A 71523-nucleotide genomic window follows, 5' to 3' on the forward strand; every position below is an offset into this window, starting at 1 on the left:
GCATGGGTAAAACTGTATACGTTAACGTGAATTGGTGATTGATTGTATGTACACTTACCTGATCAGGCATTTAAAGTGACCATTAGAACTGACCATTATTGCCTATATGGCTACATGGGATTCAACTTTAATACTATGTATGTATTAAGTTACATATGTTTTAATGTTCGTTCACATTTGAACAATTTTGTTCCCATACAATAAAATTAAGTTAAACGTAATTCTATAAGTTTTTAACAATTATTTATCTTCTAATAATATGAGGCTTTAATATGTTTGAATAATAAAGTTATTTATATGCGGTTTTAGAAAGATAAAATATTATCAAGCAAGAACTTATAGATAAAATGTCAAAAACCTAAAGCAACGTACAAAAACAAAAAAGTTATATAAAAGAAATTACTCGTATAACCTACGCTAATAAAACAATGGATTCTGAGCATAATGAAACCGACAAAGAAGAACATACTTTTTCTTTTTGTTTTTTCTGAAAATGTTGATAGTTGATAACTTTACAGCAAGAAATCAATTAAAAAAAGAAACTATTAAAAAATGACTACTTAGGGTAAGGTCTCCATTTCTCATCTATTTCTATAATAGAATATTCTATAGAAATTTAGTTTGTTAGATTTGAAATAACTTTGTATTCATATAAGCCGTTGACGTTTACCAAGAAATTACAGCTTGTATAAAAATCATGAAATTCAATCTCATCAGCGGGGCCTGTTCAACTTTGTTTCATATATTCCATTTATTCTGAAGCAGAGCTGCAGAGGTATTAATATTGATATTACTGTAATATTTATCCTCGATTAGTTGCACTATCATTTAGTAGAAACTAGAAGCAGCAGCTCTCTACTTAGGTAGAGGTAAGGTCTGCCTACATCTTAACCTCCCCTATACACCGTCGAGATAGTGAGGCTCAAAACCCGCGAAAGACGGCCCTGAGCAGTTACTTACTTTCTCACTTTTTATCAGTTGCACTATCATTCACTGTAGCAATTTAATCACAATATATATATATATTTATATATTATATATATATATATATATTGATTAATATTACTAATGGTGCAGATGGCGTCGAATGAAGCAGTAGCGCCAGCAGGAGCACCATCATCCCCTGTTCCTGAGGCTAAACAGCAGCAGCAGCAGCAGGAAGGCATTACCCCGACTCATCCAAGACAACGACCGAAACTACCTCGTCGATATCTACTTGCAGGTTACTTTCTTTCTGCTATTTGCACATTACTTAAGATTGTTACACGTGTCCTGGTTTATGTAGCAACTAGGGGTCGTAAATGAGGCTAGGTCGTGAAGATTGACTGATGCTTTGCATTTTTTTGTTAATGAAATATTGTTCGACTGCTTGTTTGGGTTGTTGATGTGGGAGGTCTTACAACTTCATATATTAAACTACGTTTAGTTTCCATTTGTACTCTACACTCTGGATTTAGGAATTTTTTGAACAAAAGTTGCAGAAACCGGCGTTCAACCCAAAAAGTTGTAAGACCAATATACACGTCTGTTGAAGGTCAGTGGTGCCAACACCGGTCTTTGGCAGACGTGTCAAGCCAGCTCAGCTTATGTAACCTAGTGTTAGAATGCCGGGCATTGACTCACGAAAATCTGTTTCTCATTATTATAGCGGATCTTGCCTGATTAATTGTTATACTACTGTAATCAAGAGTAAATTTCCTTTAGTAAAACCTAGTTGATATGGCTCATCTCCTAATTTGAGATTTGTTTAATCAAAATTTGGTAATGGTAAAAAAACTACGGGCTTTTTGATATATCTGGGTTTTTCGGTTTTTTGGTACTATAAAAAGTCAATAAGCTCAGTTTACGTGCTTATGAGCTTATTAGCTCTAAACTTAGAGCATGAGGTACGCAACAACCCACCCAGGACGACCTTGAAGGTTACATTAGGGCCACGCCACTTAAATCCATGTTGTTCATTATTGTCAAGGACCCCAACCCAAACCACCTTTGGTATTCTCTCCCACCCCGATCATCTCTGGGATGAAGCTTGATGCCAAACGGTACCCCAAAGCATATGGCTTTAATAAATTATACGCTCAAGATGATAGACCAATAAACTGTTAGAATAAAGTTTATCGGTATTTAGGATTTAATATATAACTGGTAATTAAGCCGTTCTGAAACAATTGAAAGATTCAGGATGTCCCTATTCATTGAGGTTGATACTTAATACTAAGTTACTAACTATCTGCATTGGTTCTACTATTGTAAAGGACCCCGAGCAAGGTACCTCGAAGAGGGTGTCCCTCTTTATGAAGCATCGATAAAATGTGACTGGGATGCTGCTGAACCAATTCTTAAGGCAAAACAAGACTTGGTACGGTATAGCATCACTGAAAATGGAGAAACTGCACTTCATGTTGCAGCATCTGCAAAAGTACCCAAACTAGGGGTAGTGTTTGTCAAAAAACTGGTGGATATGATGAAGGAAGAAGACCTGGAACTTGAAAATGAGAATTTCAACACTGCTCTCTATTTGGCAGCTGCCGCTGGAAACCTTGAAACGGTTGAGATTATGGTAAAAAAGAACAGGAACTTGGTGACCATCCCTGGTGCTGGAAGACAAATGTTGCCACTATATGCGGCTGCCCTGTTTGGAAATAATGATGTAGTTGAGTTTCTTTATGGAGAGTCCAATGAATTGTGTGAAGCTGATGGTTGGAATGATAAGAATCGTGGCTGGCTTCTTGAGAAATGCATAGAGAATGACATGTTGGGTAAGCATTTTAGTTTTTGGTTATTGCACCTGCACATTTTAGATTTTTTTTTTTTATTTTTATCATAAACTGTGTATATGCACGCTCTCTCTATTCGTTGTTTTGGTTAGGAGTTTGGGAGATTTTCTAGAGTTTAGACACAAACCTTGGTCAATTACTTTATAGAATTGAACTATTCAACTTAATAATTTTGATTCTAATCTTGTTATCTATTCTAAACTCGGTATATTCTTCCATCATATATTCTTTCAGTCTATAACTATAAGTAAAATGAAAGTATTATCTGCAAATTGACATTTTCAAAGATCTTGAGCAAAAAGTACATTAATCATGATTTTTGGTTTTCTTAGAATTATATCTTTACTATAAACTACTTATATAGCTTAAGTTATGTCCATTACTTTATGCCAAAGGAAACTCTTTATGTATTTATTTTCTCTGATTTTTCTTGCGTTTATTATAAAATTTCCCATAACAAAGAAATTGTTGAAATTTTTTTTATAGATATCGCACTAAAGATTGTGAAAATATATCCCCAACTTGGTAGTGGGAATGCACTCGCACTTCTAGCTCAAAAGACTGAAGCATTTCGCGAGACACGACCTACTATTAAGGAGAGAGTTGTCAATCTGAGTAAATATCTCCACTCGAAGATCTTTAGTACAAATCAGCCATCTGGAAATAAGCACTCAAAACCTGGTAGTGTGGGTGCACCTGATATTTCGGATCAAAAGACACAAGCATCTTCTAAGAAAAAACCTAATATCATTTGGAGAACCATTAACTCGGGTAAGAATCTCTATTCCTTGATGTTTGTTATGCATCAGCTATCTGGAAATAAGCGTCCAAAACCTGGGAATGGGGGTGCACCTGAAGACTTGGATGGAATGGCTAAAGTATCCAACGAAACAAAAGCTATAGTCACTGGGAAAACCAACAAGTCAGGTAACATCTCTTTTTAAAATAAACCTCCATTTTGCTTCGGAGATTCAACCCACTACACTTTGAGTCAGTGTACAAAAGTTGATCTTTCATTTTATCACAATATGCATATAAGGAACGAATTTCAAGTGAATGAGTGATGTGGAATTGGTTTGATTTGGGTAAAAGGAGTAATGTAATACACAAAAATTTCACTGTGCAACTTCTTTCAGGTTTAACCTTATGGGAGACCAATGCTATCAAAACCATTACAAAAATTTCTGAAATTTCACTATTAAATGAAATTGTTAATAAATCTTCATTTTTAATTTAGTATCTTACAACAACTTAGTAATCGCAAAAATAAAAAGATAATTTAAGACCTAAAGGGTCATATGAAAGTTTGATCTCTCTTAAGGACCTTGTATCACATGATATCTAGTTTACACATCAAGTTTTAGCTCTAAAATATGAATAGATATGATTTATCAAGTAGAAACTTATTCAGGTTTACGATCAATGTAGTATTCCAAACATCTCAGACTCTTAATATATAGCAGTCCTTATTACTGGATCAACCATTATACTAGAAGTCCTTGCTCATCCATATATCATGCAATTTTACTTTTCAAGATTGGCATACTGAATTTCGTTTCTGGTTGTTGCTTTCAGTTTATGCAGTCGGAGTCGGTGGTTCAAAGGTGAAAGCTCCTGCATGTGAAAGCATAGCATTGCAACTCCTAAGAATGATTTGGAAAGATATAGCAAAAAAGCCCAAGAATGAAATTGATAGAATACTCAGAGGGCCAGCAGATGTGAATAAGCAAGACAAGTCTGCTCCTGGAAGGGCTGTTCAATTTATGCAACTACAAAAATCCATTTCGGATCATATTTACCGATTGGGTGACATAACCAGACAGCAGCTAAATACTTTACTGTTAAAAAACCTCATTTCCGAAAGTCTTGTGAAAATGCATGTTGAAACCCAAAACATAATCAAAGGAGCCCCTGATTCTATCAGCCAAGATAACAAGCCAATTTCCGGTAAGGCAGACCAAGCTCTGGAACTACAAAAGATTATTTCTAAAAGTATTGTGAACATGCATGACGAAATCCAGAAGATAAATGAGATAACTGTGAAGGAAGATCAAGAAGCTATACAGCTAAGACTGCAAAACGCCATTTCAGACCATATTGGAAAACTGAAAACAGAAAGCCAGAAAATAATCAGAAGACCTGCTAAGCAAACATACTCTTCACGGGTAGTTTTTATTGCTGCGGAAATGGGCAATACTAATTTTTTAATTGAGCTTATCCGTCTATATCCTGATCTCATTTGGAAGGTAAATGATAATAATCAAACCATATTTCACATTGCGGTCAAACATCGTAACGCTGGTATATACAACCTATTGTACGAGATAGGTGCAATGAAAGATATGATAACTCCTCTCCGGGATCCAAAGGAGAACAATATGTTGCACTTAGTTGGGCAGAGAGCAAAGGAAAATCAACTCAAGGATGTGTCAGGAGTTGCTTTTCAGATGCAACGAGAGTTATTATGGTTCAAGGTACATACATATATAGTTCTCTCCAAGAATCTCATATTCTTGTTTGTTACACGATGAGCATAATCATATGGTATAGGTAGTGCATAATTGTTCTAGTTTGTTTGTGTTGCAGGAAGTAAGGAATATGATACCTCCTTCGTATAGAGAACGGAAGAATGAAGATGGTTTGACACCACATGAGTTGTTCACTAATGAACACAAAGATCTAGTTTTAAAAGGTGAGGAGTGGATGAAAGGAACAGCTAGTCAATGTATGGTTGTTGCAGCACTTATTGCAACCATTGTATTTGCTGCAGCTTTTACGGTTCCTGGTGGATATCACCAAGACAATGGTATCCCTGTCTTCCACTCAAAAGCAACTTTCATCGTTTTTGTTGTGGCGGATGCCATTTCTCTATTCTCATCTACAGCTTCAATTCTCATCTTCTTAGCAATTCTCACATCTCGTTATGCTGAACGTGATTACTATGAATCATTACCCAGAAAGCTCATGTTCGGTCTCTTAACACTTTTCCTATCTATAACAACCATGACAGTGGCTTTTAGTGTCAGTTTTTTCGTACTATACCATAAGGGTTTGATATGGATACCGATCCTTATCGGTGTATTTGCTGTGTTGCCGGTCATCCTATACATGTTGTTACAGTATTCGTTGTTTTTTGATGTGATTCGATCAACATATCGTTCTAGGTACCTCTTTAAGCCAAAGAAACAAGTTCTTTATTATTCAAACCCCAAGGTCTGATAACTATTGCTGTTGTAGATTCTAATGGGTTTGTTTCAAGAGATCCTTTTGTAAAACGGTTGCAAGTTACATGAATATGACAATGTATTTGTTTTAAAGATGAATATGTTTTGTTAGCATTGTCATTTCTTTGTGCTCAGAATCACTAAATCTAGTTACATGTACATCTCTTTTTACAATTTTATTTTATATTTCTATAGAGTTTGGTGGAGATTATCAAACAAGGGAAAGTCTAAAAGTTGTAAGTGGATCAAGACTCTGAGTATTAATAATGAAATAGTGACATATACATCAGATTACTTTCTATGGCTCATGGAAATGGTAAAAAGAATTGATCAAAGAAGAAAATGCCTATATTGATGACACCCCATGCGGAAAAAGAAAAAAAAAAGGATGGAATTGAGTAAGTGTGGAAATAATGGTTTTGATGAATTCATCAAAATTATGGCAGGAAAAGATATGGGAGAACCAGGGATTGAGAGATTTCAAGAACCTATAAAAAGGAAATACTTGTATTCATTTTCTTACAGTTTCAAATAATAATTTTAATATAATTTTTTTATCCTTTCTTCTCCATTTTAATTCTTTACTTTTTTTCTTTTTTTAAATGAAAACTCAAAAATGATTGAATGAACACCACCTTGATTGTATCTAGTGATTCCAGCACAGCTGGTTGAAGATACCAGGTTTTTTCCCTAGCAGGGGTTCGAGACTTGCTAGGTGCATTTCTCAGCCCCTATTAAAACCCGGGCTAGTTTACTGGATGTTGTGGGTTGCCTAGATGCGCGTATGCGCGTGGGTTTTTCCTTGGAAGCCAACTCGGTTTGGATGTAGCGGGGCCCGATTAAGACAACCGACTACCCACACCGAGTTGGTTCTCACCATGTTATGGTGGGAAGTGCTTCGACATTATGAATAATGTGCACCTTTATAAAAAAGACACCACCTTGGTTGTATTATATTCAAACAAATCCAATGGTGGGTCAAAGGTTGCCAACCAGTAATAGCCAAAGGCAAAAAAAGGATGATAATAAAGGAAAGATTCTGAATAGATTTTTTTTTTTTTCAAAATATTCAAATGGTTATGGTTTTTTTTAAGAAAAATTTTACATATGTCATTGTTAACTTTAAAAATATCATATATGTTCAACTATAATTCAAATTATGAAAAATTCCATCACTAGGTTTGAAATATATCAAAAAAAAAAAAAACTACAAAATATATTGTAAGCGGTTTAAAGATTGCATCATACCATCAAACCTACAAAATATATTCCTGGAAAGCACGAATCAAAACTAAAAAACTTCGAATTTTCCAAATATAATTATACGACACATAACATGAGATAATGAAAACATGGTATTGGAAAACATGTCTTCAATCATTATATTATCTGTTTAAAAAAAAAAAGAATGAGAAAAAAAAAAATTTAGAAGTTAACAATCTGATAAATTTTGAAATTTTGAAACAAAGTTGGAGGGGTTCAAAAATAAAATAAAAAAATGTTAAATATCAAATACTTTTCCTTCTCCCATGTTGAATAGAATTCTCTCTATACAACTAAAAGAGGGTATGGTTTGTCCTGTGTGATACCCTCCTTTTCTCGTCATGTCAGCTTTTTATAATAAAAAAATTTTGGTCTAAATTGACACATTATAATGTCACCTCATGTGTACACGTACTCCACCTCATATGCCATGAATACGTAGTACTTCAAAAAATTATCTTTAAACCCAAGTTTGAACCCGCATGAGTTGTAGGTAATTAACACCACAATGCCAATTCAAATAAGGTGATTATTATTTACTTTTTGCTCACCCAACATGATTATTTCTTCATATCCAGATTCCATCTTTAGCCCATTTCGATGATAATTATGCCCGTCTGGATTTTATTTAAAGCCCACTAACATATAAGTCTACCATTATTATATGTTGAGTTTTCTCTGATGCCGTATTCAATTTTTAAACATAGTCGTGTACTTATCTCAGTTATTTCTAAGAGTTCTAATTACATATCGATTATATAAAATTATTTTAACATTAAATTAAATATGATATATATTTTTTTTCATTTTTTGAAGTATAAAAGATCTTATTTTATATTATATTTATTAAATAAACATTGAATTTTTTACCCAAATTCAATGAATTATTAATATCTTGAAAATTAACTCTTTTCGTTTATGCTTTAAAATTGAACTCATATTGATGGTTTATTTATGAGATATATTGTGTGTACTTTATTCCTTGATTTTATTTGTCGTTACATAATTGTATGATTTAGACATTATTAAAAAAAACAAAGTCCATTGATTAGTCTCAAATATATAATCATTTATGATGTAACTGTTTTGCATCTCCAATGCTATCTTATTTTATTTAAATAAGTCTTTTAAAAGTTTTTTACCATTGAAGAAGACCACTTATTTATTGAATAGGTTAAAGTTCTTCAAACCTATTGATTAAAACAAATACTCTCCTTCATCTATATTTAATTGAAATATAATAGTTTTTTTTTTTTTTTTTTGTTAAAAAAGGTCTTTTAAAAGCTTTTTATCATTGGAATAAAAGTGTTTTCTATAGCTTTTGCACAACAACTTTATCATTCTAGGTGCCCTAACACTATGTTCTTGAGTTCCATTTTAAAGGAAAAGAATTGAAATGATGAGATGAGAAAAGAAAAGATATAATCCTTCCAAATTATCCCAAATATGGAAGGAAGGTTTTTGAAACAAAAACAACTAAAAAATCCTTTCAAATCACATCACTTCATTTCCTTTCTATCATTAAAAAAAACTCAAGAACTCAATTCACACAAAAATCATTTGGATTCATTTCTTTTCTTACCTAAAAAACCTCAAGAACATAGTGTAACTAATTAGTATGCATTTTAATATATTGTTGTTACAATATTGTAATCTTATATTTTAAATTTGGAATATGCATTATTTTTTTTAACAGATTATTATGAAAACAATAATTTACCATACAACGTTTGAGTTTAATGTAGTAATGAAATATGATATTCTTTCAAAGGGTAAGTTGCACAAAAAGGTATCCAACTTCATTGATTTTTCAATTTAAGGTACTCAATTTTCTTTTTATCAATAAAAGGTGTAACACCCATCATTTAAAAGTAAGGATTTCCAAAAACTTTTGCCTAACGGCGTCAAAGAAAGCGGAATTAAACTTTAAAAGTCCAAACCAGTAAAACCTGTTTGGTTTATTCATTAAATAGTGTTACTAGCCATATCATCAAAATAAGTCTAAATGGAAATCCATCGGTTACCCAACATTAAACAACCGAGCACATCATCAATACAAGTCATTATTATTTAAATAATAAGCAAATGTCTAAAGCGAGCAGCCACTATGGGTAAACTATAGCCAGCTTCAAGATCATCTACCCATGCCTCACATCTTCTCACATCTACCTGCTCACTATTGTTGGACCTGAGGGCACAACACATTTTAAAAGAGCAAGTGTTAGCTAACGAATTAGCTAAGTAAGATAACACATAATTTATAAAACGTTTGTCCATTTAAAACATTATATAAAAGTCATATTAAGTCGTTAAGGCACATATCATCGAACATATCATCTCGTATACATATCATAGCATCAACATCATTCATATTAGGATGGGTCATCCTAATGTGCCTAGTCATCTTTTGCATCATCACATATCACATCTGAACATCTTTATAATTGTGACATAAGTCACGCATCTCGTATAACATATACATCATTATAAGTGAGACATAAGTCATACCCGACTAGATGAACAACCTTACGGTTGTACATCAATGTCGTTAAGGAATGACAAGCCAATTCCAGGAGTAATCCATATGTTCAAGGACAATGGGGCTGGTAAGACCTCCCGTATTACTCTTCACGTTGTACCTCGTTGCAAGGAGCCACCCGAGCAACCACATCAACGCACTTAACCGGGCTAGGGCAAGTACGGGTTAAGCTTAACACTTTCACATCAAATTTACGAGCTCGATTTCACATCACATATAGTTTAGGTGTTTACACAACCTAAACAATCATCACATATACATCTTTTCCGTTTGGGCCCTTAAACGTGCACGTGTCATGGCAACTTAATAAGTCTAGTGAACAAGCCATGTAATCATGCACATTTCACATATCATCATCATACATCACATTTCATAGCATTTCATTTCTTATCATCACATCTCATATCATTGCATAACAAATCGTTACATTTCATATCATAGGGACTGCATTTCAGGCCTCAATAGTCACGTACATAGCCCATATCACCTCCCGTATAACCCCGAATACTCATAAGCAAACAAGTTATTATTAGGGAAGTTATTATATGAAAACCATGTTTATGTTGAACCCTCAGCGTGTCAAAGTAGTGTATCTTACCTCGTAGAAGCGTAACAAATGATAACGTAAGTTACTGAGCTTTGCAAGTATTCTCGACTACCTATAATCAACATAGGACCGATTTATGAGTATAACGACACTAAACTGACCTACAGTCTAAATACGTGTCACATACCCTGTAATTACCATCACTCCAGATAATAGTCCCTTTTTGACTATTACCCGTGGTAAGTTGTCTCTTTTTGTCTACTTCGAGACTATTATCCCAGGTAGTTAGTCTCTTTTTGTTTATTCTCAACTTTTGTCTATTTCTAGACTATTACCCCGGGTAGTTTGTCTCTTTCTGTCATTTTTCCCAAAAACGGGTTTTACACCAAAAAGAAGACTCTTTTAAGGCCTAATGATGCAATGAAATCATTGATTAACTCCTACTTGATTTACATCACAATAACAAACATTTTAGGTTACCAAATCGACAAAACGGACGATTTTCAATAGATTAACACACTCTATGGTCCAGATCTGATATGACACCCATAATGACTCCATTATATCATAAAAATATCAGTAACAACAAGATTATACCTTCCGGAATCTCCAACACACCAATAGATTGCAATAACGGTTACCGGGTAACCTGAAATCAACGATTCTAGCAACAAAAAGCATATAATCGATCAAGACCAGGTATGAACAAATTGAAAAGATGAACATTACCAAAAATCAGTAGAAATTACCATCTTTACCTTAAAGATGATTATAGATTCGATCTACAAGCGGTTAATCACTCCGATTCAACCTGAAATTGCAAAAAACTCTCTAGAATTGCTCAAGAGACAAAAGGGGCGGTTCTAGGGCTCCAAGAAGAATGATGAATCAGATTTTAGGGCTAATGATCTGATTAGAAATCCCTAATCACGTTTTTAACTTTCCACATATGTCAAAATTAGTCCCTAGACTTCCGTATGGTTCATTTTAGGCTAAAATCACATGTTGGGAATATGTACAACACATCCAACACTTTTAGCACTTCTAAAGGCATTAAACTATACCTTTAAACACTTATTCACATCAACCATTAAGGCATTAAAGCCTTACACTTATAGAACCTTCATCACACATAAACCAATTAAGGCATATAAACTTGACGAAACTTAACGTTGACTAACGGTCAAGTCAATAAGTCAATCTTGAAAAGTTTGAGATGTTACAAAAGGTATCCAACTTTTCAAAAAATAAAAACAAACCTTTTTTTAAACATTTTTAAGCATGATTTCTGTTAAGTTTTCGTACCACCATGGGTGAAGCTTTTTACATGGGCCCCGACCTCCTTTTTTCAGTTAAGTTGTGTACTTTTATCCGTTACGTGTTTGAAAAATTATTTTTCTTATCAGTACTTGTAGATTCTGTGACTTTTTGACACCATCTGAGTATTCTTTGTCATGTTATTTTTTATTCCCATGAATTTCAGTCCCCCGTGTAAAATTGGTCAAGATCCGCTACTAGCGACTGCTAATCTCTTTTTAAACCACCGATACAAAATGTAACACCCGCCATTTTAACCGGTCAATGCTAGCAAACTGATAAATTAGAAATTAGTCAAAATTAAGTAAATAACTCTTGTAATGAAAAGGTAGGCATGTGAATAGTCATTAGGAGCGTAATTTAAAAATATGCAATATTGTGTGAATGAAATATTTGAACAATACTCGAGTTAAAAGTCTGAAATAAACGAATTAAATATCGGGAGAAACCGGAACTAGCCGCGAGAGTGCAAGAGGGGAACAAAACCCCTCCCCACCTCTCATTTCTCTCTTATCTCTTTCTCTTACACACACACACACATTCCTTTCTCTCTCAATCTCAAGAACACACACACAAAACACACACTAATCTTTTCTTCTATAAATTTCGGATCTAAGGCTCTAGTAAACATCAAAGTGTTAGAAAATTGTTATATATTATGTTTGGGTTAAATCAAGTGTTCATCCACTTTAGGGCTTCAAAAACTGAATTTGAGCTTTCCGGTCAAATTGGTAAATGTTTCTTAGCTCAAAATGTTCCTCTTACATTGTAGAATACTTCCTTCTTATACATCTAAACAATTTGTGGTCGAATCGAGTGTAAAATGGTTGTTTTTGGTCAAAAACGGGTTTCAAATCGAAACTTGATAAATCGGAAGTGGGTTTGTGAATTGGTATGTTTTTATGGGGTGAATATACTTGAATTTGGTTGTGTTAGAGTTTGTTAACCGGATTTAGCTTCTAAGGTTGTCGATTTTTAGGTCAAAACCCGTTTTTCTTATTCTTTGAAATTTGCGGACGCTCTTGATGAACTGACGGATGATCCGTGTTCATCACATCATCCGGCGGATCATCCGCCAGATCGTCCGCCAATCCTCTGTTCTCCTTTAGCGTTTTCGTTCGGTTATCGTTCGACTTCCAATTATTCAAAGCTTGTCTATTAGTCTTATATCATCATTATAAGGTCAAAAAAAAAATATTAAAACTCAATTCCAAAAACTTTGATTTTTATGTCAAATTTTGGTACTAATTAAGTCTTGAACCGTGCTTAACCAAAACTCTTTATTGGTTGTTTAAACATTCTCGAATCACTTCTAAATCACCTTTGAGGAAATTGTGGTATGGTATTACTAGTATTGACCATGGCTTGTATTGTGACATATATTGTTAGGTTGTGGACATTTGATGATTGTTGGACATTCATAGCTTGATCTTAACTTGTTGTTGCTGAACCAAGGTGAGTTCCGTAGCTCCCTACTCAATTGATATTCGGGCTGAAAAGTGTGCATATACGTGTTGTTTGATTGTTGGTTGATTTGATTGATGGCTTATTGATTGAATAATTGATTGTTTGATTGATGGATGATTTTGATTTATTGTTTGATTGATGGTTTGGTTGATGGATGGTCTTGATTGATTGTTGGATAATCTACACATATGATTGTGATATTGTGATTTTTAGGATAGTTGTGCATACACGGAAGTCAATTATGCCTTCAAAGGGTTTGAGATATGGTGGGAAGGCTGCGGGTGACCCTATATATAAGCATCGAGAACTCGTTGAAAGTAGAATCCTCCTAAGTGTATGTACGTATTGTGTTGGTTGGTTTGATGGTTTGATGATTGATGGACTTGTGATTGAGACAAACACCTAAGCATACTTATTTATTTGTGCGGAGATACACGCAAACATACTTATTTATTTGTGCGGAGATACACGCAAGCCTACTTATTTATTTGTGCAGAGATACACGCAAGCGTACTTATTTATTTGTGCGGAGATACATGCAAGCCTACTTATTTATTTCTGCGGAGATACACGCAAGCATACCGGTTTATTTGTGCGGAGATACACGCAAGCATACTTGTTTATTTGTGCGGAGATACACGCAAGTCTACTTACTTATTTACGCACTTTACCCGCAATCCCCTTTATGTGACATGGCTTACCTACATTTGATATTCATCATGGCACATGCATACATACGATACGTGATTTGAATATTTACATCGTTTGTGCTCTCTATTTACACGTAACTATTTTACTCCATATGATATTATTGTGATTTGACATTGTGACTATCAACAATGGTTCCTTGTGAACCATTACTACGAACTCACCAACCTAGTGTTAACTTTGTTTAGTACACTTTTCAGATAATCAAGTGAATCCAAGATGTGATGGTTGATTGCTGCTTGTGCTAGAACTTGGGCTTGGACTTACATGAATCCAATATTCATATGCCCCCTTATTTTGTATTATGCATTATGTTCTTGTTCTTGATGTTGGATTCACCGAATCCCTTTTATCCATATAGTTCATGTTCTACGATAATCCCATGCATACACTATATCTTTTCTGTAATATTCTGATCCTAGCTTGGTGTGTTACACAAAACGACTACATAAATCGTCACATAAAACATTTCAAACGATCTAACAAGTTATTTGCTCAAATTTCATTTAGACATGACTTTTTGTCGAAACTTTTAGTTAATTCACGGTCTTCTTAAAAGTCATTTTGGCTGAAAAGTCAAAGTTCTTTATTATAAATGTTAGGTATCTATATAGGTAGTATATATTTTTATAGCCATGTACAAAATTTAACGGAAACACGATTAAAATTGTCAAAAAGAGTTTTATTTTTAATTTTGAAAAGATGCATACCTTTTATTGATCAAAAAAAGGTATGATACCTTAAATTTAAAAATCAGCAAAGTTGAATACCTTTTTGTGCAATTTACCCTCTTTCAAAATCCAAAATGAAGATAGAGAGAAAAAAGAATAAGAAGTTAGAAGTCATTGTTAATGTACGAGAACAAGTACCCGCGTGTTGCGGCGGTGAGATGGTGGGGTTGATAGGTCATAGAGTGTGATAGTCAAATACCTTAGCCATATGGGCTCCGTCCTCAGATTTAAAAATTCATTGAAAGTATACCGAATGACATCTCTAATGAAAAAGCATGAAATTTTAAGAGCACCCATATAATTTTTTATAATTTATCAATGTACAGTTTTTAACATAAAAGATTTTGAATAAATTGGAAGAATAAATGATATATGAGGGAGAGAAAAAAAATGATTGGTTGAGATTTGAGGAGAGAGAAAAGGTGTTAGGTAAATATATAATTGATATTTGGGAATTTTGGGAAAGTAAATGTTAAAACTTAAAATGTAGACATGAGAGATTTTGCTTTATAATATAGTATAGATATAGATAAAAGTTGTCAACTCAATAAGTGTCATAGCCATAGTTGTGCAGGGAAAACTAAATTATAATATAACTAAAAGAGGAGCTTGGCCTAAAACTCCTTTCTCATTAATTCTCTATTTTTTAAATATTTTTTTAATTATTAAATCTAAAGGACGACCTTATTATATATATATATATATATATATATATGACCTAAGAAAACACCCTCCAATATTCTAAAAAAAAAAAACTACGACCAAACCAAAAAAAAAAACAAAAAAAAAAAGTCGACTACCAAAAGGTTCGACCTCCTCCTATACTATCTAACATGTTTTTAATTCTTAAAGATCATTACTTTTATGAAAATCAATATATTAGAAACTTAAATTATTGTTATTATTATTAATATATTGTTATTAGTATTGTAATAATAATAATAATAATAATAATAATAATAATAATAATATATCTCTTTTAATTTAGTTTGTTATTCATTATAGGTTTATTATGGCTTCTTTTTCAAAAATAATAATATTAATAATAATAATAATAATAATAATAATAATAATAATAATAATAATAATAATAATAATAATAATAATAATAATAATAATAATAATAATAAGATCACATTAGTTCATCTTGAAGATCTAAAGTCAACACATGTTAACCATCATCACGACTCCGTGTTGTGCATGTATGGACTGTTTCGGAATGGAACAACCCGAAGAAAATCAAAACGTTCGAGATGATCATCGTTGATGAATTGGTATGTATTTTTCAAATTATATACTGTATACTTTTTGTTTCCCTTTTTGTTGAGCTTAACTCTAAATCGTTTAGTCTAAAATTGTTGTTTGTGTTTGTAGTAAGTTTAGATATAACAAACTGCAAATTTTTTATTTAACTAAAGTTGAAAGAAAAGGGTAAACTGAAATCAATATTTATATGGAGTTAATTTTCATATGTTTCCTTCTTTGGTTTTCGTATTGATTAAATTGTGATATTAGTCATAGAGATTGAATATACTTGAATTCCAGTTTTTAGCTTTGATTAATATATTTTAAGACTATCCATCCATTGGACGAGCCTGAAGACTATTATGATATATACTTAGAATTAAACTAATTACGAAACTAAGTCCTAAACGAAGCTCTAACTATCTACCAATATACTATAACAGGATTGAAGTATTATTTAAATAACATGTGGCGCATTATTTTATTGACACGTGTCTTTTAATATCAAGTTTAAAAGACAAACTAGATTTTTATCCCGCGGGAAACCGCGGATCGATTTTAAAACAACGAAAGTTAACACTAAAATATATTAGCTATATATAATGTGAAAGTAATGAAATAGGTAAGTTTATAAAAATCGTTTTTAGTAAATTAATATAAAATTAAATTTGAGAAAAAAATATAATGTTTTATGTAAACTATAACTATAGATAATCTACAAAAACTAAAAGTACAACTACAAAAAAGACACGTGCAAAAGTAGCTTATGTAATGTTTTAAAAAGAACCATCTTAGTAGCATTGCATTGTGTACAGCATGTTCTTATTCAGCTCTTCTTTTTGCAGATGCAAGCTCTTCCTTTATAGATTGCACAATAGCATATTCAACTATGTCACAAATATCATATATACCAAACAACAATTAATATAACATAAAGCCCAATAGCATTTACTGAGTATCACATTAACATTTAAAGCTGTTTCTTACTTGCATCATCCTTGTTTCAGGTAGTTCCATGCTCCTCATAATGGGCTCCATATTTGCCCATTAAAAAGCTTGCCATAATGGCTGCAGCTTCCATGACCATGAGACAACCAACAAATTCAATTAATACAAATGAACATCATTACTCATTAACAATTTGCAAAGAAATACATCAAGATCCATCCAGCTGAGTTCCATCAAGCAAGAAATATCCGAAATACACTGCATTCTTAAATACTTTGAAGGAAATTGAATTATACCAACCAATATTTAACCTCAATGTCTCGAATCTTAATAGTCTTCATCATTCCTTTCAAGTCTTTGTTTGCTGATGGAGGCCGCCTCTTTTGAACTCGAAATAGCTGCAAAAGAAAAAAGTTAGAGCTTAAGATGACAAGTTATCCCTTTTAAACCCAAAAATGTAATTCAGGCATACATGCTAAAATATTGAAATAAATTCCAGATTTCATCTGTGCTAATTGATAAATCTCATAGTTCTTGTCGAGTTTTACCATTTCTTTGGCAGTTCTGCATCTGTGACAACACAGGGCATGAGTTATTTGAGTATAGCAGTCCAGCTGAATTATATACCCATTTATAATGATACAAATCACAGTATGTTCCAGACTCAAAATCATGAACTTACAAAAACATTGTGCCTTTATAATCACTCATCTTTTATAAGTAACACAAAAACTTTAACTTTGCACGACTCTCATACAATCTTCTTTTTTCTTCACTCCAATGGAATGAACACCTTCAATTCCTCATCTAATGCAACTTCGAAATACTCTGATTTAGTTCTAAATACCTAAGGTTTATCTTTACCCCTTTCAATTTTGAAAGGGTCGCTCAAATTTAAATCCCGCCCATTTTATTACACGAAATGTACTTATACTAATTTTTATATAAACATAAACACACACCAATTACACCGTATGACGTTCTATCAGATTTAAGATTCAAGGTCAATCTGGCTAAACCCTTGTTGACATACCACATTATGTGAAAAATTAAACGACTAACCTGAATGCATCTGCCTGGCTAAACCCTATCCCACTTCGGTATCCATTTTTCTTTGAATTGCATTACGATAGAGAACATCCACCGAGTGCTCAACGGTTGAAAACATGATCATATAGAGACCGCTCAAAAGATGAAATAAACAACATAATATAAAAGAATATTATATGTTTGTTAGATATCATATTTCACAATGCTCAACTAAAAACGAAGTACATTTTCCACATGGGTTTTTGAGCTAAAATCCTTCGTTTGACCATTCATTGTGCTCAAAAACTGCTACATTTGCACAGACCCAAGTTTTAAACAAATGACTACCTTCAACTTTTCAAGAAATCTTATTATCCAAAATATCACTATCACTACTTGTCTAATATCTTAACAAAAACACCAAAAAACACAGCCCATACCCAACTCATTCCTAGTCTATTACCAAACCAAACTTAAACCAGAGCACCATCCATTATAGTAAAAACAAAAGCATATACCTGCAAACCAAGACACATACAGTTGTAGTTCTCAATCTGACTTGGTCCAAACCAAGCTGGCCTTCAATCCAGCAGCTTGATATTAGGCTGCATATGTTAATATAAATAATCTCGATTGCCCCTTCAAATGCATCAGCCCCTCGACAAATACACGAACCATGTCATTAACGAAACATCAGGTTAAGAAACAAAAATTAAGTTAATATATAAACATAAATACCTTGATATTAGGTTGCATTTGTTCATAGTTAGTATGATTTTTCTTTCTTTTTTCATCATCATCATCATCATCATCATCATCATCATCATCATCATCATCATCATCATCATCATCATCAGCAGCAGCAGCAGCAGCAGCAGCAGCAACAACCGCCACTGAGAAAAGGCATTGAACAACTCATATAGAAAACCAACAATAAATTAAATAGTATTAGTAACGCTTTTAAGGAATATATAAGTTAAAGTCATACTACTTCATACAACTATAGGCCTATATCCTTTTTACTCATTCTCATCACATAAAATTCCTGAAGGTACTAAGTTTTCTCGATTAGATTCATTTCTTTAATTAAAATCGGTAGTTATTAAAGGTTTTGACTTACAATAGCCCAATATCGAGCTCTACACACCTTATCATAAGCTTGAATCCAAAGACCACAAACTAAGCATACTGCCTTACGCATTTTTTTAAGCCCTGCCTCATCCTCTACATACTCTTCTCCCATATTAAAACAATTCATCATCCAACATTCCAACTATTAATATGTACCTAATATTGGATATACATCTACTGCATGTCTGCACCAAACCATCACTCTATTATACCCTACACAGTGCACTACTTAAAATATAAATAAGAATTTTCTCCAACTTTTTCCAGCCATTCCTAAATCCTAAGAAATTATTAGCATTAAACAGTCAACATAGCCACTGAATAACACAACATTTTTCTTAACGACTAATGTCAAAAACACACATTATTTCACACCTGCATTACTGTCCTCTACTCCAAAACCCTTTTCCAAGTTATACTTCCATATATTTGCAGCCTCTTTGGAAGACTTAAAAGGTTTTATATCTAATCACATTAGTCTCAAGCTCTACCACTTCTTTAATAATTTTACCTTCACCTTTCCTTGAAAATGGCTCATATTTCTTTCTTGACAGATCTAATACACGACTGCACCAACTACAAGACCTTAGGATAGCCTAAAAATCAACATTCATTCCCTCAATTATATTGTTGCAAGTAAAAATACAATCAAGAATGTAAAAATACAATCTTTAACAATCTTTATTCGGTATTCCCACTAAAAATACAATTAAGAATGTTAGATATTAACAATCTTCAATCTTTTTATTCAAGAAAGTTTGAATAACAAATATAGGTTTCCAAGATTGATCTTTTAATCCGAATTTTACATAACAATGAAAAACCATATTCTAATCAACAAATATTTGAATAACAAAGAATTTTTATTCAAGAAAGTTTGAAGAACAAATATAGGTTATTATACCTTCTTGTTTTCGGCTACTTCTGGTAATAGGACGTGCCGGAAGTTGTTTGCCATCTACCGGTCGGAGAGTGACCAGGCTTTTGTTTCCAATCAACTACACAATAATTATCTCAAAACATGTAAAAATAACGTAAGTTTTCAACTTTATAACAATATAATTTCCAAGAAAAAACCTAAATCAAGTAATTTCAAGTTAGAATAACCATAAAAAAAATAGTAGTATACTTGCAGTAGTCACATTACCTCATTGATGTAAAGTTTAACCAATTGGTTCAAGCCTCCTTGTGTTCTTCACCAATATTTAGCACGAGTCATACCTTGAAATGCCATTTCTCTAAGCCCTATTATCAAACCCTCCTTCCAAGTCACTCTGAAATAATGAGGAGAAACTGTAAGCATATAACTCTTGCATATTACTTCTGAAAAATATAGAACTGAAAAACATGTTGTATTGTGTCTACCTGTAAGTTTCTCAGGCTTCCTCCTCTATTAAGATCAGAACCCTAAAGATACACACACACACAAACACATAAACATAGATATACATGTCTTTTTCAAGAATATAACTTGTATAAATTTAAAAACGACCACAAATTTCATTTAGACATTTCATCGAGCACTTTATATGCATCACCAAAATTTTATTTCTTTATATTAGTAATCACCTAAATCACAAATATGGAGGCGGAACTTACGAATTGTAACAATCACAACCTTTTTTTAAACAAAAATCCACTCCAAAAATGACAAATAAACTACCTATGATTAGATAAAAATGAAAAACTTGATAAAAAAAGAATACTTTTAAAAAAAGAAAAACCTTTTGAATATTACCTTTTCATCATCTACTGCTGAATAATATCATTTTAGGCCACCCTCTTCCGCCGTATTCATTACACACACACACACACACTCATATATACATATACGTATATATTTAAAACCCACCGCCGGTGACTATTCCGGTTATCTAGAACCGGACATGTTAAAGATGAAGAGAACATTGAAATTTCATTTGTATTTTTTGTTAACCGTGTTCAAATCAATTAACTACACATAATTTTATAAACCCAATTTCTTTACTAGAAACAAGATCAAGATAAGATGAGAAAAATTATATAGATATAGAATGTGTGTTTTTAAGAAAGAGAGAAAAGGCCTGAGTAGAAAATGAAATAAAAAAACAGACCACTATCTAATCTTTTATTCATTCTCTCTCTATTTTCCCTCCAGTCCTTCACCCTATTTCTTTCTACTTTCAAAATTTAAAAGACCCGCCCATTTTTACACCTTCTCTAACACACATCATGTACTACAACCTGCCTCCCCCTCCCAAACACCCTGCCACCTTGACACCTAGCAACCATACTCCCGCCAAACACCTTACTTGAACACCTGCCTTATTCCCCCTCCCAAACATGCCCCTCGCACACTAAATACACCATAAAATACCTAGCACTTGACATCATACTTCCAATGTTGAAGGATTGTTTGCTTGACAACACAACAAAGTGATGTCACTTTGGATGTCTCCTTTAATATGAAAGGGGTGATAATTATCAAGTTGCCTAAATATTAATATTAATAATAAACATCGTAAAAAAACCTCCATTATCTTCCATTCGTAATGTTTCTAATTACCAACTTAAATAATTTAAAGTTATAACTTATCAATTCAATTAACTTATTCATATTTAGAACCTACCTACTCATAGTTTTCAAACTCGTATGAGTAACGAGTCGACTCATAAGAGTTGAGTCAAAATCAAGTGACAACGAGACGACTCGGTGGATGACTCGTTTTGCTCCAGACTTGTAGCATGACTCGTATTTTGTTTTGTGAGTCGGTATGAGTCATACTCCGAGTCACGAGTCACACAAATAATTTTTTTTATTTTTAGTTTATTTTTATTTTTTATAAACATAACTCTTTTATATGTTTTCAAATTTGTTTTTATTTTAATAATGTTTACTATTTTTAGCATAATATATCAGTATAATATTATATTTTTATAATAAAATCTTATATATAATTATAAAATTATTTATTATCAAATATCCTGACTCTTACGATTCGAGTCACGTTTTGATTCACGAGTAAAAACTAGATTTCAAGTCGAGTAAAAAATACCTAGTCGATAACTATGTACCTACCATGTTAGATTATCATCGGAATTTTAGATAACATCTATGTAAATTTGAATTTAATCTTAGACTATTAAAAGATAATGTTATGTTATATTGGCTACCATTATATAAATCAAAAATGTATGGTAATCATATAATATATATGATCAATCCGAATATCATACGGGTATTAAGACTATTATTTATATAATCATCGTTAACCCACTTGTCCCCGAATCCACTTTCGCGGGTGAAGTAATCTCCAAGAAACCCACCCTACCTTCTCTTTCGACACACAGATACATATATACACACACACGTTCATCGTTACTCTTCTTCCCAAAAACAATGGCAGCAGCAACAATGATGATAGACCCAAAACCCATACCAGAACCAGCCATCACCGACCCAATAAACCACGACCCGATACCAGATGACGATCCTTACACCTTCCTCAAAACCCTCCAACGCCTAATCGAGTTCATCGAAATCAAAGAAACTTACGTCAAAGACGAACAGTTAAACCTCAGACGCGAGCTCTTACATGCCCATGAAGAGATCAAACGTATTCAGGCTGTCCCTCTTGTTATGGGTCACTTTTTGGGGATGATTGATGGTGATTATGGCATTGTGGGGTCCACTACTGGGTCAAATTATGTCGTTAGGATATCGCCTAATGTGAATAGGGAGATGTTGAAACCTTCTGCTTCTGTTGCTTTACATAGACATAGTCATGCTCTTGTTGAAGTCTTGCCCCCTGATGCCGATTCCAGTATTTCGTTGCTTAGTCAGTCTGAGAAGCCTGATGTTACTTATTCTGTGAGTTTTTTTTAATTATTTAAGAAAATTTTTCTCTTTTTGTTTTTGTTTTTTAGGACTAGGGTTGTGTTTATATAATGGTTTTTAATTGTGTTGGAAACATGCATATTCTTAATAACTGATATGTTCGTATAATTCTTTCATCACCTAAGTTGCAATTGCAACATGAGACTAAACTATCTTTATGAGCGTAAGAATGAAGAGTTAGAGGGATCGTAGTATATTCTACATATTCACTACTAGAAAATCTGGATATACCCACGGATTTTCCCACGTGAGAAGAATCCGTGGGAAATCTGTGGAAGCAACATTTGTGGGAAATCTGTTAGAAATAGAAATCCGTGGGAAAGCTGTTAGAAATAAATTTTGGTGGGAAATCTATGGGAAATAGATTGCGTGGGAAATCAGTGGGAAGTTAAAGTTCGTGGGAAATCGGTGGGAAGATAAATCCGTGGGAAACTTTTCCCACGAATAATTTGCTCGTGGGAAAGCCATGGGAATTATAAATTGGCCGTGGGAAAATTCGTGGGAAAATGTTTCCCACGCCCCTTTTAACGTCGGCCAATATCCGTGGGAAATCCGTCTTTCCCACGGATTTCCCACGGATATTGGCCGTGGGAAATCGGCGATTCTGTAGTAGTGTAATTGATCGTAGTTGGCAGATTGCATGTACAATAATTCATTTGGTTATAACTTATATTATAACTCTTTGATTGTAGCTGTAGAACATGTATCTGACTATCTGAGTAATACTCCAATGAACAAAGGGACCGATAGATTGCAAGTGTTAAAACACTTGCCTAAAAGATGATGTTAGTAGCCTTGGCAATATTGACCAAGTGTAAAGACATATCTATAAGACTCTTGTTGCCTAGCTAGGCCATATAATTAGGAGTGTAATTCATTATCTAGAAAATTTTGTTTGTAGGCTAGTGGAAACATGACATTAATTTTGGAAGTCGTTATGCCGTGTCATTACTTGCCTAAAGAAAGGCAGCTTACTTGCGGGAGCATTAGATGCATCTATGGTTTTTCCCATAGGTCTTGAGTTCGACTCTCTGGAGTGATAAGTAGTTTAGCTCCCCTGAACCTCTAGTGGGCCGGGTTGTTGTGCTTGGGCTGGTCCATTATATGGTCCGGTGTTCCTAAAAAATCGATGCTTGACTGGCTTTTAAAAAAAAAACTATGTTTTGCTGCGGAAGGGGAGATCCGCTGGGAGGGTTGATGATGAAATTGAATCACAAGTAATGTATGACCTAGAACTACTATTCTATTCATGTCATCAAGTGTTCACTAGTTATTTTCATGGCTCAACTTCTTTGTCAAATTCGATGTTAGGCATGAGTTTTTGTCCAGTTTTTAATCCCTCTTTCAAACATGAAGTCTGGGCCGGAATGTCTATATCTGATATTTGGTCACAAATCTTTTGCTTCTTTTGACCCATTCAAGTTTCCAAGTTATTAGCAAACAGCATACTTTTAGATATGACTTTCAAACTTTAACCTGAAGATCTAGCAACTATATACTGTTAACATCTTTGTGGTAACAATCAAGTTACTGACACTCATTGATTTGAAATTTTGGTAGGATATTGGAGGCTGTGACATTCAAAAGCAGGAAATACGTGAAGCTGTGGAGCTACCTTTGACTAATCCTGAATTGTACAAACAAATAGGAATAAACCCTCCTCGTGGTGTTTTGCTCTATGGTCCACCTGGAACTGGAAAAACTATGCTTGCAAAAGCTGTGGCGAACCATACTACTGCTGCGTTTATTAGAGTAGTGGGCTCAGAATTCGTTCAGAAGTATTTGGGCGAGGTATGAATTTTATTCTTTTATAAGCTGTTTTACTCGCTTGTAAGAACTTCCTCTATTATGTTAAGCCAAAGAGTTGCATACTACTGATGAACTGCCACAATTTAGTACTAATAAACTCTAGAAATTATTTGAACCCGTACGATGCTTCTAAATATGCTATTTATCAAGTTTCTGTAAGGGATACCGTAAATGAAAAAACAAAAATTAAAAATTTGGTACTTACTACACAATATGATACACTAGGACAACTAGAGGTGGCAAATAGGCGAAGATGTATTCTACTCGTATTTATTAAGTTTGTAATTACTTTGTTGATTGCAGGGACCAAGAATGGTACGTGATGTCTTCCGCCTTGCCAAAGAAAACGCACCTGCAATCATATTTATTGATGAAGTAGATTCGATAGCTACTGCTAGGTTTGATGCTCAGACTGGAGCTGATAGAGAAGTGCAGCGAATTCTAATGGAACTACTAAATCAGGTAAGCAAAAGAAACAAGGAACCATTTTCAAGCAATTTTGGGTTCGATATATGATTTTGATTTAGTGGTTCTGTTCTATGGTGTAAACTTTCCAAATTAGTATCTTGGTCTATGAATTTTACGAAGTCATGATTTTGTATTTTTGCAGATGGATGGGTTTGACCAAACGGTGAATGTGAAGGTTATAATGGCAACTAACCGAGCTGATACTTTGGATCCTGCACTTCTTCGTCCTGGCAGGCTTGATCGCAAAATCGAGTTTCCTTTGCCTGATAGACGCCAAAAGAGGCTTGTTTTTCAGGTCATTACAAATTCCTGTTCTAACCTGTTGCTTAGAGGTGGCTAAATGGGTGGGTTATATACTTCATCATAATGGCCTAATGGGCTACTTTATGAGCAGGTCAAAATAGGCTTGGATGACATGAAAAACTCTGTCGTTTTAAAACTCTTACAGATAATTCGTGTGTCCATTAGATTCAGTTTGCCTTTTTAAATATGGTTTAGGAGGTTTTATGAATTAAAGTACACTTTAGCCTTTTTGACCCAGTTACTTTATTATTGATAGTGTTCTTTTGCCCATTACCTGAATCAACATGTTTTATATTAAATGGGTCAAAAATTGCCACCTCCTATTACAGCTTATTTTTGATCTGTAAATGTGTCATTGTAAAGTGGTCCTAAGATGAGTATTGTTGTCTAGGTTTGCACTGCTAAAATGAATCTGAGTGATGAAGTTGACTTGGAAGATTATGTTTCTCGACCCGACAAGATCAGTGCTGCTGAGGTAACTTTTCTGTGTTTCTAGTTTCTACGATATCTACTGGTCCCATGTCTTTGCGTTATTTGATCCTTTATGTTTATTTCCCTACAGATAACAGCAGTATGTCAAGAAGCGGGCATGCACGCAGTACGCAAGAATAGGTATGTTATTCTTCCCAAGGATTTCGAGAAGGGTTACAGGACCAACGTAAAGAAGCCCGACACTGACTTTGATTTCTACAAGTAATCTATCGAGTCAATGGCACGCAGTTTCAAATAGTTTTGATCTGTGTCAAGAGACCTTTGTTTGTTACTAACATTGGAAATTAGTAATCTTGTTAGAAGTTGATGACTTGATTCCAAATGATGTTTAATTTGAATGAATGGGCTGGACTAGTGGACCATGTCTTAATGTATGTGATTTGTTATCTATATATCGAATCTCTGCAAAAAGGAGACTAACTTTTAAGCTTTTTGAGAAATTGGAATCCAGTCAATACATACACCATGTGTCCCAATTAATTAACATCAATAATAGTTATGCATTCAAGATTTGTCTTTTGTCTTGGATTTGACCTTTTTTTTCTGAAAGAGAAAGCTAAGCTGCCTTAGAAGACCTTCAACTTCCTATGTTAAGATCGATACAGCCAGACCTTACTGAATATAAGCGGGCTTAAGTTTTATATCTGTCAATCCATTAATCTGTTAAATGGGATTGTAATTATAATTTTCTAAAGTTACAAATATAATTTGAAATCTTTTAATAAATGATGCATCAAGTGTGTTTGTTTAAGTGCTTTAGCTTAACCAATGTGATCTCTTAATTGACCTTTTTGTCATTATATGGGTTATGTCGCCAAAGTTCGAAGGGTAGATAAACAAATACTCCGTAATATTGTTTTGGTTTGGGTAATTCGGGGATGGGAGTCTTTTGATTCAGATAATATACGGCCTAGTTTTGTGACTGTCCTAATATGTTTACTTCGGAAGGTTTAGAATTTAAAATCTCTTGTGAGAAAATATGATATGCCTAAAAGTGCCTAACCAGTACTAAACCACCTTGATAAACATTACTCGTATTTTTGAGTTAGACACTTTGAGCAAATTTAAGGTCATCCAAAACAATGTCTTGCAAGTTTTACAAATTATCCATCATACGATTATAATCTACTTACCTATAAGTTGATGAGTTATTTCATATATTAGATCCAAGGCTGAAGGGTTCTTTAGAATGTTTTAAAAAGAAAAAATTGCAAATAAATAAGTAAAATCCTTAACTCTTGACTTTCAATCGACTTTTCATGATGGGTCCCCAAGTTCTTGTGGGTGAAGTCTGCAAGGGTCAAGATCAAAGTAACAAAACATAATAGAGGACAAATAGACAAAAAAGAAAAAGTATAGTTTTTTTTTATATAAATATATATCATGACAACATTTGCATGGGTTATATTTTCTCCCTTTCTTTTGTTGTTCTATCTGTCAATCCGTCATTTTCTTTCTTTATCATGTGAATCCACTAGACGTGTTGTAGTCTATTCTCTAATACCTGATCTTTCTATGATTTTAAGTTACTATACATGTTTTTAGGGTAATTTTGTGCGTAAATAATGTTTTGATTTTGAAAGTACCTTACTATCTATATTTTGCTTATAAGATAGTATATACATATAATTTTTTTTTAACGACCAACAAAATCAGTTACCATTATAATTATAGCGTAAACCAACAAAACATTGGTCACCAATTACATGCACCAATAATATCATGACAGGGCCGTAATTACAGATACATTAAAGCAAAGATAATATGTTCGCAATCAGGGCCGTAATCTTGATTTGTTGAAATTTCAAGAGGTACTGTGTAGGTATGAGAATGAGGTCCTAAACTCCTAATATCTATATTATCTAATAACACAAAAAGGTCTTTTATAATTTAGGAAATTCTACCTTTAAAACCCCAAATTGCCCTTGGATATTCTACATCTCTTGCAACCTACCTATCTCATCTCTACTCCCAAATAAAGCAAATCTCTCCTCCCTTTTATTAAATATTTCTGTCTTTGAAATACTTTATTTTTCTTTACGTAACTACTCAAAATCCCTAATAAATCAGACCCCATTCCCCACTACTGCCGTCGCATTGCGCGGGTAGTCGGGTACCATACTCGTATATAATAGAAGTTTATGATCCAAACTCAATGATAGCCGTTAAAAGTCGGGTTTGTGCCTATACTTAACTTAATTATTGTTAAGCTTTTATTTTTATTTTGTAATGAGATAGGTTGATCAGGCGTCGTCTTGAAAGACATTACTTTTGGGAACTATATATTGAAAATAGATTATTTAAATTTATTAGAATAAATTTAATACCAAAAACAACGAAATATATCTAACAATAAGTATATTAAAATTGATAACAAGAATGAAAACACTTATTTCTAACATAGAAGCTAAAATATCTATAATTATTTTATTTTGGATTAGAATCATCTAAAGTTGATCCAACTTTATGGGTAAAGTTGAATCAACTTTATTGTAGTTTTAGATATGTATTACAAAACCTAAAGATGTGTCTAAATTTCTATGGTTGACATGTGGCATGATTAAAAGTGTAGATTAAGAAAGAGAATCAGTGGTATCCATGTGTCATTCATAAAATGTATTATGTATGTTTTTAGGTTTATGTTTAGGCATATATATCATTACCCATGTATTACCATATCATGTTTAATTAACAACGAAAAATATTATTCGAAAGCCAGAGGGCTAAGGGGCAAAGGTCTAGAGCCACACTGATGTGTAATTTTTGCTTTACTTTTATGTAATCTTTTTGCTCATGAAAATCAACCAAGTTTTAAATTTATAAAACTAGGCTATGCCAATATCTAGACTATTACACATAGGCAGTATACCTTGTTGTTTATAATATAGTTACCAGTAAGTCTAGGATCGAACACAAGGAAAACGTTAGTTTATCAATCTTAATAAAAGTATTATATTAAATCTAGAAAAGTGGGAGTTTTGTGACCGAGTTGTCACGTTGCTTATCAACTACTTCTGATCCATTTGAAAACAATTACAATAATTAAACTGGTTTAATTTAATAATGCCATTGAATTTTAGAAATTCTTTTTAGCATTTCTTAAACCATTTGGAACCTTTGACTTTTAGCTTCTACACAAAATCTATTTTATAATTGGGTTGTCATGGATCCAATTATTCAAACTAAATATGTAGAAACTAACATTTTTGGATTGTAGGAATCCTGGATTGAAGATCACTTACCTTTGTAATTTATACTTTTGAAAGTCAACATAAGAACTAGTCTCATGTTTTTTCTTCAACTTCGATATGAATTTCTTTTATAAGCTTAACCTTTAGAACTATGCATCAAACTAACTATTTTATGTCACTTAAAATAGCTATTGTTGCAACTAATAATACTTCATGTTCTTAACACAATTAGACTAAATCCCAGTCTAGTTATCTAACTACTTGAATCAACTAGAAACCTTAATAATCAATCCGTAGACTATTTCAAAAACCTTGCGAGAAAACAACACGCATGCTTACATGCGCATTAACAAACTGTAACAAAACTTCATGATACTTTTCATGGGAATAGAATTATCAAAATCAAATATGTAACAACTATTGTAACACAACTTTGACGTAGAATTATCATACAAATGGAACCATGTTTACTTTCGTAAACTTGTTGTAAGCGGATGCACAAGAATTAACAAAGTAACCTTATGGACATTACAACACACTTCCAATGATTAATAATATAGTAACAAAGTGATTTGAGGTGTTGGTGTTTTGAGAACAAGAGTTTAAACAAAGTCGAAAGCTTCACGGTCGTTAATGGTAACTTGAATATGGCTCAACGAAACTTTAAGAGACTTTGGGTAATTGTTTTGGCGGTGTCTAGGAATTATTTGTGATTGAAAGTAAAATTAGAGATGTTTGTGTTTGTGATGTGCAACCGAGACGAAACCGAAAACTTGCGTATGTTAATGGTAACTTGGTAAGGGAGTTACGGTCACGTAAACTTGTTTTGTGGGTTGTGAAGGATACTGGTTTTGGTGCAGAAACTGAAGAGAAATGGGAGTTGTAAGTAACTTTGGATCCCCGGTGCGCACTCTTTATCTTCATACACGTCTTTGTTTTATAGCCACGGAAAGCAAACGAGCCTCGTCGCCATGACATTATTGATGGGGTAGCATGTTCCCCATTAGGAACAATAATGTTATTCTTCAACAACTCCATTGAGTGTAGTGTCGTCAAATCATGCGTAAACGACGAGAAAATTAAACTCAAAAACTTGAATCTGCACGTCCCTCAAACGAGGTAAAAACCCTCTGTCGAGGTCAACCTCTAACAAGGTCTTTGCTATTTTGTCTTTTAGTGCAGCTTTGACTTTCTTCTCCGTTTGACTTGTTTTTGATCCGTTTCTTCCCCAATTATTGTTTAATCTTTATTTTTGCCTACAAAACACTTATGCAAATAATAAGTATCTAAAATACATTGATTCATGATCAAATGCGTGTAAATATTCATTAAAAAGACTAGATAGCGCTTAATAAAATATGTATAATTTTAGCATAATCACACACTTTGGCTTGTTTTTGGCTCTTTTCCGACCAATCAGAAAGCCACGTGTTTTTGCCAATTGTTATGGTGTAGTGCCAAAAGTTGTCAATTCTTGCCAAATTATAAATTACCAAATAAACTTTAAACTTTCATTAAATTTAAAAACACAATACAAATAAAAATTAAAAACATTACAACTAGAAATAAAAAAACAATACAACTACAAAATAGAAAAACAAACTAATTCAACCCGTCATGAGGCCACCCGTATTTGTCGGCGATGTCGCATTTGCGTTGCAGAACTATGCTACGAACGGGATTGACTAATTGATCGTGAGGTTGCGAAAAGATATGGATGTCTTGATCCATCGTCTTTTGTCGTTGCCATTCGAGTTGGGATGCTAGTGAATCCCACGCAAGCTTCTCACGTTCTTCAAGGGCGACCATTCTCATTTGCCGACCGAGCCTCTTTTCTTCTTTGTGTGCCATATTCACCTCCCTATACTCTTCAACCGAATCAAGCGATGGCATTGAGTTCTCATTCAAATCGGGAACTCGGGTCTAGCGGCTTGACTCATCGGTTTGAAACCTTTTCTCACTCCCGCTAGTATCACCGGTGCGAGGGGTGCTGGCTGTTAGAGTATTAGGCTCGGTGGAAATACCACCCATACCACCCACTAGTGGAACATACAAGAACTTATCATGTTCCCTCACAACTTCTCAAACTTAAAGATGTCGAAATCCCTTATTTTGTGTCGCTTCGCCCACTCTTCCAAAGATTGTCTTAAGATATAGCTTTCATCGGCACCGCTAGCCCAACCATGTTTCTAAACACATGAAAACAACATATATATATATATATATAGTGCAATTATTATTATGAGAACTAATAAAAGGTCGAGAACCATGAGAACTAATTTAATCCTTTAGATCATATAAATCAATGGTTGATAATACTTAATGGTATTTTTGTTAATATGTGTAACAGGAATTGTAAAGAAACACGCTGGAAGGGTAAAAGTGGAATTAAAAAAAGCCTGAAATCAAATAAAACAAAAATTAAAATAAAAAATCTCATTTGTGTTCCATCACGAGAGAAAAACACACCCCGAAAACTCACTCCCTCTACAACCTTTTTATGAAGATTTGATTCAATCCAAGAAACACAAAATCAACGATGAAGCTAAAAAGCCGTGGTGTATGCGTGTTCAACTAAGAATCCGATATCAATTGATTGTATAAATAGTAGGTTTTGCATATGATATAATGATGAATAAAAAGGTATTTTTTATCCCTAATTTGTTTGCATACCCTAATTTTTTTTCGCGTTCTTTTCCTTTCTTTTCTTTTTCCTTTTTATTGTGGAATAATTGTGTTTGTGGCATATGTGTGTTCAGTTAATATTAGATTTTTTGATCAGTCAGAAGGAGTGACAGGGTAAGGATGGCGACATCGTTTAGCATATACATCAATAAGATGGAAACGGCTCTTGATTTAACAGGTGATTCGATGAAAGTACATCCAGTATTTCTAATGTTTTTTTTTTGTTTTTTTCGTTAATTAGGTCACATGTTTCTGGATAGTGTTAACACATGTTTGTGGTTAATTATTTGTTGGGAGAGACACATACCCTTTTCTAATTTTGTGGTTGTTCATAATAAAATGGGTACACGTGTGTGGTAAGATGCAGTGTGTTTTGTAATGTGGTTCATGTTGGATGTAAAAGTTGTTAGGCTTTGTATGATAAGGAATAAAAGGTCAATGTACAATTTTGTTGTTTAATGACTTTGTATGTAAGGTTGGGCACATGTGTACGGATGTAACCAATACCTTAATGTAATCAGATACACATGTTTTATGGTTTAAGAGACTACTACGATATAGAGAAAATTCGTGTGTAAAAATGCAACATTTATAAGTCGTTTAAGTTTAGAAGGCTAGTAAAGGAGATAAGTGTAATTACCATTTTAACGAATTTAATCAACCGGAGCTCAATCTTTTACGTAGTAAAAACACGTGTGTCACGACTATATATGGCTGTTTATGTATAAGCGAGGCAAGATAAAAGGGTCAGTATCGAAGGAGCAGGAAGGAGGCACGCCACAAAGAATGCGGCCACATGTAGGTCACCATACTGGGATCGGGTGGTTAATGTTGAGAAACGAATGACGGCAAATGAAACCAAGGTGCGGCGTCATTTGGAAGCAAATGTGGGGAAAGATACGTAAGCTTCTTAATAACCTTTTCTTTATGGCTATATGATAGTAATTAGGTATAACACAAGTTTTTATAGTACATGTGTGTCCATGATTTGAAAAAATCATTTGGCTTCCTGAACACACATTTTTTGACTTCCTGAACATATGTGTCTCACTGTAGATATGTTTGAATGATTTAGAAAAATCTAAAAACGGTGAATTATATCATAATTTGGGTGGTTTAAATGTCTACAGTGATCTTCTATTTCAAACACGACGTGGGGACACAACACTACGTTATCATTTTAAAAGTTTGGTACCAAACTTTATGATTGCCGAGCATGTGTTGACTAGTTGGGCTGCACTATTAAAGATTGAAGAATACAAAAGTAGCTGAGATTCGTCGTTTGCTACCCGACAACCTTGGTACGTACAGTGAACTAATAAACTTCATATATTGTTATTTGTATATATGTTTAAACATATGTATACAATAATTAAACAATATGGTATAATTAATAGAAGGATATATTTTGTGAAAAGAAGATGGACGATGGGCAACATGTACAAGTCTTCACCTCAAAAATCCGTGACGTGGTGAAGGGCAACAAGGTTCACATGAAACTTAATGAATTTGCTATGATACGAAACATTATAAACAATAATCATATGTGTGAAAGTTGTACATGAACTAAACGTTTTGACTGTTTATAACGTATGCAAGTTGGTTAAATGCAAGTGTTTTCCCGACTATTAGCAGGATATCGTTACTATTTGGTAGTTTATGATTTTAAGCATGGAGAAATAGATGTTATAGATAATCATAAGGAAATAACAAAAATGACCAAAAAAAATGCACAACACATAAGGCTACTAGTAATGAACTAAAAACTTTTGGAATGTTTAGTTGAAAAAGTGTTTTGAGTCTATTGCGTAATTCAATCTGTTATATACCGATGGAAAATTGGGAATTTAAAATTGTAAAGCAATGTTTTTGTGGAGTATCTCAAGAGCGTAGGAAATGTCAAATGGGAAAGAGTTGTGAATGGAGTTCCGATTATCCTTGAAATGAATTGGCAAACAACAAAAAATAAAGTCGAGTGTGGGGTTTTCGTGATGAGGCACATGGAAACGTACATGGGAGAGGCTGGTGCAAAGTGGGATTGTGGACTGGATGTTGAAGGGAAAAGTCGGAAAACAAAGTTGGCCAAATTGCCAAAGAAGTGCGCACTTAAACTATTATTATCATAATACAATGTCTCCCAGGAAATGATTTTACAAGCTGCCAAAGACAAGATGTGAACTTGGTTAAGTTATCTATGGTATTAGTATATTTAAACATAGGGTTTTTTTCTAACGGCAGAATTTAAACATAAGTTATATTAAGTGTTTTTGTTTAAAGCCTATGTTATCATGTATCCGTCTCGATGTTGATGGTTTTTAAGACTATAATATCATCTATGTGATTGGGTTTTTAAGCTATACTATCAATTATGTTATTGTGGGGTTGTTTGTTGATTTCCTGGAGGCATTTAGTATGTCGATGTATTGAACACATGTTTTATTTGGCTTCCTGAACATATGTGTCTTACAGACTATAGTACATATGTGTCGATTCTCATTAAACACATTATGTTATTATTATTAAGTCTTCATAAGTAGTACAGATTGAATAAGGAAATTATATATGTGATATACTAAACACTTAAGCATAACTGGAAGAGATGATGCTTTGAATTTTTTCTTTTATAATTACCAACATATTTATCAAATTACCATTCTATCCATTTGACTTTTAATTAAAAGCTGGTTCTCATGGTTCTCGACCTTTTCTTGGTTCTCATTTTATCTTTTTGCTATATATATATATATAGACTTTACTTATTTTGAGAACCATTTATTTTTGCAAGAAACATGAGAACTCTCAAATTATGTATTGGATCACATGTGAATAAATATGTTCACGTTCTCGTTCACATGTGATCCAACGGGTATATATAAGGTTTTGAAAAAACTTTCTTCTGCAACATATATTTTTATAACATTTCACATGTGAATGAACAAAAAAAACATGTAATCTAATACATAATTTAAGAGTTCTCAAAGTTCTTAAAAAATGGGTTCTCAAAATAAGGATCCTTTTTTTTTTCAGTTTATACACACACACTCACACACACATATATATATATATATGGGTTAGATTAGGAACTCCTTATTTTAAGGACTGTTAGGGACTCGATCTAGACCGTCCATTATCATCAGATCTAATCACCACTAATCAGATTCGGCGACATTTCCGGCCATATTCGTCTCTGACGACATCTCCAGTGCGACTTACACATGTGTAAGTGCGACTTACACATGTGTAAGTACAACTTACACATGTGTAAGTTAAATAAAAATTATGGTTCAGAGCGGGCTTCACCCTTAAAGATATTCATAAACCAAAGTTGGTGGGGGTGATAGGTCATTAAGGGTGATGGGTCATAGTGTGATAAGTCATAGAGGGTGATAGGTCATAGAGGTGACCGGTGATGGGTGATCTACCTAAAAAAAATTGTACTTAAAACATGTGTAAGTTGTACTTAAACATGTGTAAGTCTCGCCGGAGATGTCGCCGGAGATGAATATGGCCGGAGATGTCGTCGGAGATGATCAGTGGTGATTAGATCCGATGAAAATGGACGGCCTAGATCGAGTCCCTAACAGTCCCTAAAATAAGGAATCCCTAATCTAACCACCCTTATATATATATATATATATATATATGGGTGGGTTATTTTAGGACCACCTCTTATTTTAGGACCAATTAGGACATGTGTTTTTTATAACTTATACACCACCATCATCATCTATTACGATATACAAGACTTTTTTGTAATAATACTAAGACTTTCCGGCGACGCGATGACCGAAAAATAATGGTGGTGGTCGGAGATGATCATGATGGTGTGTAAGTTACAAAAAACGCATGTCCTAAAATTGGTCCTAAAATATATATATATATATATATATATATATATATATATATAGGATAGAGATCAAATGAGAAGGGCACCTTAAGGAGAGAAGATTCGCTTTTGATTTTTCTTTTTTAGCTTGTTTTTTTGAATTTTTTTCTTTTTTTCACTTTTTTTATTCTCTCTTTAATTAACTAATTCCATACAAAATATTTTTAAAAAATTTAAAAATAATATTTTTTCAAAGAGTGTAGCCAATAAGCTATAGGCGAAGCCTCCCAGTCTTTGGCGAATCCATGATAGCTAAGGGCGAATCCTATTAGGTAGATCACCCCATCACCGATCACCTCCTATAACCTATCACTCCCACCAACTACCCATTATTAATATCCTTAAGGGCGAAACCCGTACCGTACCCTTACATGTATAACTCACTAACTCGGGTTAGAAATTTTTATTTTTTTTTAAAAATTTTTTTTGATGGGTTGATTTAATTAAAAAAAGAAAGAAAAAAATAAAAAAAAAACAAGCTAAAAAATAAAATAAAAAAAATGAACCTTCTCTTCTTTCTCTCCTTAAGAACCTTCTCTCTGGATCTCTACCATATACATACATATATATATATATATCATAAAACGAAAAGAAGCAATATTAACCATCGTATTGTAAATACCGGTAAACTCGGCCAACTTCGGTTGCATTATCTTCCACTTTGTGTTGACTTGATGGTACGTTCGTTGATGATTTTTTTGTTGGCTATTGTAGTGTATAAGGACCCTATTCCAAAATGATTCGTATCTTTGTTGGTCGTCGATGGAAGAATCCGATCCATGGAGATATGTAAATAACAGCAATTCTTCATCTTCGCCTTTCCACGAGCAGTCGGAGGTGGCGCCTCTACCTCTTCACTGGAGGTGTCTCGCACATCATCATATGCCTCGTTGTCGGGTTGCACTTCTTCTTCATCATCATCAAGAAACATGAGCGCCGGCTCGGATCTAAGAAGTCTAAATTGGCCCATCCCGACTTCCATGGAGAAATCATCAGAGACGTTGTCATTGGGGGTTTTAGTTGATCAACCGCCCATATCATATTATTGTTGGACGCTTTTCGGTAGGCGAAATGGTCGTTGATTTTTTGATGCTCGATATTTTCGTGATGTTATTTTGTTTGTGAGAATCATTTGATAAATATAAACGAAAGATTTGAAGTGCTAATGTAGAAGTATGAAAGAAGAAAAGATATGCATGTGAGAAAAAATGAAAACTAAAACGTATTTATAGCTGTTAAGATGAGCGGTAAGTTTTGTAAAATTATTTTAACTTTAAACGGTCACATTGACTAGAAAAAAAAATGGTAACAAAGAAGCTCCCAACGTTCACATGCATCGGCCGAATGTGACCGATTGTATTGAATGAGCCGATTGAACGTGCCGATGCTTGCCGATACATAGGGTGCAATGAAGCAAATAAGTAGATGTTTGCATATTGAAGGAGCCGATTAAATGTGCCGACCGCACCCTTGCCCCTAAATGCCAACCTTAACCATTTGTGACCTACTATTTATAAGACGATAATACAACCTCCAATTATTAAGTTAGTTTCCATGAAAATCTTATATTTTATTTTAAGGAAATTTTCATAAAAAAGCAATTTATTTATTTAAAAATCTTAATTGGGAGAACCTATTTAGGTTTTGACTTATTATTGAAGTAGGAGAAATCATATATAACGTTGATGGATGCAGTAGTAGAGAGATCAAGTGAAATTACCATTTTGAACTTTATATATTTTAATAATTTTAAAATTAACCCTTTCATTTACAACCCAACTGCACCAAATTTTTATACGGTAAACAATATATTTGATTTTCCCATTAAAATATTTGGGATTTAAAAACTTTAAATAAAGGTAATTTCGTTACTTTTTAACGCTAGATTTCCATTAACTATCAATGCAATGCGGCAAGCTACACCATAAACATGTCCACGTGGACTACTCACATGGCGTTATGCGTAATCATCATCTTCACCAAATTCCAACACTAAAGGAAGAAAGAAAAACCTCTTAGGCTTACATGGAAATTAAATCCCATTATTTATTTCATGTAAGACTCAAACTCATGACCTTCATGATATTTAAGTCACTTGATGTCTCATCTTAATGGCTTACCTAGAGGTACAAAAAGCGATTAACCGATTTCAATTATTAAGTTTAATAACCGGTTTTGGTTATTTTTTGAAACGGTACTAACCGGTTACGGTCAACTTGTACCGGTTAATAACCGGTTTCTAGGTTTTAAAACTGGAACCTATCTAACCGATTTCGATTAATAATAACTGGTTAAACGATACCATGGAACCTATTCGGGGTTTTTTAACCACCCATTATAATATTATGAAAGTGGTGAACAATGGGGAAAAACAATTATTTTCGACAAGTCTGAGCTACAAACCTGTATTCCAAAAAACCCATATTTCAAATAAACATCATTTTCTAAACACAAAACAAAATTCATCATCCCAAAATCTCAAAAACAACCAAATATTGATGTTGGACCTGATGAAAGAAGCATTAATCTATATATAGTATAGATATATTGAAAGCTTACGAATTCATCTGATGGTGTAATCTTTCCGGTTATATATCAGTCTATGTATATAATATGATATATATATAATATGTGATTAACTGGTTATAGGTTAACCAGTCAATAATCGGTTTTGGTTTTAAAAAGAGTAATCAGTTAGTAAACGACAGTTTCTGGTTACCTATAATCGGTTTTTACTATTCCGGTTACTAACCGGTTTCGGTTACCGGTTACAAATCGGGTCGGGTCGGTCGGTTAATCGGTTTTTTCTTGCACCTCTAGGCTTACCTGGTGTTGATCAAAATTCAGCATATATAGAACATGAAAAGTTGATTCTTTTTGGCAAACAAGTGTACTTTTCGCTAAGAACTAGTTAGACTAGTTTGAGTAACGCGTTCCTTGAGCAATTTTTGGCCGAGAATGCCTGGAAACGCATCGGAGACGCCATGAACACAGGTGGCGTTCTCGAGGTGAAATTGGGAGAGAGCGGCAGGAAAGGGACGAGAGGAAAATTGCAAGTCTCAAGGAATTGTGAACGTTGGTAACGGTCCATTTGACTTTTTTTCCCTTTTTTAACCCCTCCTTTTTTCTTTTACTTCATTCTTTTATACTTCAACCTATCTTCTTTCTCTCTTTTAAATTTCTCTATTCTTACTCTCTAAATCTTTATAAAAATATCACAACTTTAATAATAAAAAAGAATGTATCCATACTACAACAACCCCAATTTTCGTCCACCACCTACGACAAAAACGACACCGCCACCCGACATGAATGACCCGAATCTTCATAATAATCCCGGTTTTATCAATATGGTGGCGAACATGAATATGGGTGCTTTAATGGGTTCCGGATTCACGCCATGGGTTGGCTCATCGTACCAAAATTTTGGGTTGGGAGCTATTCCATCATCACCGGGAACAATGTTTGATACATATATACACTTACATATACATATTTCGGTTTATATATATATACATATAGTTTTCGGTTTATATATATATACACATATAGTTTTCAGTTAATATATATACATATACATATGTATTTTGGTTAATATATATATATATGTATAGATTCTCAAAGAATGACGTCGACTCCACCAGAAACACCTCTTTTGACCCAACCTACACCGAATTTTGAAACGGTTCAAGAAACCCAACCTCAAACCCGGAACCCGCTCCAACAAGAAAGAAACGATCTCACGCAAAGAAGAATCTAGAAGAGCCACGAGAAAAGCCAAATCAAATAAATTGGTCAAGGGGGGAACAAATGGCGTTAGCGATAGCGTGGCTAGAGGTGACCAAGGATCCCACCGTTGGTAAATTCATTTCGGCCCTTTAAAAAACAAAATCTGTTTTTCGCTTTTTTTTTTATAAACTGTAATGTTATCGTTTTTTTTTAAAAAAAATGTTGTTGTTGGTTTTTTTTTTTTTTTAAACATCCAGTTCTTTTTTTTTTAACCCTACTGTTTTTTGTTTTTGGTAAGTTGAAATCGGCCCTTTTAAAAAAAAAAAAACCTTACTGTTTTCTCTTTTTTTTTTAAACTGTTCATTTTTTTAAAAAAAATACTGGTTTTCCGTTTTTTTTCTACAATAAAACCTGCTATTTTTAAAAAAAACAATCTGTTTTTTTTTACTGTTTTCGTTTTGTTTATTTATTTATTAAACTAAAATCGTTTATTTGTTTTGTAGCTAATTATCAACGGGAGAAGAAGTATTGGTCTCGGATTAGAGACACTTTCCATACCATCATAAAGAAAGGCGAGTACCTTAACCAAGATTCAATCAATTCCAAGTTTAGGAAATTACGTACCCAAGTTTTCAAGTTTCATGCAATTTACACTCATTGGATTAATCGGCATGTTAGTGGAGTTACCGAATCCGACATCTGATCGAATGCCTTGGCCAAATACAAAGTGGATATGGGGGCACCATTCAATTACTTGGAAGAATGGGTGTACTTAAAGGACACCTCGAAGATCCATATCATTCGCGATTGGGGTCCTCTTAGCACTCAAGGTGCGTTGAGTAAAATGTCCAAGATTTTCGCTTCCGATTCCCCGGGTGCTCATAGTTCGGGATCGGAAGCGAGGATTCATATTGATTTGAATGAGGCTGAAGGGGAGGGTGACACTCGGGAGGTGCGGTACATACGATACGACCTATGGGTCGGGACACGACTAAAAAGAAAGGAAAAGCGTCCTCGTCCGGTGGTGGTGGAAGGTATACCACCGATTTTAGTGATTTGACCGATAAGTTGGAGGGTTTGATAGAAGTTGGGAAAGAACGGGCCGAGTATAACAAAGAACGACTTTGTATTCAAAAAGAAAAACTTGAAGCGAAAAAACGAAGGCAACGTAACGAAGGTTTGGCAACTTTGGCGATCGACACTTCCGACCTTCCCGAAGCCGACTGACTTGCGATTAAGGCTTGGAAAGACGAGATTCGTTCCAACCTTAATAAGTAGTTTTTTTAGTTTAGTAAGTTACGTACTTTGTTTAATTTTTTAGTTTATTAATTTTTTAGTTTTTTAGTTTATTATGTAATGGTTACTAGTATTTTATTTACTTTATTTACTTTGTTTAATGTAATTTTACTTTGTTTAGTTTATTTAGTTTGTTATACTTTTAAGTTTGTTTACTAGTTAAGAAACAAGTAAAATTATAAGGGGTTTAATGTAAATAAATTATAAAAATGACAAATCAAAGTAAAATAAAAATAAAGAAAGTGGGGGTTCTTGTTTTCTTCAAAACCGCTTACTGTAAACTTTTGAAGGCTTCATGGTAACATCCTACTTGACATAAAAATTGCAAATTTTAAGGTTCTTGAAAACTCCTTATTCTTAATAGTGTTAAGATTATTGAACTGAAAAAAGCACCTAACACATCAATGTGACTTCTCTTTTCAACAGATCCAACTATAACTATCATATCACCATTACACGCAAGACTATCGATTAATATAATAAAATATTAAGAAATTACAATTATGTAAAATTATAACACAAAGAAGATAGTTGAATTTATAATTGACTGAATTTCATGTCAACTAAATATTGACACTCTGACAGTGACACTAATTTATGTATTATTTGTAATGTAAAATTTGTAAAAAGCTTGTTCATGTGATGATGAATTATATATATATATTTTTTAAAACTTAACAGCAATTGTATTAAGAACAAAAAACTTTCGGGATATATACTGAAATACCGAATGACATCAAAAACTTCCGTTCATGTGATGAAGATCAGAAGATGGAAATTAAGTTAGTTATTCATGATAATTGACAATATATAGGCTAAAAGCATAACATTCATTCCTGTCACAACATTTAATTATACTCTATATATACTTCCGGAAGTTGTGATCATTGAATTTGCATTTTTGGTATCGTTAGGCATACACATCTATACTCCCTATTAAAAATTATCCTACCCCTTGTTGAAAGTTTACACTATTTAGGACATGCGATATTACCTTTTTGCCCTTGCTTCACTCCTTCTCTTTGTCTCTAACCTCTATCTCGTAATTTCTCCAACAATCTGAATCTCCCATCTCCCAATAGATATTTACACATTAATAATAAATGTTACCCAATATCTTTCATCTCCTAGTAAATATTTAACACGCCTCCTGCTCGCTCTCTAAAATTGAAATGAATTTCATTCCTTATGCTTTCAAATTCAAATCTATCCTCAGATCTTCAAGATTTCAATTTCAAAAACTATTTCAGATTTATTCCTCATCATTTTGTGGTTTTAGTGTTAATAGTTTGTTGATGCATCAACATTGGTTTGATAAGCTTCTGCATTTATTTGTACAAATAGTAATTTTTGTTTAACATGTTAAAATAACATTTATTTTTGCACTGTTTGGCCGTACTTTATTGATTGCCCATTTATACAATTTCCGGTAATCACGACATTAAATGCCCTATCAATGGTATCCGCCGCAACGCGCGGGTGCCATGCTCGTTATATATTCGTGAAATGGACATTTTAATTTTAATTAGTAATATAGAGACACCTAACTAGCTAGTTTTAATCAAATTTATACGATTCTTAAACTTAGCAGATACATGTCAAATGAAAATTACTTTAATAACACTACATTACCAAAAAGAGGGAGTTGGTATATAATTTAATTTATTTATATCGAAAAGGCTTAAGAGTAATGTTAAGTTAGTTAAAATGTCATGGGATTAAAGTGTTGGAGCATAGTATTCAATTATTCATGCATGTTATCACGCCAATTCCGATGGTAGTTCGAGAGTTGCTCTCAAAGCTAGGGACCATTCATTTTCATACAAAAAGGTTGGGTATATATAATTCTATACGTACACCCGTAACAATATTGTAGTTGTCCTGGTATTATAAAATTATCGGGTTTGTATAACATGTGGACCTAAGACACATGTAAAGTGTAATTAGTATATTAAAAGTTTCTTTTTATAAAGTTAAAAAGGTATCAAAATTTTTGAACTACGCATAAGCCTTATATATGCCATATATAAGGTACGATCAACACATCAAGTATATATTTTTGTTTAAGTAGTGTGAAGATCCAAAAAAATTTTAAAAAATATTAACTTATTTAAGTTTTTTCTAAATTTTCTTAAAATATTAAAAAAAATCGAAATAATAAGTGAAAATCACAAATAGAGCTTAAAATCGAACAAGATTTTAAAAATCTCAATAATATAGGAAAAATCACAGTTAGATGCATAAAATCATTTAAAGATTCATTATGCGATTTTAAAGTTGTTAATGGGATTTTAAAGTTTTTAGTATATTTTAAGTTGTTTATTAAATTTTAGGATCTTTATACGATTTTCAGTTATTTATAAGACTGTCAGTATAGTCAAACACACGAACATTATTATCATTAATTTCACATGGTAAGCAACTAAGCATTTAATCCAACGGCAAGCATACGTACCAAATCTTAAAAACTTATGAAGATACCAAATAGAAGAAAACAAATAGAGTATGTATAACACTGATGAGTGACACAGACACGGTGGTGGTCATATATTTTGATATTTGAAATATATCTGTATTTTAATAATACTTTTCAATGTCATTGAAAAATTAATATGATATTAGCTTCTAATTTATCACAACCACTTATCTTTTAATTCTATGTAACTTATTTTTCCTTATCTATATTTCAAAAGTTCAAATACAATTATTTTTAAACAAAAGTGGTGATGGAACTCGGCGACATTGTCTGGTTATAACATAGTAATGAACCAGTGACATCAACAACGCGGTTGCCTTGAACAGCAGGAACTCGTCATCGTCCGGTATGCGCAAGCTGGTGGCTGTATCCACGTTGTTAACATTCTAGGTGGTTTTGGTCTTTTAACTTTTTATTTCTATTAGATTGTAGATAAATCTAAATTCTGGGTATTAAATCATATGTCTTTTAAATTCAATGACTATATGTGAATTAAAAACAACGTTTAGATTATTTTTTTCCTTCAACAAATACTTTTTATACATCTATCAATATATTTTTCCCATTAATTATATATCTTCTAAAAAGTAATTTACTATGTACAACTTATTATGTTCACTGTACATTGTGTCTACTGTACAGCTTTTGTTGCATCTTTTATCACTTTCGAACATAGAAGTATTTACATACATTTAATATTCTATAGTATCTAATGTCTTTTCTTTACCTCAACTTATTTCTCTTTACTTTACTCAAAGAAATAGCAGTAACCTACTTCACTCAAAGTATCTATGCCTTTTCAACTTTTGTAACAGCAGTAAAGTTCTAAAGCTATCAAGTATGTTTCTTTCTTTTATATTTTCCATTACTAAATTAGATTTACATTACTTCAAACAAAATACAATTCAAACATAAAATAATTTTACTGTTCTTCTTTGATAAATTCAAACATCAATTTGTTTATTGTTCTTTCTTTTTTTATTTCTCGATAAATAAAGTTTTTAATGATTTCTTCTTTTTTAGTATAATATTAAAAACCAACTTTGGTTTGTGAGGGGGAGTTACTGTAGCTAAAAGTACTCCCCCTTTAGCATAAGGTAAAAGCCTTTAAAGCATCCAACATAATTAACAGACTTAACGACAGTTAGGTAACAGACTTAACGACTGTTAGGTGACGGACTTAACGACCCTTATTTTCTTTTTTTTTTACTACATAACTTTTACTTTTAAACTTTCCACAAATTTATTTTTTTTTTACATTTTCCCTTTTACCTTTCGTCACATATATAACTTTTGTTTTTTAAACTTTCAACATACAAACTTTGTTTTTTAGCTATAAAGTTTCTTAACTTTTGTACTTTTTTTGATATAACTTTGTTTTTAAACTTTTCTCTGAAAGTTTTCTTTCATTTTCTTTTACGATATAACTTTTGATTTCTAAATTTTATTACCAAAGTTTCATTTTCTTTACTTTGAACCACAACTTTCATTTTCTTAACTTTTGTCACGCAAATTTTGTTTTTTGGCTTAATGTTTTTGTAACTTTTATCACCAGAGTTATGTTTTTCTCCCGGGGCAACGCCCGGGTAGAAATACTAGTTTCTTCTAAAACGTGCTTACGTGTTTTGACTTTTGACCACAAGAACAAAGAAAAGACAAGTCAAAGCCAAAAGGTCAAAACGCCATAGTAAGTTTACACAAAACGCAAAGTTCGATGAGTATGTAGAATCATGTTTTTTCTAAATTGATAAGTGTATCATATTTCTCAAAACTACATCTTTCTAAACATTTAGCATATTTTTTTGAGTTGGACTCGATTGTATAGGCAAAACTCCTTTTACTATTTATAAAAAGGATTATGGCACTAGATTGTAACCAACTATGACTCAATGGTTATGTCTTGTAGTGACCTTTTAACTTGGCTATCTAATGTAAGTACTTTCCATTTTGTTCTTTTAATGTACCGGTTGACCTGTTTTACCGGTAACCGGTAACAATGTTAATTTTACCTTGGGATTATGGCACTGGAGTGCAACCAACTATGGCTGAATGGTTATGTTGTGTAGTGATCTTTAAAACTGGCTATTCGATGTAAGAACCTCTCATTTTTGTTTTTTTCATGTACCAATTGACGTGTTGTACGGTCATGGTTACGGTTGTTGGTTGTAAACTCCGACGAGATGGATGGTGGATGGTCTTAGACTCCGACGAGGTTAAGTTGTAGTAGGTGGTCTCAGTCTCATTTTTTCTTCCACTAAAGAGGTGCGACCATCTCTCCACCGTCTCCACATCCAGACACCGTCACCACCACCAATAAAACCGTCCTCGCCACTACCGCCATATTACACGGATACCATACTTTAATAATTTTAGTGTAATTATTATTCTTATTTATAAACCCCGCGCTCTGGAAAGGAATTATCATAATTATATTATAATAATAAATATAAAGTATAAATATATCATGTGTACTTCACACTCTCTTTCACACACATACATTCACTGTGTGGTGGTCTTTTTGCAGTTGCATTTTTAAGCTGCCACTTAAATACTAATCTAACTAAATATTAAATTCTGAAATCCAGCTCAACTGTGGGGAGTATATAATCATGTTTTATTTAATGCTACGAGATTAAATTCTCTAACCTTTTGAATAAATGGTTGCTCCTGTTAGTTGAAGTCAAGATTTGAGATCTGTTGCCGGTGCCGGAGGATTTTTCCGATGGTTTGGCCGGAAAACATGAAGCTCCGACAGTGACTCATCTTGGAACATAACAAATTCAAAGGTACATTGCCTTTTAATGTTTGTGTATATTCATTTACTTTTATGAATCTTTATTTGTTGGCATTTTATAATAATTTACATATTTTAGGATAATGTTTCATTCTTTTGTCTATTTTTTTTAAGAAAAAGAATTTTATAAAATATGAAGTGGGTTGGAATAAAAATTGTGACTTTTGATTGTTTGTGGCTAGAAAATTTAATGAAAATTAGTGTTAGTTACAGACTGGAAATGCCATTGGATATAGCTATTTTTATTACTATTATTTTTAATTAAAAAGTCTTTTTTTTTTTTCAATTTGGTAAATTGTAGTTAGAGATCATTTGATAAATAATTTACAATGCAATTAATAAACTTAGCTTATCTGAAGTTACAACTTACAACCATTTGGTGGATGGAATACAAGATCCAACTAATTTTGAGACTACTTTGCAAAATCTAAAGTTAGTTTAATAGTAGAAGAATATGCCATTTTTACCTTTAGAAAGAAAAGAAAATTTAAAGTAATTGGTCAACGGATAGGGAGCCCGGTTCAGGCCACTCGGAAAAAGTTAAGCCAATGGCTATGATGTACGCAGCCTAAATGTTATTTTTGTGACCGTTTTTCTTAACTTTTTTTTTTTGTTCATCCCACGATGTTTACCTAGGTTGGATCCACCAGGACACCTTACCATATGACACTATAAAGAAAGTTATTTTTTTACGGAAAATGCTAAACGCAGCCTGCATTTAACGTGCATAAATTTTTTGTACCTTTCACATCAAAAACTCACCCTTGAATTTTATGTGTACGGCTATTTAATGTACCTTATATACAACCCTTAGGGCTTTGTTCAGCAAAACCATTTTTTTATAATGAAGCATGCAACTGGAATTATAGTTTTTCATCAGCTAATGATATGGTTTTTTGATTTGTGTAATCTGTATTGGCAGATTTCTTGCCATAAATCTTGCGTTGTTATTTTTTGAAATAAAGCTATATAGTTAAGAATATCATGGAATCCTGAACCCCACTACTTTTGTGCATTCTTATTTGTTTGGTTTGATAAGTGGACCAAAATCAAGTGTTATTCCTTTTTTGAGTTACCTTTTTAGTTTTTTCTTAAGATTACCTTCTATACCCCTTCTTTATCTTTATGGAACAATAGATGCTTTGGGAAGTGAAATACAATAGGTTTTCTTTCCTTGTATAGTAAGCTGTATGTCAATTTATACATATTTTATGTGTTGTTAATGAGTTAACTACAAGACACCAGGAATTCTGGCACTACATAGTGAAACCAGGGACACCAACATAGAAGAATGTCCCCCACCATATATGTAAAGATGGTTCTCGGCTGCTATGTGTTCCACTTTTAGCTGCCTTGACCTTTATAATAAGTCGTTTGAGAAAACACTCTGGTGATTTTTGACTCTGTAATTTATTTTCATCAGACCATGCTTTGTCAATTTTGTTATATAACATAATTGGACAAATCAGTAGATGTAAAACTTCGTTTGTACAGTGTAAAAGATCCTTCTAATTTTGGGTCTCGAGGTTAAGGGTGTGTATGGTGTTTTTGTTAGGCAGCTCTTTGTATTCAAAAGTTCATGAGAAACATGTAACATCTTTTTATTTTTATACTGCATAAGACTCATAGGAAAGGGTGAAACCTCTTGTACTTGCATTTCATACTCGTATGAAAGGAAATCGCTTCTTAGTGATGCTATTTTATGCATTATTTTGTATATTTACTTGAATGATTTGGTCACATAATTTGTTTTGTTTTTGACCCAAACCAGGAAAATTTCTCATGGCATTCTGCTCTGCTCAACTGGTCAAGTTAATCATCTTCATAGTTTTCCTTTTGCCTCTAGCATACGCTGACTTGAACTCAGATAAACAAGCTCTTCTTGCATTTGCTAATTCGGTACCCCATGGTCCAAAGCTCAACTGGAATAACAACACTGCTATATGCACTTCGTGGGTTGGTATCAACTGTACTTCTGATGGGACCCGAGTCTTGGCTCTTCGACTTCCTGCTGTTGGACTGAAAGGCCCAATTCCAGCCAACACACTTGGAAAACTTGATGCATTACAGATTTTAAGCCTTAGATCAAATCGCCTAAATGGAAGCTTACCGTCTGATCTTCTTTCTCTACCTTCCCTCCATTATCTATTCCTTCAAAGAAATAGCTTTGCTACTGACATTCCGCCTTCCTTTCCTCCTCGCCTGATGGTTTTGGATCTTTCATTCAATTCTTTCACCGGAAATATTCCAGCTTCAATCCAGAACTTAACACAGTTATCTGGATTGAACCTCCAAAATAACTCCCTTTCTGGCCCTATTCCAAACATTACATTCTCCGGACTAAAACGCTTAAACATAAGTTATAACCATCTCAATGGCTCGATTCCACCTTCCCTCCAAACATTCCCAAATTCATCGTTTATCGGGAACTCTTTTTCATGTGGACTGCCTTTGAATCCTTGTTCAACAGTACCTGCTCCCTCTCCTTCTCCACCTGTCAGCCCAAAAAAACATAGTTCTGATAAGAAACTTCCAACATGGGCCATCATTGCCATTGCGGTTGGAGGTGGTACTGTGCTGCTACTTATATTTATTTTTATCCTTTGCTGTTGTTTGAAGAAAAAGAGTCGTGACCCAAGTCGCGTCACGAAAGCAAAGTCTTCTACTGGTGGAAGGGGTGAAAAGCCCAGGGAACAATTCGGTAGTGGGGTGCAAGAGCCTGAAAAGAACAAATTAGTTTTCTTTGAAGGGTGTTCTTATAACTTTGATCTTGAGGATTTATTGCGGGCTTCAGCTGAGGTGCTTGGAAAAGGTAGTTTTGGGACAGCATATAAGGCGGTTCTGGAGGAGTCTGTAACAGTTGTTGTGAAAAGATTGAAAGAAGTAGTGGTGGGGAAGAAAGAGTTTGAACAGCAAATGGAGATTATTGGGAGAGTTGGGCAGCACCAAAATGTTGTACCTCTTCGGGCTTATTATTACTCAAAGGATGAGAAGCTTCTTGTCTATGATTACATCTCGGCTGGTAGCTTATTGACACTCCTGCACGGTATGCTCTTGCACCTTCAGTTTGGCCTCCATATGTTTTTGTAGCATATAATCTCTATAGATCGTTAATCATGACAGCCATATACCCCTAATTAAAAGTAAAGGAAGTATGCACCACATATGAATAGTTATGCTTTCTATCAAAATATTACATTTGTTTTTGTCATTGTATAGCCTAGTAAGTTATCTTTTGGCCATTATATGATCCAAGTTATTCTGGTAGTTGGTATTCCGGTCACTCTTTGTCTTGACTTACGACTTTCCATTAGGTGAAAAATTAATATTTCTGGTAACTTGTAAGCAATAACATATCATAAGTTAGTACAAGCTTACTGGTCAAGTAAATTCTTTTGCCTTAGAAAGTAGAACGGTTGGACAAAATGTGGTTCAAACATAGTGTAGAATGATAAATAAAGTGACTAACTGACTATTAAAGCATAACTCTCAAACATAATTGTATGAGACAATACGCAGGTCATACCAATTGTTTATCATGTACTGTGTAGTTTGAAGTGGCAAAACAAGCGGGTTCGATAATGGGTCAAAACAGATTGTCCCATAAGCTTCAAGTACATTTTAGAATATCTTTGACTGGTGTGGCCCATTTGACCAGTTTCAGATTTAGGCATTTAGCCAGTCCATTATATTCTATTTGTTTATCCACCACTAAGAAATTAAAGCCTGGATTACTATCTTTAGATCTACTTGAACCTACTATATTCTATGAAATCACAGGAAACAAGGGCTCCGAAAGAACTGCACTAGACTGGGAAACCAGAGTCAAAATCGCCCTCGGAGCTGCAAGAGGAATAGCCCATATCCATTTAGTTGGAGGCCCAAAATTCACTCACGGAAATATCAAGTCCTCAAATGTCCTCATCACCCAAGACTTGAATGGATGCATTTCAGACATCGGCTTAGCCCCTATCATGAACTTCCCTCCTCCTTCCTCTCGCCACGCTGTTGGATACCGAGCTCCCGAAGTTCTTGAAACCCGAAAACACTCTCACAAATCAGATGTTTACAGCTTCGGCGTACTCCTCCTTGAAATGCTAACTGGGAAACAACCGATTCAATCTCCCGGAAGAGAAGACATGGTGGATCTCCCGAGATGGGTTCAGTCGGTAGTTCGAGAAGAATGGACTGCTGAGGTTTTCGATGTTGAGCTCATGAAGTTTCAGAACATTGAAGAGGAAATGGTTCAGATGTTGCAGATTGGGATGGCTTGTGTGGTGCGGCTCCCGGATATGAGACCCACAATGGATGAAGTTGTTAAGATGATAGAGGAGGTTCGGGGGTCCGACTCTGAAAACCGGCCTTCGTCTGATGATAACAAATCTAAAGACTCACATGTGCAGACCCCTTAATTTCGGGATTGAAAATGTAAGTTTGTGAAGAAAGAAGAATGAATAAAACTTATTTGATTGTCTGAATTACCTCCCTACCCACATTTGATATGTAAATGCATGAAGTTGTGCAACTAGTGAGCAAGATTTAATTTGTTTGATTTGGGCATATTTTAGGATTAGTTTTACTTGTTTTAGAGGCCTTTTCTGTAAGTTTATCCGCTGCAGGAGTTTTTTACTTCAGTTACCAAAATTCTTTACTGTTTGAATGGATTGGGTTCGTGATTTGAAGCATTCTACCTAGGTTCGGTTTTAGTAGTTGCATGGTTATGTTTCTCCTTGTAGTGTTATTTGGTTCAGCAGTTTACAGTAGGAGATTTCCTGTTAAAATTACAAGTTTCACTATAATGCTTTGATCGTGATGAACCGTCTTGAAGTCGTATTCCGACTCAAACTACCTGTGCTTATATCCAAATCTATTATCACATAATACAAAAAAACACCCAGATTATGGGCAAACAACAGCAGACCAAGAATGCCAGAGAATTAAAAGACTCCTTCTTCAGACCCAAATCTGCAAAGTGTATATAATATATGACACATGCAATGTGATGGGTCAGTTTGAAGCCTACATGTTTTCCTTTGAAAAGAAGACCAATATTTAGCATCCATATTTCCATTTAAGATGTAAGGTCATCCTGTATTTTAGAATACCATTCACATTCACTCTCACAAACTCATATTTCTTGTTCCTTTTCTTTCTCAATTTCCACTTCTTCCGTTGTCATTTTCTTCTCTCACCAAATTCACTGCAATGGCAAATCATATTCCAAGTCAAGTTCTCCCTCACCATTTTCAACCAAATAAATTCATATGGATTCCGACCTCGAGGGTGCCCACCGTCATGATAAATCCGCTAGATTTGGTACTAAGTGCTATGCTTGGGCGTCGTTCCTTATCTGGACGACCATCATTTTCGGCCTAATTTTTGGGATTGTCTTTTTTGCATTTGTCAGATCAAATCTACCCGACATTAAAGTCCATAGACTCGATGTCTACAAACTCAACGTGACTGAACCAAATAACAAAAACAAGGACACACAATTAACGGTTGAGGTTAAACTTTTAGTAAATGTGACAAATAGTAACAAGAAAATTACATTAGTATACGGGAAAATGAACGTTGAAACAATAGTTGGCGGATTCTCACTCCCTAAAGTTCATGTGCACGGATTCAAACAGCACACAATGACAACAAACGATTTGGAGATTCATCCGCAAGAAAGGAGGTCCACAGTGAATCATGATGATGCAAAAGAATTGAAGTTGAGTGCTGAACATCATGAGATAGAGTTGAATTTGAAGATGGGAGGGAAGATACAGTTTTGGTATAATGGGATGATGTTGAGTAAATTACATCTTAAAGTTTCATGTGAAGGAATTCAACAGTCTCTCATTGATCAAGCCGCTGCACATAAATGCAATGTCAAACTTGTTTTTTTCAGGTAAATATTATTTCTTTTAATTACTTCACACATTTACACTAAATTAGTGGAAGTGAAACTGGGGTATACACAATAGAGAGACCGTTTAGGTTCTACCTAAAATTTAAAAAAAAAAAAAAAAAAAAAAAACCACCTTCTAGCCCTCCAAAGAGTTAGGATCAACGACCAAGTACAAAGGGTATTAACCACTTGATTTAAGCCTTGTTTAGATAAAATTCACGACCCAGTTCTTGCCTAATGGGTCACCTCCAATAAGGCCTGCCAATTTTGCTCATTTGAATACCATTATTAGTTGATTACTCAAGGAAGTATAAGGTAGTAATAAGAGCAAAATTACTTATAACTGATGTGTATATAAACGTTCGCTATATATGGATTTAACTGAAGCTAAGCAGCTTTGGGGGTCTTAGTTGGAGCGAGTAAACGTGGGGAGTCGAATTGCAGGAGGTTCCAAATAACAAGGGATCGAGCAAGAGAAGACCCATATTTTCACACATAGCATTACATACGTTATTTGTTTATGATTTGTTTGTAAATAATCATGAGGATAAGAGAAGGCGTAATCATGGAAGAAACTATCTTATTTGATATGCAAACAGATTGTATAGAAATATGTTAAGATATTCAATGGTGTATTATCATTTCCATGATTATATGCTTGGTGTTTAGTAGAAGAATGATAGCTTTTGATATGCTAGTAATCAACCCTACACGTTGCGGCAGGTCTAGACTAATTCATACGCCTATGCATAAAATTTGTGAGAAATGTATGAGTTCTTAGATAACATGGTGGATGACTTTTTCTGTCTTTTTATTCAAGTGTAAAAATGACTACAACACACACACACCAGGTTTGGTAGATTTGCAGCTAATTAATATAAATTAAATGTGACTTACTTAACCTGCTGTAGTGATTTTCATATGAATATGGAAGAACACACCTGCATAAGTTTAAGGGTTAACCTGGTGTTACAGGAGACGGTCGCTTTGCTTGCACGACATTTATGTCTTGATATTAGCACATGAATAATACATGTTGGACATACATAAAGTCACAAACATACTTTTCTATGGTTTTATTTTAGCTTGTGTTACTTGTTAGAAATGGTCACAAACATACTTGTTGAAATGCTGTTGCTCTTTTTAACATGGGCTCTTTTATTATACTACAATGAAAAAAGAAGCTTTGATTTTTACCTTACTATAGTAATTAGCAAAGCTCCATTCCATGATCGATATTAATGTACTCACTTATTTACTAAATAAGTCATACCCAAAACAAATCTATATGTCAAAAAGGTAATGAGTTCGACACATTAACATAATTCAAACAGAAATCTTCAAGGGTCAGGCCAACTTCAGGCAATGTAGTACATGTAGACGATGCAACTCCATCTTGATCTGTTACCCAACCCGTCCATTATTCCACATATCTAAAATAAGTTTAGTTTGGAGCAGCTTTATAAAAAGAAGATGAATGCATATAACATTTCAGGTTTCTAAATATGGAGATATCAGAGGATAGTTTTACGTCATTAGGAACGACATAAGATACTTGATGTGGCAATAATGACTATGAAAAAATGCAATCAACTAATAGGCATTTTACATGTATTTTCTAACATGAATAAAATGGAAGTATTTAGGAAAATTAGTAGCAAGCGATTACCTCTTCGATTTCTTCAAGAACATTCCTATGTGCCGTTACTCTTGAAGTATTATTTCTTCTTCAATTCGTCAGCTTCTTCTTTACGTAAGGACTTCAAATCTTTAGTCTAATCATGTTTACGGGCGTGTGACTCCTAAAAACCCTCGGTTTTGAGATAGAAAAGATACACAGATTGTAGCATGAGTGCATACAAGTGTATACTTCCGCAATTTTGTCCTGGGCTCATACGGGTGTATACTTCGTACCTCTTAACTCGTGTTTAGTACAATGAGCGTTACAGTAAAATAAGAATTATATCTTCAGAACCAAATGAAAGAAAATAAAAAGAAGTTGAAGGAGATGTAACATTTAATCATACAAATCTGAATCAATAAGTAATATTATTTTAGCAAAGATAATCATACAATCAAATGATGTATGCCTCTTCAAGTAGCTTTATATTCTTGAACCTTTTCCACTCAAATAAAAGCTAAAGCTATAAGAGCTTATATTGTTTAACGTTAAAAGCTAAACTCAAAAATATTTCTTAAAAAGTTCTTGCCAAACATGCCCTCAATATATACCACACTAATTATTGCATCAACAGAGTATTGAAGCAAGTAATCTTTAACATCGGAAGGTATCTTACCGAATCCATCCTCATCCAACTTCAAAAACTTTAAACCCCGGAATGGTGAACAATGTTTCACCAATTCTTTCCAAAACCTGGACAAAAGCAGAACAGCATACATGGAAATCGTAAGGGATTTGGCATTATGACAAGTCGAAAACATTGTTATCATCTCTTGAAAACTTTGCTTCCGGTTTTCAGATCCCTGATAATCCAAAACAACCTCATCAAGAACAGGAAGCGCTTGAGGAGGCGTTACCAACACTGGGAAAGTCCTGGCCCGAAACTTGAATATCCTGAGTTTTGGAGTTGAAAGCTCACAACGATCAAAGCTATTATAAAAGCACATGATGTTTAATACCGAAAGTTGTGAAGCACGTATATTCAAATTATCATCTTTATAACAACAATGGTACAAAGTTAACTTCTCCAATGCCAGAAACCCTGAGAATGCATCAGGATCATCCATGATAATCGCATTTTCTAGATACAGATTAGTCAGATTCTTGAACAATGCCAATCTATGTCCCAAAAACTGGCATCTGATTTCGCTACAGCTTATTAGTTTCAAGCGTGTTAACGAATCCGAGCTAGTATTATGCAAGCAATCTGGCCAAGATCCGTTTCTACTACCTTTAATCAATGCCCTCACTTGTTTGACACCATTCGAAAGCGCATAGCTAAATACTGTTTTCAAAATCTTGATAGTAGATATTCCACCACGGCTGAAGGTTAACTTGTTCAACTTTACGGATTTATCACGACAAGCTAAAACCTTTGTAACAATCTTATCGAAATCACAGAGGCTGCAGGTAAAAAAAAAGCCGGAATTGAGAGTGAGAACAGGGATTGAAGTCCATGAAGAAACCCATGATTTCGATAATGCGGATGTTTGAATGGCCTGTTTGAGGCTAAGTAACGAAAGAATATGAAGTTTCATGGGTTCGGGCAAGTTTGTGAGTCTGTCTTCTTCGTCAGAATATTGATCTGCCGTTATTAATTCTTGTTTTTCATAATGTGTGGGCCAGATCTTCTTTTTCTTATTATTATTATTGATATTTGGCTCTTGATGTTTTCTTTTGGTCGAGTTGTTTGCTCTTGGAATATGTTCAAGATTCGCCATATATGTTCGCAAGTATGTGTTTGGTCGACTTCTTATAATTAGTTTGTTATATGCATTTAAAAAGAACGAATGGAAACCTAGGTTATGTATTGTTAGGCCTTGGCCAACGGCCGTCGATGGCTAGTTCGTGGCCTGTGTCGACGAGGAAGCCGTTGGTAGCAACGTGTTCATGGCCATCGTCGATGGAGCTTGTTCGTTGGGTGGAAGGGGTGTAGAAAAGTATAGATTTATATATAGAGTAAACTAGAGTTTTATCCCGCGGAAAACGCGGGTATGTTTTTAAAAATCGATTTTAGTAAATTGATACCAAAATATAATTGAGAAAACAAAATAATTAGTTTATAAGTTAAATATATTATATAAAACCAATTAATAAACCATATGTATAATACAAATGGGGTGTTTGGTACTAATATCATTTCCACTCTTTTTCATTCCACAAACACCCCTAAAACTCCTATTCTTTACATACACTAAAATTACTGTTCGTTTTTTTTTTTTTTTTAAAGAGAAGGCCGACGCTCTCTCCCGCAATCCCCCTGAAACTCCTATCGATTCACATTTGGCCTAATTAGTTTGTGATTGAAGATGTCAATTGAAGTAAGTATTTTCTATTTTATTCTTCTTTTGTTAGTATTTGTATTTGCACTAATTGATATGAATTGGAGCAAGTAAATCTGTAACCCTAATTTTAGTTACTATTTAGATTTAGATACAGGTTCATATGGATTTATGTATTAGTTTGCTTTGATGATAAATAGTTTGTCTTCCTAATGATTATGTATTTAAATACCTACCAGCATTTGGATTTCCAATTTCTAATTTGGTTGGGTTATGATAAGAAGTTTGTTGAAGGTTTGGTAAGTAGATATTGTAATTATGATTGATTTTAATATTAAGAACACTGTATGATTCTTTAGTTGTCTATAATTTTTGTTGTCTTTAACTATTTAATATAGATTTTACCTAAAGAGTTCACAAGGTTCATACCGTCAGACTGCAAGAAATTGAAATTGGTCGATTACCTTAAGCGTAGGTACTATGTTTCACTTGAATATGTTGAAGATGAGTGTGTAAAGATTCATGGTGGTCAGTGGGCTTTCTTTTTGGAATCCCGACCATACCAAAATTTCTGTCGCTTATGTTTCACTTGGATACATAAGCAAACATTTCAAGTTGATACTTTCAGTCCAGAAGGTCGGGAATACCGGGAAATTCCTGATTCTTCTAGGATTTGGAGTTGTATTGTTGAAGTTACTGATTCTACATATTTAAAGCAGGTATATTGAAATTAAGTCTTTGTTTATCTCTGTGTTTTTATGTGATTGTATGGTGTATTTACTTAACAATCTTTTTTTCCATCTAGGCATTTTATCCATTGTTGTTGTGGGATTTAAATGCAAGTGTTTCAAATTATGATGAAACCTTTACCAAGGTTATTGGTAAAAGGTTTGAAGATAATGTAAAAATATTTTTTCATGGTGTGGGTGAAGAAGAAAAAGTCGCAGGTGGTTTTGAAGGACTTTCTTGGACAAACTTTTGTTGTAAAAACAATGTTAAAGTTAGTTACTTTATGAGGTTGACAAAGTTAAAAGATCTGAGTTTCAAGGTTGATGTATTCAATAATGATGGGATTGGTGTAGATGCACTTGTTTTAAGTAAGTTTTCCATTTTCTTTATCATTTTTTACCCTTATCATAAACCGACTTATGAGTTATGTTATTTTACTTGATTTCTTAATGGAGGTACTGAAGAGGGTGCAGATGATCACTTGTCTTTGGTGTCTAAAGATCACTTAGTTAAGGAAATAAGTAACCATCATTGTAGGGCTTATCATTTGAATCATGAAGACTGAAAGCCTTATTTTTTCCAAAAGCTTCAATATCATGGTGTGCAAATACCCATTCTGGTACAAACATTATATGCTTCTCCCTCATTTTTTGATAATTAAAGTCACTCCTGTTTGCATAGTAGTGATTGTCTCATTTTAAATTTTGGTGGTGGTGGATTAAATTATTAAGGTTTCTTTTTGCAGGCTGTGCCTAAAAACTTTGTTAGGACACACAAGTTGTTCACTTATCCACAGGTTATTCTGCATTATCGTGAAATGGTGTTCAGTGCGTCGTTGGATTTGTGTATTGATAGGCAGCTCTATGGTGATGAAAGCTACCTGTTTGTGGTGATGGATTGGCGTTCTTTTATAGAAAGAACCAAGTTAAAGTCATGTGAGTTGATGAGGTTTGCAGTCAATGTTGACAAATGTGTATCTGGAGAAGTTATAGTTCTTGATGTTTGTTAAACATGTATTGTAGAATGATGTTTTCTTAACTTTCAAGTGTTTATTAAGTCTAGGATGATGAATTGTTTAAGCTTTTGTTAGTATTCTGTAATGATTTGATCTTTGTATTTTGAGTACTCTAATTATGTATTTTCCAGTTCATGTGAATTTGATAATCATTTCTTTACAAAACTAAATTGTCCTTCTCATTGTCTTTGAAATCGGAATAACAACTATAAATAGTAACAGTTATGTTGCCAAAATACAGCCATTACCATTACCATTACCAAGTTATACAGCCAAATCTACATTTATGTTGCCAAATGGTGTCATGCACGACTTTGCAATGACATGTTTACATCAATTAACAACTTACAATCTTTCATATCCAAATTTTGATCTTCACAAACATTGAAGGACTTCTTTGTACACAACATTTCTTGTTGTGTTCTTCACTTTTAAATCTTCATCTTGTATTAGAATTTTCAATCCATTTTTGCTTTTCACTCTTGACACTGCAACATACAATTGACCATGACTAAAAACTGGTTGGGGCAGATACAAACCAACACAATCGAGTGATTGTCCTTGGCTCTTGTTTATTGTCATAGCAAAACACACTGAAATAGGAAATTGTTTTCGACAAATCTTAACTGGAATCTTTTTATCAGATGGTGTCATCTTTAACCTTGAGATTAAAGTGTGAGTACCTATGTTTGTTCTAGTTATGATTTTGGCTTCAATTACATGTTTTCCCAATCTGACCACTTGTAGACGTGTGCCATTACACAAACCATTCTGTTGATCGAGGTTCCTCGGTAACATAATTGGGACTCCAATTTTCAGCACCAACTTATGATTTGGTAATCCGGTTAATCTAAGTTGGTTTATGACTTCTGGTGAGAACAAAGCGGCATCAATTGCATTAGCATCTTCAGATTCACATAGGCTATCAGAACTTAAGTATGTCATCTCCTCACCTGGCATCAAATCTAATATCTTTTCATTTATGGTTCCAACAACATCATGAGTTGGTGCAAGAATAGCCCGTTGTTGAAAAAACATGGGATCCTGCAAACTGTTAAGCATATTTTGATATGTAAAATTAATCAGTGACTGAAGGGGATCATTTGAATCAGTGATTAACAAATCCTTAGGTATTTCAATTTCTGCTTCGCCATCATTGTCAGCACCAAGAATGCCATCTCCGAATTTTAAAATCCATTCAGCAAATTCTTGAACCTCTTGTAAGTCGGTTTTTTGTGTTCCAACTTTTAACTCATATTCACTGTCAATTTAAGAACTTGACAGTGGTGCCATATATATGAGGAATTTAGACTTGCATTGACAATCATACTTCTGGTTCCTTTTGGTATAACTGTCAAGATTTGTCGAAAGTCACCGCCAAAAACTACTACTTTACCTCCAAAAACTTGATCTTCGCTATTGGGTTGGGTTGATCTTAGAATATCCCTCATTGTTCGATCAAGGGCTTCAAAACAATGTTTATGTATCATAGGAGCTTCATCCCAAAATATCAGTTTAGTGATCTTGATTAATGCTGCCAACTCACTGCCTGGATCTATGGAACAAATTGAGCTTTCAGTGAGTGTAACAAAAGAATTCCCTCATAGTAAGTTTTGTTCTTGGTTTGTTTGAATCTTGTGCAATACCTCTGTGCTTGATTCCTAGCCGATAACCATCTTCTCCAAATGGAAAGATGAGTGGATATTGAAGAGCCAGATAAGAAGAATGTAATTCACGTATCCTTTGAAGACCACCAGACTGCTTTCTCAATATAATGTCCCGTGAATCAAGTACTGAATCTATGTCTCCAATTATTAATCCAGCTACTTCAGAAGTTGTTGGCAAGTTGTAAATTCGACCATCTTTATTTCTGTTGGCAATAAGTTTTAGACTTACATCTTGCCATTCATTGTCTTTAACACAATCTCTTACCATCCTGAAGGATTTCACAAGTGGGTTGCAACCATCTAATATTATCTTTAGTATGTTGATTGTATCACGTTTCAGTTCATTTTTGGCAGGTCTTGAAGTTTTAGTACCAGAACTGTAAATAAATGAATATTTATTGTAACAAACTTAATGTGCAATAATTTATAAGTTAAAGGCATAAGAATGGTAAATGTGTTTTTACCTGATAGCTCTTTCTTTATTAGCCTCTTCATTTTCAGAGTCAAATATATAAAGTTGTGAGAATTTCGGTTGATCACCTTCCGCAGGTAGCAGACTACCCATTCGGTGAAAATTTTGACCTTGTAACCTAAAGACATAAGGTCCTCTTCCGTTTAAAGAACCTTGATTTACTTTACCTCCCATAGATGTAAATGAAAACATCATGTTATATGCTCGTATATGTTTCATGAAATTATTGGCAATAGGATTTTTTCTCGTAAACAAATTGTACAACACAGGAGGAGGTTTGACAACTGGTGGTAGCTCCACATCACCACCTTTGCTATACACAGTGATTTTGCCCTTCGGATTACCCCTTAACATTTCTGCTTCCCAAAGCATTGCATGACACTTTGAGCATTCATATATTTGATCTCCATGTCTTTGTAAGCTGAAATAAATAATGACAAATTCCGATATTGTTTAGAGGGAAATTAATTGGAATGTCAAAATTAATTTGATTGATATACTACAATGATACTTACCTAATGAAAGACCTTTCCTTTTGACATATGAATCATCCACCATATCATCATTAATCTCCAAATCTATTCTTGGAATCTGAATATTATTCAAAATTTGAGCTTTATGTTTAAGACTGTTCTCTACTTTTCTTATAACTCCCTAGGGTCGTTTATATGATTTGTGACAATTCTGCTTTCCGGTGTAATTACATGATTTAGGTACAACAGATTTGGTTCTTTTTGATGTTGAAGTTCCTTTCATGTCAAATATATAATAAAAAATGTCAAGTAAATCACAAATAGCAATTCATGTGTACACATAATGAAGTAATGTTCCTATATTAACTTTACCTAGAGGATCAATTGTGGATTGCAAATTACTTATGGAATAACACATTGATAATCCATTTTTACTTAATGATATGGCTTTTACGGAACGACTTGTCACGTTGCTATGGCTGGAACTACCAATGTCAAAAGTTGAAGTGATTCCTGAACCTATAAAATAGTTACAACTAAAATTCAAATACTGATGCATGACATTTTCAATGGACATTTAATTTGCAACAAAATAGCTTACCATTGTCGAGAGCTTTCATTGTATTTTCGAAGATTAAGTACTTATTCCTGGTAGATGCAATACACCTGAACTGGTTAGATTCCCAAAAAAAAGTGGGGTTAAAAAGACATTCAAAAACTTTAAATCCTAGAAGGTGTAACACATTTTAACAGAATGTGTAGAATTAAAACATACCATTGGTTATATTGGATAAAGGAGTTGTTGTAAGTGGATGGTTTTGTGTAGGAGAAGAACAATTAATAACCTTGTTTTTACGATCATCCAATAAATTCTTCCGTTTCTTCCGATTTATTGAAGCTTGAGATTCATACATCTCTAATTTCCAATTTTCCATAATGTTGGTGTTGTTATTTTAGTTTAGAAAATTTAGTTATATAAAAAGTGTTTGAAATTTTGACAATTTTTAAAATTGTTGCCAGCTTTTATGTAGGTATGTTTATGTACTTGTTTTGTTTTAATATTTGACTAAAGTTGCAAGTGGGTGTACGTCAACTTAATTGCATGTCCCTATGAAGAAACTGAATCACTATTTAGTTCCTGCATGTAAGAGGGATAGTTACTATTTAGTTAGAGGAATTAAAAAAATGAAATTATATATAAATCATAAATCATTTAATGTAAAAATATCTACACCCACTTAATGGAAACCTAGGTTATGTATTGTTAGGCCTTGGCCAACGGCCGTCGATGGCTAGTTCGTGGCCTGTGTCGACAAGGAAGCCGTTGGCAGCAACGTGTTCATGGCCATCGTCGATGGAGCTTGTTCATTGGGTGGAAGGGGTGTAGAAAAGTATAGATTTATATATAGAGTAAATTACATTTTCCGTTCTTTAAAGTTGACACATTTTTCACTTTTCATCCCTAAAGTTTAAAAATTACAATTTTGACCTTAAACTTGGCCAACTTTTTCAATAATCGTCGTTAGCCTAAAGCCGTGAATTTCTGACCGTTAACGCTCACATGTGACAAACATGTGAGGGCATTTTTATCTTTAGACATCATTCTTCCTCTCAAACACCCCTTCTTCCCTCTCAAACATCCAGCCACCACCATTGTGACCCACCACCGCAGCACCACCACCACCACCACCACCTATTCTCAAAAAATTCACCTAGATCTAAACCAAATCTAATCCAATAATTCACCAATATCAACCATCTTCATATACAATTCACTAATAAACTGAACATTTTATATTTATATACCAATCTTTTTGCCATCCATCAACTATTTCCGTGGTGATTTCTCCGATCACCAAACAAACAAACATAAGAAGTATATAATGAATAAATACGGTAATATAAGCATAATTATGCACATGATATTTTCTAGATATATACCCACTAAATTATATTCTTCACCTTTCGTCAAACTTTCCATCGATTAGGACCCGTTGGAAATGGGTTTGGAAAGGAAAATAATCAAAGAAAGAAAGAAAGTATACAAACATTATTCATCAATTGGAGCTGCAGACCCCCGACCAGACCCGACAAAGGTTGACCAAACCCAAGTTTTGATCGGAATTAAGCACAGCAACCCCACCCCCTTCTGAATTCGCTGCTATGGCCACTTCCCGATGGCCGACAACCGGCTGAATCACGGCGGCAAGTGGCGGCTGGGTGGTGGTTTTCTTGATTTCATCTGATTTCAAAAATGAAATCAGTTCAGTGGGTTCTGATTGGAATGAATCGACAACAAATGAATAAGAAGATGAAGATCTAAGGTTGTAATTGGATCGATTTGCAGCAGAAGATGTCAAATCAAGACCTAGGGTTTTTGGCTGAACAGTTCGCGGTGGAGCAAACAGTGGCAGAATCCTTGCGCACCAAAAACGAGGCAGCAGAAGTCGTATCAACAGATTTTGATAGTGAAGATGAGGATCTAAAACAGAGACGAAGATAAAGTCGTCGTATGTGTGTGTGAGAAAGAGAGAGAGATAGAGAAACAAAGAGATATATACTCTGTTTGGATCTTGATTATTTTAAGGTTGTGTTTGGATTTGGTTGGATTTCATAACTGTGTGTGTATATATATATATATATGTGGTCTATATGGTAGGATGGGGAAGAAGGGTTGTGAAGGGATTGAAAGTGAAAGGTATGATAACGTGAGGGATGAAAATTGTAACTAACTCAGTATATTAGTATGTTGTTAAGATGAAAAGACGGAAGTGCCTTCACGTGTTTGGCACGAGGGCTGGTTAACGGCCAAATTTTAACACCTTAAGGCAAAAGGATGTTTATTGAAAAAATTGAACAAGTTTAGGGTCAAAATTGTAGTTTCTAAACTTTAGAGATGAAAAGTGTAAAACGAGCCAAGTTTAGGGACGAAAAGTGTAATTTACTCTTATATATAAGATAGACACTCTTCAATGCAATAAATAGAGAATAAATTGGACATGATTAAATCTGAGTTTAGTTACAAAGAGAGACAAAGAACATAAATGATTACATCGAAATAGTTTTAGAGTTTGATCAACGGTAAAAAAGGCTGCATCAAAGAGGTGTTGTCTATAGTGCCCTAAAGGGGTATTTATACTACAGCTTATATAATATTTCACTTCTGGTCCTTCATCTTTATTTTCATTCAATCTGCACCTCCTAACACTCTTGATCAACTTGTTGAGCTTCAGCCCCTCTTTTTTCTTTAAACAACAGTTCAAGTTCATTTCCTACAAAACAACATTTTAAGTGAGCAATTAATTTGATATTTCAACACCCTCCCATAAATTAATTGTGGAAGAGATCAATAAGACCAATTCCCTTTATGTGTTTATCATGACAAGCAGAAGTTAGGCCTTTAGTGAAACATCTACCAGATTTTTCTCAGATTCGATTTTTACAGCATCTATCACTCCCAAGTCAATTTTTTCTCTCACAAAATACAAGTCAATCTCAAAATGCTTGGTCTTTTCATGAAAAACATGATTGACACTGATTTGGATAGCAGTTTTGCTAACACAGAAGATAGAAACAACTCCTTCTTATCTAACACCAAACTCATTTAGAATTTTTAGTACCCAGATAATCTCACAAGTGATAGCTGCCCGAGCTCTAAATTCAGCTTCTGCAGATGATCTAGAGATGGTAGGCTGTTTTTTACTTTTCCAAGAGATATGTGAGCCACCAAGGAATAGAGTGTATCCAGTGATACTCTTCCTGGCAGTCACCTTCTTGGCCTAATCAGAGTCAACATAAGCAGTCAAAGAGAGATTAGAGTTACCTTTGATGTGTATACCTTTACCTGGAGAGCCCTTCACGTACCTTAAAACTTTTAATGCAAGTTTAAAATGTGATAAAATATGGTTTGTGCATGAATTGACTCAACACATGAACAGTAAAAGCAATGTCAGGTCTGGTGAGAGTTAAGTATATTAGCTTACCAACTAATTTCTGGTATTCAGTAATGTTTTTCCAAGACTGTCATTAGGATCAATACAGCTAGGGTTCAAATTAGAGTCAATTGGTGTTTGATATGGCTTGCAGCCAAGTAAACCATATTCAGTGATGACATCAAGACAATATTTTCTTTGGGTCATGCAAACTCCTTCACTAGTGTCATGGATTTCAAATCCTAAAAAGTACCTCAACTTACCAAGGTCTTTGATAGAAAACTTTGACCTTAAAAATTCTTTGCATTTATTTATCTCATTAATAGAATTACCAGTTATCACCATATCATCAACATAAACAAGAAGAGTCAAGAAAATACCATTCTGATTCTTAATATAAAGAGAATAATTACCTTTGCTTTGACTAAAACCATAATCAACAAGGGCAGAAGTTGGTTTTCATACCATTTTCTAGGAGCTTTCTTAAGACCATACAAAGATTTAACAAGCTTGCAAACCCTAGGATCATTAGGAGAGAAATAGCCAGGTAGAGGTGTCATATAGACGTCTTCAACAATTTTACCATATAAGAAAGCATTGTTGATGTCAAGTTGGAAGATTGGCCAACTGTTATTAGTAGCAACGGTAATCAAGCATCTAATGGTAACAATTTTAACCACAGGGGAAAATGTTTCATCAAAGTCAACCCCTTCCCTTTGACTGCAGCCCTTGGTTACAAGTTTGGCTTTATACCTATCAATATCCCCATTGGATTTATATTTGATCTTGTACACCCATTTACACCCAATGGGTTTCCTATTAGGAGGAAGGTCAGTCAAAACCCATGTCCCATTTTTATGCAATGCCCCCATTTCAGTATTCATAGCATCAACCAAAAGAGAGTCTTTGCAAGCATCATAGAAACAAGAAGGTTCAAGTTGTTTGTTCAAATTAGTCACAAAACACATACTTTCAGAATTCAACTTAGTATAATTCACATAATTTGAGATATTTTGCTTGGTTTTGTTATTCAAAATAAAATCTACATATTTTTTAGGAGTTCTGCTAACCCTATTTGACCTTCTAAGATTATCAGAATTATCAACCAACTGAACAGTTTCAACTAAAGCATAATTTCCCTTAGGAATGGTTATGTTTTCATCAAGTGTGGCACTTGTGTCAATCTCATCAGTAATTCTAGATGAACTGCCAGGATGAAATGATATCCTCTATTCACTAGTAACCAAAAGATGGATGCCAAGGTGAAAAGGTGATCCACCTTCAGTAGTAGTCATAGGACTATCAAACTGGGCAGATCCAATGCCATCACTAGAATTCTATTCTCTCCTTTCATCATTGGGCTTTGAGAGACTTGGATGTTTTTTATTATCAAAGAAGTGAATGTCAAAGAAATTTAGATGATTAACTTCATTTTCAGAAAAAATTATTATTGTTTTGCTGATTATTCTTAAAAGGAAATATGTTTTCATAAAAGATCACATCCCTAGAACAAAGGATGGTTTTATTCTCAAGATTGAGTAACTTGTAACCTTTCTATGCATCGGCATAGCCAAGGAGGATACATTTCTCAGATCTGCTACTAAACTTATCAAAGTTATTCAAAACAGTTGCAAAGGCCAAACATACAAAGACTCTAAGATGGGACAGATTAGGAGATTTATTAAAAAATTTCGTTCAAAAGGAGACTTTCCAGAAAGCACAAAAGTAGGTAACCTGTTGATCAAATAGGTAGCATTCAAAATACATTCACTCCACATATTAAGGGGTATCCCCCCTTGAAACATAAGGGCTCTTGCTACATTAAGCAAGTGCCTATGTTTCCTTTCAACAATACCATTCTGCTGTGGGGTGTAGACACAAGAAGTTTGATGGATTATACCATTTTGTTTTATAAAGTTATTCATTTTATGATTTACAAATTCACTCCCATTATCACTTCTAAAAGTTTTGATTATTTTGTTAAACTGATTTTGTAAGAAATTATGAAAATTGACTACATTTTGAAAGACTTCTTCTTTACTTTTCAAAAGATATACCCACACAACTCTAGAATAATCATCAACAATGGTAAGGAAGTATTTAAAACCTTCCTTACTTTGAACCCTATAAGGTACCCAAAGGTCCAAGTGAATCAATTCACCAAGACTGGTGGTCTTATAATCACTCAATGGGAAGGGTTCTCTAGTCTGCTTGGCCTTATGGCACACTTTACAATAAGACTGCAACAAGTGTCAAGATCCAAGATCTATAAAGATTTGAACTCTAACACAAGAAGATAAGAGAAAGGTTAAATAGTATGAGATAAATATTTATGAAAAAAGATTTGGATATAAAATATATATAGATATATGTATGTATTTGTATAAAATGAAGAAACTGAATCAAAAACGATTGAAATATATATATATATATATATATGAACCTGGCTCTGATACCATGTAGAAAAGTATAGATTAATATATAAGATAGACACTCTTCAACGCAGCAAATAGAGAATAAACTGGACATGATTAAATCTGAGTTTAATTACAAAGAGAGACAAAGAACATAAACGATTACATCGAAATAGTTTTAGGGTTTCATCAACGGTAAAAAAGGTTGCATCAAAGAGGTGTTGTCTACAGTGCCCTAAAGGGGTATTTATACTACAACTCATATAATATTTCACTTCTGGTCCTTCATCTTTACTTTCTTTCAACCTGCACCTCCTAGCACTCTTGATCAACTTGTCCAGCTTCAGCCCCTCTCTTTTCTTTAAACAACAGTTCAGGTCCATTTCCTACAAACAACATTTTAAGTGAGCAATTAATTTGATATTTCAACAAGGGGAAGGACGCGAGAGGAACGGGGCTTATGGGGTCCGGTGTTCATAAAAAAAAACTTTTTTTAAAAAAAGTTTGAACTAGACATAAACGGTTTTTTTTTGTTTTTTTCCATTATTCTTTTTTATTTAAACAACCATTTTGATTTATTATTTCACTTTCAATTATCAAATAACACACACATACATTCCTTTCGATCTTTCAAATCTTTATTTCATTTTCTTCCCCTTAACCAAAATCATGAACAACAACAATGAAAACTTTAACCAAAATCAAAACGTGGGTGCCGATATGTGGCAACAAATTTTCGACTACCCGGCACCGGCGAGTTCATCAACCAACCAAGGACAAATTAACAACCCAACCGATAGGTTCTTCCAAACCGCTGCCCCTATGGGTCCTCCTGCAAGTTATTACGTGAACCCATTTTCACAACCATTTTATAACACTATGAACTACAATCCAATTATGGGTAATAATTAGAACGAACAACAACGAATGGCGTTAGCGTTGCCTCTGTTGATGATGAAAATGAAGTTGAAACGGTTGGTCGTGCATGCCGGGGGAAGAAGGAGGCCCACGAAACCGCTTGAGAAAAGGAATTGGGAGGATGACGATACGGAATTGTTGGCACGTTGTTGGGTGCATTTTTCGCAAGACTCGGTCGTGGGTAGGAATCAATCAGATGCCATGTTTTGGAATAAAATTATGGAAATGTTCAACAGGGAAACAACAAAAGTGGGGGAGCAGGTTTTATGCCGATGCCGAAAACGACGAAGACGAGGAAGAGGCCGACGAGGACGAGGGCGATAAGTAGTTTTATTTAGTTTTAATAATGTATTTTAAGTTTATCTGGCTTTAATTTAAATGTAATGTTTTAATTATGTACTTTGTTTGTTATGTTTTTTTTTTAAATTAATGTAATAGTAAGTAACTGCTCAGTGCCGTCTTTCGCGGGTTTTGAGCCCCAATACCTCGATAGTGTATGGGGGAGGTTAAGATGTAGACAAACCTTACCTCTACCTAAGTAGAGAGGCTGCTTCCAGTTTCTACCTAAATGGTAGAAAAGGCCCTCCAACCTTTGCATGGGATGAGGATCGAACTCATGATCTCTGTCTCCAGAGGCAAGGGTGTTTAACACTGATTCAACCTAAAGGGTGTTTACCACTGAACCTTTGCAAGGGTTTTTAAATTAATGTAATGTTTTAATTATGTTTTTTTTTTTTTTTTTAATTAAAGTTGAGGAAGAGGTGGGGAAGATGTGAGGTTGGTAGTGAGGGAGGAAGAGGTGATTTAGGAGAGAGAAAAGTTGATGTGGTAGTGAGGAAGAGAGAGGAAGGTGTCTTGGGTTGACTGAGGCCTTAGTGATACATATTTGTTTCGAAACTCAAATATTATATTTCAATCAATTTATTTTAATTGTATCTCAAATTCTATTTTTTTTTCCTAAAACAAATTGATAAATTGTTTTGAATCAGACATAAAAGGTACAATAATCATCTAAATTATAATTAACTATTTCAATAATTAACGATTTCTTTTCTTTTCGTTTTAATAAAAAAAATTAGTTTGTAGTTACAACGTACGTCCAGATTTTAGCTACGTACAATAATTATGCGTTGCAATATCCGAGATAAATCAAAAAGTATGTCAAGGTGATGCCAAACAACATATGTGAAGATATGCATTATAAAATTGTACACAAAAAAGTATGACAAACGATTAAATACAATATGTATATCAAAAAAGTAACTAACTGCTCAGTGCCGCTTTTTGTAGGTTTTGAGTCCTAATACCTCGACGGTGTATGGGGGAGGTTAAGATATAGGCAGACCTTACCTCTACCTAAGTAGAGAGGCTGCTTCCAGTTTCTACCTAAATGGTAGAAAAGGCCCTACAACTTTTGCATGAGATGAAGATCGAACCCATGACCTAATTTATATTATTCTTAATTGATTATATTTATATTTTTTATATTTAAATTTACATATTTAATATTGTAATTAATATTATCTTAATATGTTTTAAACAACTCATGTATTTGACACAAAATATAAATTGAGTGTGAAATATATTCTTAAAATTTACTAGTTTTGAGAGACCGGGCGTTGCTCCGAAGAAAATAACGATACATAAAATTTGTCAATATACATATAACGATAAACATACATAACAAAACGCATAAAGTTCAAAAAAAAAAAGTAAACACTAATTATAAAAAGTGGAGCAAAGGCATCTGACCGTTTTGTTATAGCAATATTATATTCACCCGTTTGACGTTAATTGATTCCCAATAAGTTAGTCAAGATTATTCATATCCTCATATCTATGTAATTAATGTAAGTATTTTATTTGTGTTTCTAAAAAGAATTATAGGTTTGTTAGCTATAAAATGAAGTCGATTCTAAATAATGGTCGTCGGTGCTCATTAGAGTTTTTTAATACATTTTAACAATGTGAACTACTGTTGTAAGATATTAAACGGTATGATATTGTTCAAAAGAAGAAGTCACACGATAACCCATACTATGATTTCCGGACGTTGTCTTGAAAAACATATCACTCCGTATTTGATATGTAAAATTTATTAAGTTGTTGTTGACTAAATATGCATTTTGCGAACGTTCCTTATATTCACGAATATATGCGATATATAATTTAAATAAGATTGAAAACTTTTCATTTCTTTTAACGTAAACATTTGAGATAATAAAATATATAAAAAATTCTTCATAAAAACTCCATGAAATAAAAAAGTAAAGAGCTAATTACAGAAATCGTCTCTATCGTGGTACCCATCTTGTAGGTTTCATCCTTAACTTTCAAAAATTACAGTTTTAGTCAAAAAAAACTTTGCTCCGTCAACAATTTTAGTCCTGGCCATAAACGTCCGTTTAAAACCAAGTCACGTGATTCACACGTGATGGGTAATCTCGTAAATTGACTTAATAAGACCCAAAGTTAATTACAGAAATCGTCCCTGTTGTAGACGGTCACTTGCAACTTTCATCCCTAACTTTCAAAAAATTACAATTTTGGTCCAAAATTTTTATCCTCAATTTATATGAAAAGAAATATTTACACACCAAAAAAAAAAAATCCTAATTATCCAACTTCTTCTATTTCTATCAGATATAAATTCACAAACAATCTTAACTCACACCCTACTCTTTTTTGAAAACTAGATATTCAGACTCTCTTGGATTTAAATGTTTATGGGTTTTAAGTAATTGATATCTTTTTTTTACTTAGTTTTATTTTTGTTTTGAGAACTTATAAAAACAGAGAAAGAGCTAAGAATAATAAAGATGGTGAGATTTTTCTAAGGTTTTTTTTGTTTGTGAGTTAATTGTATATAAAAAATAGATCTATTATATATAATTATACGAGCATGGTACCCGCACAATGCGGAGACGATGATTGCGGTAAAATGGTGGCGACAAATGATGATGGTGGTGACGGCAAGTGTAGGTAATTGATGTAAAGATGTTTAATTTAAAGGGGGTAGTAGAGATATTTTATAATATAAGGGACTAATGGTGTAATTTAAAATTAAATGTGGTATTGATTTAATTCATTAAAGGGTAATTTAGTCATTTTGCATGTCCCATTGTTGTAAACTTTCAACATAAGAGAATAAATTTTATATAGTAGTATAAATATTATGTTTTTGTATACAGATCATGTATTGATATGCAAGTAATGAGATTTGGAGTTTCATTATATTTTGGATTAAATTTGTGTTTGATTTTGGATCTGAGATTGTATCTGTGATATATATTATGTATTAGAAATCCAAATGATTTTGTGTTTAATTTTATTTTGGATTTTGGATCAAAACTGTAATTTTTTGAAAGTTAGAGATGAAAGTTGCAAATGACTGCCCACAACAGGGACGATTTCTGTAATTAACTCTGGGTATTATTAAGCCAATTTATGAGATTACCCATCCCGTGCGAATCACGTGACCTGATTTTAAACGGACGTTTATGACCAGGACTAAAACTGTTGACGGAGCAAAGTTTTTTGGACTTAAACTGTAATTTTTGAAAGTTAGAGATGAAACCTGCAGATAGGTATCACGACATGGACGATTTCTGTAATTAACTCAAAAGTAAATGAGAGTAAAATTTCAAAGTGACAACGTGGTCATTTACACATCACACACGTGTACGATGAGTGTAATATTATGTAGTACCATAACCATTTTGTAACTTCCATTTTAACGCGAAACATTCAACAATTGCGTATTCTTCTAAGTTCTTAAATCTTTGGTTTAAAAATGTGGTTCGAATGACTTCAATGATATATATATATATATATATATAAGAAAGAGCGGAGAATACGAAGGAACCCGTCCGTGGGATCGATGATGATAGAAAAGCGATGATCGTCGAGTGTTGATCGGAATAGGATGCCAGAAACATTGACGCTTAGGTTTTTGTGGCAACTTTATGATGACGGATAATTGAAATGGCATATGTTGAGGTTAACTATATGACGGAAAGAAATGATTGAGAATATTATGTTTTTGTCTGTTAGTATTTGTTGCTGTTGTTTTCGTCTATGGTGAAGTAGAATAATTAAGCAGTGAAAGAAGT

At 33.7% G+C, this 71523-nt stretch overlaps 4 protein-coding genes and 1 long non-coding RNA gene across 6 annotated transcripts; 3 read left to right on the plus strand and 2 right to left on the minus strand.

The window, feature by feature from the left end:
- Window positions 1-609: 609 nt before the first annotated feature.
- LOC122594311 lies at window positions 610-6096 on the plus strand. 2 transcript variants are annotated; one of them, XM_043766787.1, is made up of 6 exons: window positions 610-775; window positions 1078-1222; window positions 2256-2759; window positions 3264-3704; window positions 4353-5251; window positions 5364-6096. In XM_043766787.1, the coding sequence occupies exons 2-6, from the start codon at window positions 1078-1080 to the stop codon at window positions 5994-5996; spliced, it is 2622 nt and encodes an 873-aa protein (XP_043622722.1). In that variant the 5' UTR covers window positions 610-775; the 3' UTR covers window positions 5997-6096. The 2 variants fall into 2 exon arrangements, with proteins under 2 accessions (XP_043622722.1, XP_043622723.1); XM_043766788.1 differs by lacking the exon at window positions 610-775 and adding an exon at window positions 784-869.
- Window positions 6097-16860: 10764 nt separating this feature from the next.
- LOC122590596 lies at window positions 16861-18157 on the minus strand. The gene is made up of 3 exons (XR_006322546.1): window positions 17829-18157; window positions 17063-17164; window positions 16861-16886 (listed from the first exon to the last, which is right to left on the minus strand). It is a non-coding gene; the product is annotated as an uncharacterized LOC122590596 (long non-coding RNA).
- A 4066-nt stretch (window positions 18158-22223) lies between these two features.
- LOC122594427 (26S proteasome regulatory subunit 6B homolog) lies at window positions 22224-26227 on the plus strand. Its single transcript, XM_043766884.1, has 6 exons — window positions 22224-22776; window positions 24364-24594; window positions 24916-25074; window positions 25223-25375; window positions 25775-25858; window positions 25946-26227. The coding sequence occupies exons 1-6, from the start codon at window positions 22306-22308 to the stop codon at window positions 26078-26080; spliced, it is 1233 nt and encodes a 410-aa protein (XP_043622819.1). The 5' UTR covers window positions 22224-22305; the 3' UTR covers window positions 26081-26227.
- A 19422-nt stretch (window positions 26228-45649) lies between these two features.
- On the plus strand, window positions 45650-50617 carry LOC122591192 (probable inactive receptor kinase At5g58300). The gene is made up of 3 exons (XM_043763414.1): window positions 45650-45924; window positions 47704-48978; window positions 49713-50617. The coding sequence occupies exons 2-3, from the start codon at window positions 47715-47717 to the stop codon at window positions 50342-50344; spliced, it is 1896 nt and encodes a 631-aa protein (XP_043619349.1). The 5' UTR covers window positions 45650-45924; window positions 47704-47714; the 3' UTR covers window positions 50345-50617.
- A 3380-nt stretch (window positions 50618-53997) lies between these two features.
- LOC122591657 (F-box/FBD/LRR-repeat protein At5g56420-like) lies at window positions 53998-55230 on the minus strand. Its single transcript, XM_043763912.1, has one exon. The coding sequence runs from the start codon at window positions 55228-55230 to the stop codon at window positions 53998-54000; it is 1233 nt and encodes a 410-aa protein (XP_043619847.1).
- Window positions 55231-71523: the final 16293 nt, after the last annotated feature.

This window comes from Erigeron canadensis, chromosome 3 (genome assembly GCF_010389155.1).
Source record: "Erigeron canadensis isolate Cc75 chromosome 3, C_canadensis_v1, whole genome shotgun sequence".
NCBI lineage: Eukaryota > Viridiplantae > Streptophyta > Magnoliopsida > Asterales > Asteraceae > Erigeron > Erigeron canadensis.

What these genes read in the sequence shown, in the direction of transcription:
- LOC122594311 (XM_043766787.1), top strand. Translation starts at nt 1,078, where the DNA reads ATGGCGTCGAATGAAGCAGTAGCGCCAGCAGGAGCACCATCATCCCCT. An exon ending in CATAGAGAATGACATGTTGG is followed by an intron (nt 2,760 to 3,263) that starts GTAAGCATTTTA and finishes TTTTTTTTATAG; the next exon opens with ATATCGCACTAAAGATTGTG. An exon ending in GAGAGTTATTATGGTTCAAG is followed by an intron (nt 5,252 to 5,363) that starts GTACATACATAT and finishes TTTGTGTTGCAG; the next exon opens with GAAGTAAGGAATATGATACC.
- LOC122591192 (XM_043763414.1), top strand. Translation starts at nt 47,715, where the DNA reads ATGGCATTCTGCTCTGCTCAACTGGTCAAGTTAATCATCTTCATAGTT. An exon ending in CTTATTGACACTCCTGCACG is followed by an intron (nt 48,979 to 49,712) that starts GTATGCTCTTGC and finishes ATGAAATCACAG; the next exon opens with GAAACAAGGGCTCCGAAAGA.
- LOC122591657 (XM_043763912.1), bottom strand. Translation starts at nt 55,230, where the DNA reads ATGGCGAATCTTGAACATATTCCAAGAGCAAACAACTCGACCAAAAGA.
- LOC122594427 (XM_043766884.1), top strand. Translation starts at nt 22,306, where the DNA reads ATGGCAGCAGCAACAATGATGATAGACCCAAAACCCATACCAGAACCA. An exon ending in TAATGGAACTACTAAATCAG is followed by an intron (nt 25,075 to 25,222) that starts GTAAGCAAAAGA and finishes GTATTTTTGCAG; the next exon opens with ATGGATGGGTTTGACCAAAC. An exon ending in ACAAGATCAGTGCTGCTGAG is followed by an intron (nt 25,859 to 25,945) that starts GTAACTTTTCTG and finishes ATTTCCCTACAG; the next exon opens with ATAACAGCAGTATGTCAAGA.